Source organism: Rana temporaria, chromosome 11 (genome assembly GCF_905171775.1).
Source record: "Rana temporaria chromosome 11, aRanTem1.1, whole genome shotgun sequence".
NCBI classification, from domain to species: domain Eukaryota; kingdom Metazoa; phylum Chordata; class Amphibia; order Anura; family Ranidae; genus Rana; species Rana temporaria.
Genome location: NC_053499.1, coordinates 6407060 through 6479148, shown reverse-complemented (window position 1 = coordinate 6479148; position 72089 = coordinate 6407060). Strand labels below are relative to the sequence as shown.

Here is a 72089-nt window from a genome sequence, read left to right as displayed (position 1 = left end):
ATGTCTCCCAGGCGCATGCATTAATGTGTTGTAGAACAAACAGGTGTACGGGGCCCAGCTGAACGCGCTGACAAATTACACAGGCCGAGGGGAACCACGAGACAATTTACACAGAAATGGAACAAAAGGAAGGGGACCCGAGCGACAAGCCAAGTCCAGGCCTTGTAGTGTTGAAGGGTCTGAGAACATGGACTATCATTGTGTCACTGGGGACGCTCCGGAGAAGACTGCATTTATTCACGTGAACTTGTATAACCCCAATGGCCCGGATTCACAAAGGAGTTACGAGTGCGGCCCGTCGCAACTCGGCGCCTGATTTATTGAATCAGATACGCCTCACTGTTGCCTAGATACGAGCGGTGTAAGCCTACGCCGTCGTATCTTAGGGTGCATATTTACGTTGGCCGCTAGGTGGCGCTTCAATATATTTCCGCGTCGAATATGCAAATTAGCTAGATACGCCGATTCACGAACGTACGTGCGCCCGGCGTATCAAGATACGTCGTTTACGTAAGACATACGCCGGCGTAAAGTTACCCCTCATAAAGCCAGGGTAAGTCATATTAGGTATGGACGTCGGAAACGTACGAACAGCTTCGTATTTTACGTCGTTTGCGTAAGTCGTCCGTGAATGGGGCTGTGCGTAGGTTACGTTCACGTCGACTAAGCATTGAGCGGGCGTAATTTAATTTGAAAATTCAACGTGATACTGAGCATGTGGCGTTCGTGAAAAAGCATCATTTACGTGGGGTCACAAAACATTTACATACAACACGCCCCCTAACTAGTTTGAATTAGGCGTGCTTACGCCGTGTCAGATACACTACAACGCCGTAACTTAGAGCGCAAGTTGTTTCTGAATACAGGACATGGCGCTCTAAGTTACGGCGGCGTAGTGTATCTGAGATACCCTACGCCCGCCTAAAGATAGGCGTTTGTATGTGAATCTGGGCCAATGTGTATAGAACCGCAGTGCCACAAGATGGAATATAGGGGGGGGGGGGGGGGGCACTTAGAACACTTGGCAGAGAAAAATGCAATTTTTTGCAAGTGAAAAATAAAATCCACCTTGGTAAGTAGTAACAAAAAAAATGAATTATATTTGAAGGCCAAATGGTGACGTCCTGAGTCAGGGAGAGCTGGCATCCTTCCTTGAAGTGTGGGTTATTAGGCATAGTGGGTGTAATGCAAGTTGGAAACATGGGCGCCAGTTACCTTTTGAATGCAAGAAAAAGAGATTTATTGTCTCTTAACCGGTTGCCGACCGCCGCATGTACGTCCACAGAATGGCACGTACAGGCATATGGGCGTACAGGTACGTCCCCGCCTTTCCGTGGGTCGGGGGTCCGATCGGGACCCCCCCCCCCCCGCTACATGCGGCGGTCGGATACCCGTGGGGAGCGATCCGGGACGACGGCGCGGCTATTCGTTTATAACCGCTCTGTCGCGATCGCTCCCCGGAGCTGAAGAACGGGGAGAGCCGTATGTAAACACGGCTTCCCCGTGCTTCACTGTGGCGGCTGCATCGATCGTGTGATCCCTTTTAAAGGGAGACTCGATCGATGACATCAGTCCTACAGCCACACCCCCCTACAGTTGTAAACACACACTAGGTGAACCCTAACTCCTACAGCGCCCCCTGTGGTTAACTCCCAAACTGCAACTGTCATTTTCACAATAAACAATGCAATTTAAATACATTTTTTGCTGTGAAAATGACAATGGCCCCAAAAATGTGTCAAAATTGTCCGAAGTGTCCACCATAATGTCGCAGTCACGAAAAAAATCGCTGATTGCCGCCATTAGTAGTAAAAAAAAAAAAATAATAATAAAAATGCAATAAAACTATCCCCTATTTTGTAAACGCTATAAATTTTGCGCAAACCAATCGATAAACGCTTATTGTGATTTTTTTTTTACCAAAATAAGTAGAAGAATACGTATCGGCCTAAACTGAGGAAAACATTTTTTTTTTTTTGATATTTTTGGGGGATATTATAGCAAAAAGTAAAAAATATTGTTTTTTTTTCAAAATTGTCGCTCTATTTTTGTTTATAGCGCAAAAAAACGCAGAGGTGATCAAATACCACCAAAAGAAAGCTCTATTTGTGGGAAAAAAAGGACGCCAAATTTTGTTTGGGAGCCACGTCGCACGACCGCGCAATTGTCAGTTAAAGCGACGCAGTGCCAAATCGCAAAAACTGGCCAGGTCCTTTAGCTGCCTAAAGGTCCGGGTCTTAAGTGGTTAAATGTTAACCATATTGCTACACTTAGGCCCGGTACACACGAGCAAACATGTACGATGAAAGCGGTCCGTCGGACCGGTTTCACCGTACATGTCTGCCAGAGGGCTTCTGTACGATGGTTGTACTAACCATCGTACAGAAGTCCGCGCGTAAACACTACGCGGGGCGTCGACGCGGCGATGACGCGGGCGGGCCTGCCATTTAAAGGCTTCCACGCATGCGAGGGACGGCGGGCGCTCGGACATGTACGGTAGGTCTGTACTGACGACCGTACATGTCCGAGCGGGCAGGATTCCAGCGGACGGTTTTAAAACACGTCCAGGAATATTTGTCTGCTGGGAAAAGGCCCGGCGGGCAAATGTTTGCTGGAATTCGGCCCGCTCGCGCCTACACATGACCGAACATGTATGCTGAAACTGGCCCACGGACCAGTTTCAGCATACATGTTTGGTCGTGTGTACGGGGCCTTAGAGGCGCCTCGCTTCTCTTTTATACTTAGTTGTGACATGAAGCCACTTGTATATCAAGACATCGCTTGTATATCAAGTCAAAATTGATTTAAAGATTTTGCTTGTCTAACAAAACGCTCTCAAACCAAGGTATGTTAAAGGGTGAACCAGGGATGGCAAAAATAGCAAATTAGCAAATAGCAAATTATATTTCAGCTTTACAGCTACAATGTAACAGGTGTGTCCAGCTTCCTAAACGCACACGTCTAATACTCCAGCCACAACACTCATCAAAGCCTTGGCCTTGGCATAGGAAGTGTAGAATGGGTTTATGCGACTTTGATAGCAGCTTATCTGTGAAGCCAGCACATAACATGGGAAGGAAGGCAGGTTACCAGACTGTGAAAACATTCAGCGACACATCGACCCAACCAATTCTTCCCGGGGTAAGTACATTCCCTATCTGACAATGACAACAAAAACATGGCAGGGTTATGTAAAGGGTATTTGTCACCCATCAAAATAAAACAGAACTCTCCAAAGATGGAGGAAAATGAGCTCTACAGCTACCTCTATACTAGACAACAAATTGCAACGAGTAGCAAGTGTTCAACAAATGTCAGTGCTGAATTGGAATAAGGAATCGCAGTTGGCCACGCTTCCCCCCCCCCCAATCGCTACCCCCTTTAGCTGCAGAGGCCAGAGGTGGACACACAGCCACGGCAAGAATTATACCCCCCTGTAGCTTTAGCGCCCACCTAAAATTACCCAATCAAGTCAAAAGTGGGGCGCTCTGTAACCCCTCGCGAAGCAAACGGTGAGGAAGAAATGTCCCCCACTGCTGCCTTCCTGAGCAGAGAGGAAAAAGCTGCTGCAGATGGGCACAGCGCTGGAGTGGGCTCAGGTAAGTATAAAGGGGGGGTGGTACACGTAAGGGGAAATATTTTACCTTAAAGTGGTTGTAAGGGCTCAAGGCTCATAGAATGCATGAAGGTAAAAAAAACGCCGCTTGATCGTTCTTATAGGCGGCGGGAGGGGACACCCCCCCTCCCGCCGCCATCCGGTGCTTCTCCCGTCCCATCGGGGGCCCGGAGAGATGATCGCCGTCCACCGGATGTGCAGCATAGAGATGACTGGTGACCAGATGGTCACCAGTCATCTCTATGACCGTTGGAAGGCCCGGGCGCGATGTGATGACGTCACGCCGGGTACCCATAAGTAAACAAACCGCAATTGTGGCTAGTAAGAATGAGATCTGTGAATTTTTTTTCACAATCTCATTCTTTCCAGCCTGGAGGAGAGATGTGGAGGTCTTATTGACCCCTCATCTCTCCTTAAAGAGGACCTGTCATACACATTCCTATTACAAGGGATGTTTACATTCCTTGTAATAGTAATAAAAGCGATCAATTTTTTTTTTTTTTTTTTAAGTGTAAAAAAGAAATAAATAAGTAAAATGAAAAAAAAAAAATTAAAACGCCCCTGTCCCCGGTAGCTCGCGCTCAGAAGCGAACGCACGCGTATGTAAGTCGCGCCCACGTATGTAAACGTCGTTCAAACCACATATGTGAGGTGTCGCCGCGTGCTTTAGAGCATGTGCAACAATTCTAGCACTAGACCTCCTCTGTAACTCTAAACTGGTAACCTGTAAAAATTTTAAAGCGTCGCCTATGGAGATGTTTAAGTAACGAAGTTTGGCGCCATTCCATGAGTGTGCGCAATTTTAAAGCGTGACATGTTAGGTATCTATTTACTCGGCGGCGTAACATCATCTTTCATATTTTACAAAAAAATTGGGCTAACTTTACTGTTTTGTTATTTTTTTTAATTCATGAAACCATTTTTTTTTACAAAAAAAAGGCCTTTGAAAAATGATTGCGCAAATACCGTGCAAGATAAAAAAGTTGCAATGACCGCCATTTTATTCCCTAGGGTGTCTGCTAAAAAAACATATATAGGGCAAGATTCATTAAGCCCGCCGTAACTTTGTGCGGGCGTAGCGTATCTCAGATACGCTACGCCGCCGTAACTTAGTGAGGCAGGTTCTGTATTCAGAAATAACCTGCACCCTAAGTTACGGCAGCGTAGCGTAAATGTACCGGCGTAAGCTCGCCTAATTCAAATTGTGAAGAGGTGGGCGTGTTTTATGTAAATAAAACATGACCCCACGTAAATGAAGTTTCTAACGAACGGCGCACGCGCCGTCCGTGAACGTATCCCAGTGCGCATGCTCCTAATCACGTTGAAAATAGTCAATGCTTTCGACGTGAACGTAATTTACGCAAAGCCCTAATCGCGAACGACTTATGTAAACGACGCAAAATTCGACGCTGTCCCGACGTCCATACTTAACATTGGCTACGCCTCATATAGCAGGGGTAACTTTACGCCGGAAAAAGCCTTACGTAAACGACGTAAAAAAAGCCGCCGGGCGCACGTACGTTTCTGAATCGGCGTATCTAGCTAATTTCCATATTCTACGCGGAAATCAACGGAAGCGCCACCTAGCGGCCAGCGTAAATATGCACCCTAAGATACGAGGGCGTAGGAGACTTACGCCGGTCGTATCTTAGCAACATTTAAGCGTATCTCAATTTGAGCATACGCTTAAAGATACGACGGCGCGGATTCGGACTTACGACGGCGTATCTACTGATATGCCCGTCGTAAGTCTTACTGAATCGAGCCCATAATGTTTGGGGGTTCTGAGTAATTTTCTAGCAAAAGAATGATGATTTGTACATGTAGGAGAGAAGTGCCAGAATAGGCCTGGTATTGAGGTGGGTTTTAACCACTTCCCGACCTCCTCATGTACATATATGTCAGCAGAATGGCACGGACAGGCACATGTACGTACCTGTACGTCCTCTGCTAGACGTGGGTGGGGGGTCCGATCGGGACCCCCCCCCCCCCGGTACATGCGGAGGTCGGGTCGGCTCGGGGAGCGATCCGGGACGACGGCGCGACTATTTGTTTTTAGCCGCTCCGTCGCGATCGCTCCCCGGAGCTGAAGAACGGGGAGAGCCGTGTGTAAACACGGCTTCCCCGTGCTTCACTGTGGCGGCGCATCGATCGGGTGATCCCCTTTATAGGAGAGATCCGATCGATGATGTCATTCCTACAGCCACACCCCCCTACACTAGTAAACACACACACAGTGATCCCTAAATGTTACAGCGCCCCCTGTGTTTAACTCCCAAACTGCAACTGTCATTTTAACAATAAACAATGCAATTTAAATGCATTTTTTGCTGTGAAAATGACAATGGTCCCAAAAATGTGTCAAAATTGTCCGAAGTGTCCGCCATAATGTCGCAGTCACGAAAAAAAATCGCTGATCGCCGCCATTAGTAGTAAAAAAAAAAAAAAAATGCAAAAAAACTATCCCCTATTTTGTAAACGCTATACATTTTGCGCAAACCAACCGATAAACGAATATTGCGATTTATTTTACCAAAAATAGGTAGAAGAATACGTATCGGCCTAAACTGAGGAAAAAAATAAAATTTATATATGTTTTTGGGGGATATTTATTACAGCAAAAAGTAAAAAATATTGCATTTTTTTAAAAATTGTCGCTCTATTTTTGTTTATAGCGCAAAAAATAAAAACCGCAGAGGTGATCAAATACCACCAAAAGAAAGCTCTATTTGTGGGGAAAAAAGGACGCCAATTTTGTTTGGGAGCCACGTCGCACGACCGCGCAATTGTCTGTTAAAGCGACGCAGTCCCGAACTGTAAAAACCCCTTGGGTCTTTAGGCAGCAATATGGTCCGGGGCTTAAGTGGTTAAAGCCCGGTATTAAGGTGGTTAATGTAGGGAATGCAATAAGGTGAAAAAAATAAAACCTTTAGCCTTTAGAGCCGCTTTAATAGGAGCAGCTGAAAAACGTGACAAAAAAAAATAAAAAATGACGATCAAGGCTAAAGCACGCAGCAAACAGTTTGTATAAAAGCTTGAGAAATGACCATAAATGCTCGGGTCGAGTGTGAATGGGGCCTTAGTCACCTTGGCTATAGATTTTCTAGGGTCACAAAAAGGACCAACAAGGGAAATACAGTTTCTGAAGCCTTCTATAGATATAAGAGGCTTAAAGGCAGCGTCCAACAAAACCTCCTTGTTTGGGGTGGAGTTGGATTTTCCTTCCTTCTTACAAATCCGACTTTTACTGTCCCCGTGAGCCGTCTCCATTTCAGCCCTCTCCATAAACCCCCGGTGTTATTTGTGTAACGGCGTCATAAATACGCGCACGTAATGCGAGGGGAATTTACTGGCAGGTAAGACGTGAATGTGTCGGGCTGTTCCTCCCATATAAAAAGATTTTTGTGGGTTGCATTAAAAACGTATTTATAACCTTCGGCTAATGCACAGCCTAGGCAAGCTGTAAGATTACAAGTCCCAGTTCATGACCCGAGTCAAGGAACACGCGTCTACGACAACTCAGAGGAGTCAGCCGGGGGGCCCCGTGGATATATTTGATAGGCAAGGCTTATCTATTATTCATCGCTTTAAAATATTTATGGACAAGGCCGGCCGGTGAAACCTCAACTCCACAAATCTTGTGGTTGAAGGAGCTTCAGGATCTGACATCTGTTACCGGATCTTCTCGGCATATAAATATTGGTCACTGATCTCTCTCTCTCTCTCTCTCAGTATAATTATACAACTAGTTAACCTCGTCTGCTGGCAATCAGAATTGTTGGCAGATGTGAGATTCAAGTGCCAAGTTTATTCTAACAGATCGAGGGAGGATTCCAAGTTTCGCAGATACCTCACCGAGAGGGGATAAGAACCAGAACATCATGTCACGGTGCTGCCCACACACGGCGGAGGAAGACGTTCTGCAGGCGGATTGGGCCTTTCCTTCGTTTTAGAACTAGTGATTGGTTTGCGCAAAAGATATAGGCCCAGATTCACAAAGCACTTACGCCGAAGTATAACAAGTTACGCCGACGTAAGTGCAAATGTGCGCCGTTGTATCTGTGCGCCAGACCCACAAACTAATATGCGCCTAAAAACAGGCGACACCCCTCCGACGTAGCTTGCTTACGCCGGCGTAGGGTGGGCGCACATCTAGGCTGGGAGCATGGTGCCGCTCCCATTGATTAGCCATGCAAATGAGGGAAATACGGCGTGTGCCCGGCGCATGCTACGCGAGGTGCGCGTAAGTTGTACGTCCGGCGTAAAGTTATTCCCCATAAAGAAGGTGCAACCCAGCAACAGACATGCTCAGCTCTGCACCAGGGAACACAAGCCGGCGTATTGTGCGTTGGACGTGTGTCTGGCTGGGCGTACGTTATGTTCACGGCGTACGCAGTGATCCGGCGTAGCTTAGGCAGTTGTGCCGGCGTGGTAATGAGCAGGCGCAGGGGGGTGTGCTGTGATACGTAACTGTCTGGCGCTCGGCCTATCATTTGCATGGGGTCACGCCTCATTTGCATGGGGTCACGCCCACTTCCACCTACGCCAGCGTACGCTTTCGAAACCCACGCAACGCTGGAGCAGCGTTGGGAGCACTGGCTTGCTGAATGCATTGCTTGCCTCTCTGCGCTGCGTTGGCTTAGCGTACAGTGTTTGCTCTACGGCGGCGTAATGTGCGCCTTGCTCTCTGTGAATCTGGGCCATAGCGTCTACAAACTATGGGATATATACTGGAATTTTTTATTTATTTAGGCTACTTTCACACTGGGGCCACACCACGTTATCGCTCGTTTTAGCGACACTTTACCGTAGTTTTTCGGCTGCTAGCGGGGCACTTTTAACCCCGGCTAGCAGCCGAAAAAAGGGTAAAAACCAGCCGAGTTGCGGTGCCTAAAAAAAAAAGCATCCCAATGAGCAGGGGCGGTACGGTACTCCCAAACCGCCCCAAAAGATGCTGCAGGACTTTTTTTCCCCCCCGTTTCACAAATGCGCCACCCCAGTGTGAAAGCACTTGGGCTTTCACACCAGGGAGGCGTGTTTCAGGCGCTATTATTAGCGCTAAAAACGCCATCAGTGTGAAAGTAGCCTTATTTGTTTTATACTAGTAATGGCAGTGATCAGCGACTTATAGCAGGGCTGCAATATCGCGGCGGACAGTCAGACTTTAACTGACACTTTTGAAACTTTGTGACACTTAAGCCCAGAATCTCGTCAGGAAAAAAACGTTGGTTTTCCTGACGAGATTCTTGGCAAGATTCTCTTGCCGGCCGTGTGTACTCCATTCAAAAGAACCGCCGTGACGTCATCGAGAACGACAAGCATGCGCTTATCACATTCACTGGCGTCGCCGCCATCTTGCTTCACCCTACCTATTCCTTGGAAGCTACCACGCATGCGTCAAAGTCATTTCGAGCATGCGCGGGTTTCCATGGAGAGGTAAGTATACACACGCTCGGGTTTCTCGACAGGAAAACACTGCCGAGAATCTCACAACGAGAAAATAGAGAGCAGGTTCTCTCTTTTTCTCGTTGATATTCTGGGCAGTTTTTTTGACAAGAAACCTCAAAGCCTCGTACACACGCACGGTTTACTCTGCAAGAAAGCTCTGCCTGCAGTTTTCTTGCCAAGAAAACCGTGCGTGTGTACGATGCCTAATCCAGTGATCAGTGCTAAAAATATGCACTGTCACTGTACTAACGATACTAGCTGGGAAGGGGATAAACATCTAGGGCGATCAAAGGGTTACATGTGTGCCTAGCCTGTGTTTATGTGTACACAGACCGGTGCTTTTTACTTCATGAATTTTATTTCCTGCTTTGTTGGGAAAGAAAATCCATTACTTCCCTGCTGACAGGACAGAGCTCTGCCTTGTTTACATAGGCAGAGCCCTGTCCTGCGTGTGTTCCCGACATTCGGCGGGTGCTGGCAATAATCTATTGGGCGGCAACCATCTGCTGTATAAAATCACAGCAGAGCCTAGGCGCCGGCAGGACGCGCATGTCCCTCCACCTGGAAGTGCTGGTTTATGTACTAGCTACGTGATCCGGCGCAAGAGAACCGCCTTATGTGCAAGTCATACGGTCATCAGTTAGGCTCGGTTTCCACTTGTGCGACTTGTCATGTGACTTGGAACTGAAAAGTCGAATGACAAGACTTTTCCCCCCCCCCAGCCTAGAGTTCACCTGTAATGGGTAGTAAAGCCAGTATCAGAATAGACAAATTAGGGTATGCACCTTTAAAAAAAAAACACACACACACATACACAACTATGGCACTTCTCACATTTCTAGCCTGAGGCCTAATGCATACCGGACATTTATCCCTGGTGCATGAAAATTTGGAGTGGAAGGCATAGGGTGCACTGTCCAGCCTCATACCTGGCAGCCTGTAATATGCTAAGAGAGGCCGAAAGCTGCCGCGGCTGGACAGTGCACTAAGGCAGGGTTCGACAAACCCCGGGCGCCAGGGCGCAATTGCGACTAGAATTAGTGACTGGGGCGGCACAGCTGGGGTATCCTGTGTCTCTGTGCACCCCCGATTGAGCCGGTAATTGAGGCCGCGGCCTTCTGCAGGCCTCTGATCTGGCGCCATCTTGTGGTGGCCGTTGGTATGAAAAGACAACCAGCAATGCTAATGGAGCTTCCCCTGTCTGTTTTCACTGCCATCTCTTTCCCTCAAACAAACACACATATATATATATATATATATATAATGTTTTATTCTAACACCCTAGAGCAGGGATATGCAATTAGCGGACCTCCTGCTGTTGTAGTTCTGCAAGTCCTATTAGGCATAGCAAGACTCTGACTGCCACAAGCATGACACCCAGAGGCATGATGGGACTTGTAGTTTTGCAACAGCTGGAGGTCCGCTAATTGCATATCCCTGCCCTAGAGAATAAAATGGCGGTTGTTGCAATACTTTGTCACACCGTATTTGCGCAGCAGTCTTACAAGCGCACTTTTTTTTGGAAAAAATACACTTTTTTTATTAAAAAATAAGACACCAGTAAAATTAGCCCAATTTTTTTTTATGTATTGTATGAAAGATAATGTTACGCCGAGTAAATTGATACCCAACATGTCACGGTTCAAAATTGCATCCGCTTGTGGAATGGTCGACAAAATTTTACCCTTTAAAATCTCCATAGTCAACGTTTAAAAAAAAAATCTACAGGTTGCATGTTTTGAGTTACAGAGGGGGTCTAGGGCTGGAATTATTGCTCTCGCTCTACCAATCACGGCGATACCTCACATGTGTGGTTTGAACACCGCTTTCATATGCGGGCGCTGCTCACGTAATGCGTTCGCTTCTGCGCGCAAGCTCGGCGGGACGGAGCGCGTTCCTGGCTCCTAACGTTTTTTTAGCTGGCTCCTAGATTCCAAGCCCTGCACTAAGGGCTAGTTCACACTTGCTTTTACACAGGCTTTGTTAAAGCTCTCTAAATGGCAGTCAAAGCTCCTGTGTCACTAAATAAAATCTTCAAAGCCTTCGTAGAACTCTATGACAAAACTAGCTTGAAGCACCTTTTGAGAGGATTTAGATTTAGCTTTCACTTTGTTTTGGAGAAATTGCAGGTATGAGATATATATATATATATATATATATATATATATATTACACACACACACACAGAGGGCCAGATCCACGAAGCGCGGCGATTCTCTCCGTCCGGCGTAGTGTATCTCAGATACACTACGCCGCCGTAACTTACTTTTTTTTTTTGTATCCTCAAAGATTTCCCGCCGTACGTTACAGCGGCGTAGTGTAACTTAGGCGGCGTAAGGGCGCGCAATTCAAATGTATGTGATGGGGGCGTGTTTTATGTTAATACGTCGTGACCCGACGTAAATTACGTTTTTTTGAACAACGCATGCGCCGTCCGTGGGGGTATCCCAGTGCGCATGCTCGAAATTAAACCGGAACACGCCAATGCTTACGACGGTGACGTCATTCTACGCAAAGCTCTATTCGCGAACGACTTACGCAAACGACGTAACATTTTCAAAATTCGACGGCCATACTTAACATAGGATACGCCTCATATAGCAGGGGTAACTTTACGCAGGAAAAAGCCGAACGCAAACGACGTAAAAAAATGCGCCGGCCGGACGTACGTTCGTGGATTGGCGTATCTAGCTCATTTGCATACTCAACGCGGAAATCGACGGAAGCGCCACCTAGCGGCCAGCGTAAATATGCACCTAAGATCCGACTAAGACGTACGCCAGTCGGATCTCGCCTACATTCAGTCGTATCTTGTTTTGTGGATACAAAACAAAGATACGACGGGGCATCTTAGAAATTACGCGGCGTATCAATAGATACGCCGGCGTAATTTCTTTGTGGATCTGAGCCAGAGTATCTGCCAAGCTTCAACAGAGCATTACAGAAGCATCAAAAACACATCATAGAAGCATGTTGAAGAAGCAGGCGTTTTAATGCGTGTTGACGCCAAAGCAAGTGTAAATGAGCCCTAATGGTGGTACTAATGTTTAGGGCAGTAGGCTCCCAGGGGCAAATGCCAAAAGCACAGAATGCGTGCGTTCATCCCTGTGCACATACTACTCTATGTGCAAATACTGTTCCCTCCAACAGCAGCTTTCAGCCTATCGTAGAGTTTTTCAGGCTGCGAGGCTGGACAGTGCGCACCTGTGCCTTCCATCAGCACCCCAAAAAACAGATTCCCATGTACCAGGGCTAAATGGCCAGTGAGCCTGAGATTTCATGAGTACTTTATAAGATAGAAAAATCCCCCCCATACGGGGCAAACTTCTTGCAGTCTTACCTTTCCCTGTTGTGTTTGTTTCATCCTTTTCCTGCTGATCTGTGAATGGGAAGGGCAATGGCAAAGATCTCATTATCAGCACCTGGTGAGGTCTCTAATGAGAAAAGCTCCTTTGTGTCTGAATACAGACCATCTTACCTGAAAATACAACTTCTATTCCTAGAAATGTTCCATTGGGTCCCCCCAAGTCCTACTCCCGAGGGCTTTCACACTGGAGCGGCGCGCTAGCAGGACCGCTCCAAAAGTCCTGCTAGCCGCATCTTTGAAGCGGTGAAGGAGCGATGTGATGCGATGTGAAAGCAATGCGCCTCTGCACTAGCCCTTTTTGCCCGCTAGTGGGAGTTAAAACCGCACGGCTAGCGGCCGAATACCACCGCAATTCCGACGGTAAAGCGCCGCTAAAAATAGCGTTGCTTTACCGCCACCGCACCTCCCGCCCCAGTGTGAAGGGGGCCTTAAAGGGATTGTAAAGGTAAATGTTTTTTCACCTTAATGCATTAACCACTTCCATACAGGGCACGTATACACCTTCCCGCCCAAGCCAATTTTCAGCTTTCAGCACTGTCGCACTTTGAATGGCAATTGCGCGGTCATGCTACACTGTACCCAAACAAAACTGGCGTCCTTTTTTCCCCACAAATAGAGCTTTCTTTTGGTGGTATTTGATCACCTCTGCGATTTTTTTTTTGTGCGCAACAACTAAAAAAAGACTGAAAATTTTGAAAAAAAATATGTTTTTATTTTTTTCTGTTAATTTTTTTGTAAATAAGTACGTTTTCTTTCAATTACGGGCACTGATATGGCGGCACTGATGGGCACCGATGAGATGGCACTGATGGGCATCGATGAGGTAGTACTGACGGGCACAGATGTGGTGGTACTGATTGGCGGCGCTTGTATGCGGCACTGATGGGCACACATAGGGCGGAACTGATGGGCACTCATGGGCGGCACTGATGGGCACTCATGGGCGGCAATGATGGGCACTCATGGGCGGCACTGATGGGCACTGATGGGCGGCACTGGGCACTCATAGGCGGCACAGATGGGCACTCATGGGCGGCACTTATGGGTGGCACTGATGGCTACTTATGGGTGGCACAGATGGGCACTGATAGGTGGGCACTGGGCATGGATGGGCACTGTGGGGTGGCACTGATGGACACTGTAGGGTGGCACTGATGGACAATGTGGGGTGGCACTGATGGACACTGGGGCGGCACTGATTTAGCTATGTTGCCAGTCAGTGCCCATTTGTGGGCACTGATTGGCATCTTTTTTTTTTTAATGCTTTTTTTTTTTTTTTTTGACAGACTTTTTTTTTTTTTTTTTTTTACAGACTTTTTTTTTTTTTTTTTGCCCACCCTGGTGGTCCAGGGTGGGCATCCCTGGTGGTCCATGTGGCGATCCGAGGGGGGGCTGCGCTGATAAACAATCAGCGCGAACCCCCCCTGTCAGGAGAGCCGCAGATCGGCTCTCCTCTACTCGCGTCTGTCAGACGCGAGTGAGGAAGAGCCGACAACGGCTTTTCCTGTTTACACCGTGAACAGCCGTGATTCGACACGGCGATCACGTGGTAAAGAGTCTCCGTGAGAGACTCTTTACCGAGATCGGTGTTGCGGGGTGTCAGACTGACACCCCGCAACAACGATCGCCGCGATGCGCGCCCCCGGGGGCGCGCAGCGGCTCAGAATCCTGAGGACGTCATATGACGTCCGGTCAGGAACAGACAACCACTTTGCCGACGTCAATTTGTCATTGGCGGGCGGCAAGTGGTTAAGGTGAAAAAACATCCGACAGTACCAGCCCCCCCCCCAGCCCCCAGTTTTACTTACCTGACATCTCGAAAGTCCCGCGCTCGCCCCCGTCATCCTCCTCGTTTCTCAGCCTGTCCATCAATTGATTACACTGGATGGATTGAAAGCAGCGCAGCCATTGGCTGATCAATGACCGGGCCACTTTTTGCGATTCGGCACTGCGTCGCTTTAACTTACAATTACGTGGTCGTGTGACGTGGCTCCCAAACAAAATTGGCGTCCTTTTTTTTCCCACACATTGAGCTTTCTTTTGGTGGTATTTGATCACCTCTGCGGTATTTAATTTTTGCGCTATAAACAAAAATAGAGTGACAATTTTGAAAAAAAAAAAAAAATTTTACTTTTTGCTATACTAAATATCCCTAGTGGCCGCTTTGCGAGGTGACGTATAGCTACGCGCTCTCGCGCAGGGAAGCCGACCTGCCGCCGTATAACTATAAAAAAATAAAATACTATAGTGTTCCTTTAAAGTAACACAGTGCTGAATCGCTAAAAATGGTAAAACAATGGTAAATTACGTCCATCTATATTCGCGAACTACTTACGCAAACGACGTAAAAATTCAAAACTCGGCGCGGGAACGACGGCCATACTTAACATAGCATACGCCGCATATAGCAGGGGTAACTATCCGCCGGAAAAAGCCGAACGCAAACGACGTAACAGGAGATACGCCGTCGTATCTCTATCTGAATCTCCCCCACGGAGCGGATCATTACTGATCCGCTCCGTGTGAAAGGGCCCTTAGTGAGTCCTGAGGACAGGAGTTGATGACCACTGTCCTAAACAGTACAAGTTTAGGAGACATTCATTCTACCTACAGGTAAGCCTTATCATAGGCCTTATTATAGGCTTACCTGTAGGTAGGAGTGACCAAGCGGACAATACAACCACTTGAATTACATTGTTCAGATCGGCGCTATCAACCAAAAAGATAAAAATTCTTTATTGAATCTCTCAATTAGTAGAGTAGATCTCGCACAGAGATAACTACGGGCTGTGCAGTCAGATTTTCATGCCTCAGCACGGGGTGTATCTAAGATTATGTATGAGATACACCCAAAAACAGATTGCCACCCTGTAAATCACGGGGCTGGTTGTGTATCCTGGCGGTGATAACAATCTAGAAATATCTTGGCGCTTCATCCTGGCAAAGTAAACATTTTAATGATGATGCATCTGTTTTCTGCTTTACATAATTTATGTATTTTTTTTTGTTTGTTTTTTATCTGTTTTCATCCCATGTTTATAATATCCATGCCATTCTATAAATAGCACTGCACCCCGCCATTAAAGCGGCGTTAAACCCAAAAGCAAACATTGATTTTATTGGAGTTTACCAATTATTACATGTGACGGCTGCATTTGATTTCTTTATTTTTTTTATAATTTTTTTTGTAAATACTGGCCCAGATTCTCAAAGGGCTTACGACGGCACAACGCAATGTACGCCGTCGTAAGTCCTAATCTGGGCCGTTGTTTCTATGCGACTGATTCTTAGAATCAGTTACGCATAGATATCCATTAGATCCGACAGGCGTAAGGCTCTTACGCTGTCGGATCTTAAATGCAATTTTTTTTTTGCCGCTAGGTGTCGCCTCCGTCGTTTTCCCCGTCGTGTATGCAAATTAGTAAAATATGCGAATTCCCGAACGTACGCGCGGTCGACGCAGTGAAGTTACGACGTTTACGTTAGATTTGCAACGCGTAAAGTTGCCTCTGCTATATGAGGGGCAACCAATGTTAAAGCGGTGGTTCACCCTAAAAACTACTTTTTTTTATTACACTGCCCCCCCACATTACAATACGATTAAGGCTATTAATTTTTTTTTTCATGCTGTACATACCTTTGTACAGCATATTCACCCGTGGCATCCGGCTTGCGAGTCCCACGGGAGTGGGCGTTCCTAACATGTCTGTGATTGACGTTTGACCAAAAACAAGCTCCCCCCGTCGCGTAAGCCGCGTCACAGTTGGCGAAAGGAGCCGAACGGCGAGTCGGCGCTATACTGCGCATGCGCATAGCCGTTCGGCTCCTTTCGCCATTCGTGACGCGGCTTACGCGACGGGGGGAGCTCGTTTTTGGTCAAACGTCAATCACAGACATGTTAGGAACGCCCACTCCCGCGGGACTCGCAAGCCGGATGCCACGGGTGAATATGCTGTACAAAGGTATGTACAGCATAAAAAAAAAATTAATAGCCTTAATCGTATTGTAATGTGGGGGGGCAGTGTAATAAAAAAAAGTTGTTTTTAGGGTGAACCACCCCTTTAAGTATGGCCGTCGTTCCCGCGTCGAAATTTAAAAATTTACGTTGTTTGCGTAAGTCGTCCGTGAATGGGGCTGGACGCCATTTACGTTCACGTCGAAACCAATGACGTCCTTGCGACGTCATTTAGCGCAATGCACGTCGGGGAATTTTAGGGACGGCGCATGCGCATTACGTTCGGCGCGGGAACGCGCCTAATATAAATGCTCCACGCCCCCTACCCGGCTCATTTGAATTAGGCGGGCTTGCGCCGGGGGATTTACGCTACGCCGCCGCAACTTTACAGGCAAGTTCTTTGTGAATAAAGCACTTGCCTGTAAAACTTGTGGCGGCGTAACGTAAATGACATACGTTACGCCGCCGCAGTTTTACGCCCAGATACGAGAATCTGGGCCACTGTGTGTATGGTTGCAGGGTAGTTGCAGCGTGACCCCATATGCTAAATGTGTCATGTTCAGCACTAGTATTGTCTCGAAATGCAACAGGGGCGGCATATGTCCACCTCCGTCCAACTGCAGCTTAAGAGGGAGTAGTCGGGGCAGCAAAAATGTGGCGTAACCATGTGTTTTTACCACCCCCCTCCCCAACCACAAGTGAAAACAAAACCTAACCCCTTGTTTTTTAGTGCATTTCGCAGAAACGCACTACAGTCCATTTAACATGGCTTCCTATGCATCTAGTTCACATCTGTGCATTTCAAGCCTGTGCGTTTTTTGAAAAAAGGTTTGGGGACTTTTTTTTTTTTCGCCGCAGATTGCGTTTTGCGTGTAATAGATTTCAATGGGCCCACACTAAAAATGCAAGTGTTGCGTTTTTTATACGTTTTGCAGGTTTTTTCCCGCTAATAGGAAAGTATGGCAGTTTGTGAAGTGCGACTTTGATGCGACTCTACACTCTCTGGCACGCAAGTAGCATTAAGGTAGCATTAGAAAAAGTCCAAATAGAGTAGTGCAGGAACCTTTATGGGTTCAAAGTCGCTGGTTAGGGTTAGCGGTAAATGTTAGGGTTAGCGGTAATTGTTAAGGTTAGAATGCTAATCCTAACCATTACCTCTAACCCAAACTCTAACATTTAATCCTAACCCTAACCTTTAACCCTAACCTTTAACCCTAACATTTAACCCTAACTTTTAACCCAAACCTTTAACCCTAACATTTAACCCTAACCCTAACATTTGACCCTAACATTTAACTCTAACCCTAACATCTAAACCTAACCCTAACATTTGACCCTAACTCTAACATCTAACCCTGACATTTAACTCTTACCCAAACATTTAACCCTAACTCTAACCCTAACATCTAACTCCAACCCTAGCATCTAACCCTAACCCTAACATTTAACCCTAACTCTAACTCTAACATCTAACCCTAACCCTAACATCTAACCCTAACATTTAACCCTAACATTTAACACAAACCCTAACATTTAACACAAACCCTATCGCTAACCCTAACATTTAACCGTAACCCTAAAATTTAACCCTAGCTCTAACCCTAAAATTTAACCCTAATAATGAACCCTAACTCTAACCCTAACAATTAACTCTAACCCCAACATTTAACCCTAACTCTGACCCTAATCTTTAACCCTAACTCTAACCTTTAACGATAACATTTAACCCTAACTCTAATGCTATCATTTACCTTAACCCTAACACTTAACTCTAACCCTAACATTTAACCCTAACACTAACTCTAACCCTAACATTTAACTCTAACCCTAACATTTAACCCTAACTCTAACCCTAACATTTAACCCTAACGATAACATTTAACCCTAACTCTAATGCTATCATTTACCCTAACATTTAACTCTAACCCTAAAATTTTACTCTAAACCTACCATTTAACCCTAACCTTATCATTTAACCCTAACATTTAACTGTAACCCTAACATTTAACCCTAATTCTAACCCTAACACTAACTCTAACCCTAACATTTAACTCTAAACCTAACCCTAACATTTAACCCTAGCCCTTAACCCTAAATTTTGGACACATAAAGGTTCCTGCACTACTTCACTGCGACTTTGATGTTACTTGAGTGCCAGAGAGTATAAAGTCACATCAAAGTCGCACTCCATGAACAGAACGCCACTCCATCAAAAACGCATAAACCGCAAAAAGCGCTGGAAGAATGCGTCAATCGCAAACCTGCATAGATGTGAACCCAGCCTGATAGCAAATCACCCAGGTCTTTGTACATCATTCTACTCCAGCAATGTTCTTCAAGGCGAGATACGATCATCAAAGTACAAGTCCGTATCAGTCTGCTTAATGCGGTAAAAGATAAAAATAGATAATTGACTCTTTAAATGAAAATTCCCCGACTAAACACACACAGAGTGCATTTCCCTCGGTCAGCGTATAGCGAGCGCTCGGTGTATGCAGTGCGGTGTATGCAGTGCGGTGGCCGGCCATGCAATCTTTTCTATTTATATCCATTACTTTTTCTGAGCAGCAATCCTCTGTTTAGGTGGCTTGTAGGGAAAAACTTTGAGAACAATTCCTAGTAGTGTGTGTGTGTGTGTGCCTCTCTCAGCCCCCTGGGTGGGGGGAGTTGGCAGGGGTGGGGCCTGGAGGAGGAAAAAAAAAAAAAAAGCTTCAGACAGAGCTGGAAAGGCAGCAGAGAGGCAAGTGCTGGCTTTGGTGTCATTGTGCTGCACGGGGAGGCGAGCGCTCCGTCACAACATGCTCTGCACAACCAGAAGCTGAGCCAAGTGAGAAGAGACTCCGGTGTGTCTCCAAAAAGAGAGCATCATGAGGACCACCGTCAGAGGTTGCTGAACGTGCAACTTTAAGACTTCACCTGAGTGGACAGATCTCCACCGTGCCCAAAGGGATTGCCACTGTCCTTCTCCGGTGCTCACTTTGCATGGATTATAGTTCTGAGTGAGTGAGTGAGAAACTTATATAGCGCAACACATGCGAACTGAATCGTTCTGGTCTTCTGCACAAGTTGTGATCTTCTCGGAGCAGCCATGGAGAGCGAGGAAGAGTGGAAGATCTCGGTATGGCTGTGCCAGGAAGAGAAGATGGTTTCGGGGCTCACCAGACGCACCACCTGCGCCGACGTGGTTAAAGTCCTGCTTGAGGACCACAACCAGAAGCAACCCGAAGAAGGGTCCATGCTGTTGGGGCCTCCTCACTCTTACTGCATCGTGGAAAAGTGGAGGGGTTTCGAGAGGATACTTCCCAACAAAACGAAAATATTAAGACTTTGGACGGCTTGGGGAGAGGAGCAGGAAAACGTCAGGTTTGTGCTGGTTCGGAACGAAGCTTCGCTGCCTAATATAGGTCCCAGGAGCGCCGAAGCTAAGGTGGTCCTCAGCAGGGAAAGCCCGTGTCCTTTCAGAGGAACTACAAATCCCACAACGGTGTTGACCCAAGAAAGGCAGCGCCGGGTGGTGAGAAAGGCTTTCCGAAAGCTGGCCAAGATGAACAGGAAGCGTCAGGAGAGTTTATCCAAGGAGTCCAACGCCGTGGAGAAGATGGAAACGCTGGTCCATATGGTCCTCTCCCAGGATCACACCATCCGACAGCAGGTGCAGCGGATCAAGGATCTGGACAGAGACATAGACAGGCACGAGGCTAAAATCCATTTTGACAGGATGAAAAGACACGGGGTCAACTACGTCCAGGACACCTACCTGGTCGGGGTGGTCCCTGAAAAGGCTTGCGACAGCGGTAAAGAAGACAAAGGTTCTTCAGACCAGCTTTTTGTTGACTTTGAGGACTACGCTCAGCAATGCGAGGGGGTCCTATTACTGCAAGATCAAATAACGCAGCAGGAGGCATTGATCGAGCAGATCACTGCCCAAATCCAAGAGGAGCTAAACAAAAGGTGGATGGACCGGCGTCAAGAGGAACTGTCCTCCTCGAAAGACCACCAGGACACGGACTCTACCAGCGGCGACCCGGCAGATTGTGAAAACGAACTCTTCCTGGAGCAAGAACGGGTTAAAACGGAGCTCAGTACCAGTCTCTATATAGGACTGAGGTTGAACACCGACCTGGAGGCTGTCAAGGCCGATTTGGAGTACACTCAAGAAGTGTGGGACGACAAGGAGAAAGAACTGCAAAGCCTTTTGCATTGTATGAGTGCCATGGAACTCTCTGAACCTCGGGAGGGCTCCGAGGAGCTCAGTCCGGGGTGCTCTCAAGTGGTAGAGAGGAGCTCTGTGGACAGTCCAAAAGTTTGGGCCGAGAAAGGGGTGGAAAGGAGTACGAACTGCGAAGGGAACGACGAAGACTCAGACACGGGATTAAGTTCCATGCATAGCCAGGACTCGGATTCTGCACAAGTCTGTGAATCTTTGGTATAGCTGACGTTCCCTGTTGATGCCTCTGGGGGGGCACGGGAGGGGGGGGGGGACACAAGTGCTATTTAATTCCTGTGGTTGGAAGGTCCACCTTTGGCGTCTATATCAAGCAGATTACAGTCCTACGTGAACTTTCCGATGTTTAACCGTTTTTTTTTTCTATTTCCACATCACTGGCAAAAGCACATTCGAAACTCTGGGAACTCTTCCCTCTGGAATGTAAGATTTATTTTATAGTCGGACTGTAACCTTTCAATATTATTATTATTATTTGAGCAGTATAATGCACATTAAAAAAAAAAAAAAAACACGCAGGAAAAAAAAATTCTCCTGACTTGACAACCCTAGAAAGTCCTCCTAGGTACAAGTTTGTAAGCTTATTTTTTTAAATAAATATTTGCTAAATGATGATTTAGCGCACTTAATGTTTATTTTAATGTAATTGTTTTATTTTTATTTAATTAAGATCTTAAGATAGAAACATAGGAGAGAAAAAAAATGAGTAGTCCATAGAGTCTGCCCATTTATTTTATTTTATTTATTTATTTATTTTTAGAACAAAAAAAATCCCCAAAAATTATACAAAACATGTAAAAAATAAATAAAAAAATTAAACAGAGCATGTAAAAAAAATCCCCCAAAATTATACAAAACATGCAAAAAAAAATAAAGAAATTATACAAAACATGTAAAAAAAATCCCCAAAAATTATACAAAACATATAATTTTGGGGGATTTTCTTTACATGTTTTGTATAATTTCTTTTTTTTTTTTTTTACATGTTTTGTATAATTTCTTTTTTTTTTTCATGTTTTGTACAATTTTGGGGGATTTTTTTTTTGTTTTTACATGTTTTGTATAATTTTTGGGGATTTTTTTAACTGTTTTGTATAATTTCTTTATTTTTTTGCATGTTTTGTATCATTTTGGGGGATTTTTTTTTGTTTTTACATGTTTTGTATAATTTTTGGTGATTTTGTTTTTGTTTTTCTTTATTCTTTTTAACTTTTTTTGCCTGAATATAGATCTATGTTTATAAGATTCATGTTAATAAGAAGCTGCCAACCACTTGCCAGCCCAGTCAAAAAAGAAAAAAGAACTTTAGTTACAAGTGGTGTTAGTTCCTAAGTTACGAGTTGTCTTTGTTCCAGCGAGTTGAGCGGACAATACCGTTCTCGATGCGATGTTTATTACTCCCGTACTTAGCAAATCCATTGTAGAAGTGCCAGTGCGGCGGCTGTACGGCTTCATCTAATGACCCCCCCAATAATAAGGATTTAGGCTCCATTCACACTTGTGTGACTCCAAAGTCGTGTGGTTTTTTTTTCCATTGTGACTTTACATTGCGACTTTGATGCAACTTTGGATGGGTTGCGACTTTGGCTGCTCACTTTTGCTTTGACTGTTGTACAACTGTCGCATTGATAATACTAAGATGCCACTTTCCTGCGAGTTATGAGAGTTTACATTGCAATCTACGGCACTCAAGTCGCTTGAAAGTAGTGCAGGAACCTTTTGAGGGCCAGTTCACACCATAGAAATGCAGTCCGGATGCGTTCCTGATGCTTTTCTGTATGCATGTTTTTGATGCGTTTTTAATGCGTTCCAGTGCATTTTCCCCCCGCTTTTTTCTTAATGTTAAGGGCTAGGTTACACCACATGCAGTCCAGTGTGTTTTTTTTTTTCTGCATCAAAAACGCATGGAAAAAAGGTTATATAGGCCCAGATTCTCAAAGGATTTACGATGGCGCAGCGCCATGTACGCCATCGCAAGTCCTAATCTGGCCCGTCGTATCTATGCGACTGATTCTTAGAATCAGTTACGCATAGATATCCATTAGATCCGACAGGCGTAAGGCTCTTACGCCGTCGGATCTTAAATGCATTATTTTTTTTTGGCCGCTAGGTGTCGCCGACGTTGTTTTCCCCGTTGAGTATGCAAATTAGCTAGATACGCGAATTCCCGAACGTACGCGCGGTCGACGCAGTAAAGTTACGACGTTTACATTAGGCTTTTCCCGGCGTAAAGTTGCCCCTGCTATATGAGGCGCAGCCAATGTTAAGTATGGCCGCCGTTCCCGTGTCGAAATTTTAAAAAGTTACGTTGTTTGCGTAAGTCGTCCGTGAATGGGGTACGTTCGAAACCGATGACGTCCTTGCGACGTCATTTGGAGCAATGCACACTGGGATATTTTACGGACGGCGCATGCGCAGTTCGTTCATCGCGGGGATGCGCTTCATTTAAATGATACACGCCCCCTACCCGCCGAATTTGAATTCCGCCGGGTGATTTACGCTACGCCGCCGCAACTTTACAGGCAAGTAAACTTAATTAAGGACATGTGTGTTCCAGTGAGTTTTTGTTGCATTTAGGTGCGTTCCAGTACAGGAAAAACGCAGCATGTTCTACTTTTTTTTCTGTAACTAGAACGCACTGAAATTGCAAGCACTGGTGTGAACTATGCCATTGGAAACCATATAACCTACTTTCAATGCGTTTTTGATGCAGAAAAAAAAAAAAACACACTGGACTGCATGTGGTGTGAACTGGGCTTTAACGTTAAATAAGGACATGTGTGTCCCAGTGCGTTTTTGGTGCTTTCCAGTGCATTTTTTTTATGCGTTTGACAGCGTTCCAGTACAGTGCAGTGCAGGAAAAATGCAGAAGGTTCTACTTATTTTCTTGAACTGCAAGCACCGGTGTGATCTATGCCATTGTAAACCATATAACCTACTTTGCTACTTTTTTGTATTTGATGAAGAAATAAACACACTGGACCCCATGTGGTGTGAACTGGCCCTTAAAGTTGCTGCGACTTTAAGGCTCCATTCACACCTAGGCGTATTTACGCCCGACGCCCAACGCTCGATACGCTGGAGGGGAGAAATACTATTGCCCTCTATGGAGATGGTTCACATCTCCACGCCGAACGCCGAAATGCCGAACGCCTGAAGCTCAAAACAAGTCCCGGACCCTTTTTTTCAGGTGGCTTCGGCGTTCGGCATAGGAGATGTGGACCTGGGGGTTAATGGGGGTTAAAATCGTGGCGTTTTGTCGCCGCAAATCGCGGTACAAAACGCTGCAATTTGTCGCCGCAATTCGCGGGACAAAACGCCGCGATTAGGTGTGAATGCAGCCTAAGTCATATAGATTTGAATTGGCTTCTATTGAAATACATGGGCTGCGACTTTTTTTTACGTGACTTTCTGTGTCCAAAGTGGCATGACAAGTCGCACAAGTGTGAATGGAGTCTAAGGCTGGGTTCACATATATGCGAATTAGATGTGTTTTGCAAAACATGTGAGTGTGACCGGCTTTCGATGGAGCCGGTTCACACATGTCCGGGGCGGCTGCAGTGGGAGCTTGAAAAGGGTCCTGTGCGTTTTGGGTCCGGTTCAGGTGCCAATTCAGAGAAAAATTTGCATTGAACCAGTGAACACAAACGCACCGGACTCTGGACTGCAACCCGCAGACGGATCTGTGTGAACCCAGCCTAAGACCTGGTTCACATTGATGCGATTTGGCATGCGAGTTGACATGTCAACTCGCATGCCAAATCAGCGGCAATCGCCAGCAATGGCAGCGACAAAATCGGTGCGACGCCACATTTTTCGGCGCCGCACCGATTCCCGAAAGTTGTTTCTGTATTACTTTTGGCGATTTGGGGGTGCGATGTCTATTGATATCGGCGCAGAAACCAGCACAGGTGTCCCTGAAATCGTCCCCCCCTCCCAAGTCAGGACTGACATGCGGGAATGAAAGCTGAACTCGCACGATTTCATTCCCACACTCAGTGTGAACCCTGCCTTAGGCTCTGTTTCCACTATTGCAACCCCAAAATCGTGCGATTTTGCTGCGATTCTTTGCCGCAATTCTACCACAATTTTTTTGTCATGATTTCGATGCGACTTGAAGCAATGCCTGTGTATTCTTGAGGTCCTGGACCTCAAGTCGTATCAAAGTGGGAACTACTTTCAAGTCGCTGCAAATTGAAGTCGCACAGATTTGAACAGAACTCATGGGGTATGACTTGTCATGCGACTTTGCAGTCCCAAGTCGCATTGATAGGTCGCACAAGTGGAAATCGAGCCTTGGTGTTATTAATGTTTGTACTTGTAGCAAAGCGACAGTTGGTTGAGATTTACTAAAACTGGCGCTCACAGAATCTGGTGCAGCTGTGCATAGTAACCAATCAGCTTCTAGGTTTTAGCCCCCGTTGACTGCAACTTCATCTGAAATCGCATGATTTTCAAAGCCGCGTCTCAGTGCGACTTCAGGTATGACTTTGAGGACACCTGTGTGGCTTCATGCACAGATGTCTATTCAAGTCGCACCTGAAATCGCCATAAGTAGTGCATGTACTTCTTTTTCAAATCAGTGCGGCAACGCAAAGTTTGAACAGTGCCATTGCCGGCAATGGGATGTCACTTGTCCTGCGATTTGACCTGTCGCTCCAATGTGAAAGGGGGGGCTCAGCCCTGGTTCACACTGGTGCGGTGCGACTTTAAAGCGCTACGTGGTGCAAATTCTGCTTAGCATATTTAGTTTTCCCAATGCGAATTTAGTGCAAATTTGTGAGGGGGGAGTGGCCACATCTGCGATTTTATTTTCTTCTTTCTTTTTTTTTTCTAGAAAATGACTTAAAACCCCCAAACATTATATATTTTTTTTCTAACACCCTAGAGCAGGGGTGTCAAACTGGCGGCCCTCCAGCTGTTCCGAAACTACAAGTCCCATCATGCCTCTGCCTGTGAGAGTCATGCTTGTACACCCCTGCCCTAGAGAATAAAATGGTGGTCGTTGCAATACTTTTTGTCACACCGTATTTGCGCAGCGGTCTTACAATCGCACTTTTTTTGGAAAAAATAAATTCACTTTTTTAATTATTTAAGACAACAGTAAAGTTAGCCCAATTTTTTTTTTTATATTGTGAAAGATAATGTTACACCAAGTAAAATGATACCCAACATGTCACGCTTCAAAATTGTGTCCACTCGTGGAATGGCGTCAAACTTTTACCCTTAAAAATCTCCATAGACGACGTTTAAAAAATTCTACAGGTTGCATCTTTTGAGTTAAAGAGGAGGCGATACCTCACATGTGCGGTTTGAACACCGCTTTCATATGCGGGAGCTACTCACGTATGCGTTCGCTTCTGCGCACAAGCTCGTCGGGACGGGGCGCTTTGAAAAAAAATGTACTTGATTTTATTTATTTATACACTGTTTAAAAAAATAAATAAAATGGGTCACTTTTATTCCTATTACAAGGAATGTAAACATCCCTTGTAATAGAAAAAAGCATGACAGGTCCTCTTAAATATGAGATCTGGGGGGTCAAAAAGACGTCACATCTCATATTTAGACTAAAATGCAATAATAATAAAAAAAAAAAAATAGTCATTTGAAAAAATGACAACAAAAAAATTTGCCTTTAAGATGTATGGACGGAAGTGACGTTTTGACGTCGCTTCCGCCCCTGCTATGCTATGGAGATGGGTGGGGGCCATCTTGCCCCTCACTCGTATCCACACCAAGCAGCGTGAAGGATCCGATCGCCTCCGTCTCGGCCGATGGCTCCGGTAAGCGGAGAAGGGCGCGGGAGAGCGGCGGGAGGGGTGGCCCCTCTCCTGCCACCAATATAGGTGATCTTGCGGCGAATCCGCCGCGGAGACCACCGTTATCGTTGAAAGGACCGGCCACGGAAAAGATGCATAACTCGGTTGTGGCAGCAGCTGCTGCCGTTACTGAGATATTCATCTTTAAAATGAATATATACGTGAGCCCTAATCTCAGAATTCTGTAAAAAAAAAAAAAAAAAAAAAATTAATTCACAATTCTGACTTTCAATCTCAGAATTTAGTAAAACAAAACAAAACAAAAACATTTTTAAACTTAGAATTCTCCACAAAAAAAAAAAAAAAAAAATTCTCAAGCTTAGAACTCTATAAAAAGAGTTTTTACGATTTTTTTTTTTTTTTTTTACGATGGCCGCAGGGCTCTTCCATAAATACCGGAGAACGCACAATCGCCATAAGTAGTGCATGTACTACTTTTTCAAATTAGTGCGGCAACGCAAAGTTTGAACAGTGCCATTGCCGGCAATAGGATGTCACTTGTCCTGCGATTTGACCTGTCGCTCCAATGTGAATGGGGGGGGGCTCAGCCCTGGTTCACACTGGTGCGGTGCGACTTTAAAGCGCTACGCGGTGCAAATTCTGCTTAGCATGTTAGTTTTCCCAATGCGAATTCAGTGCAAATTTGTGAGGGGGGGAGTAGCCACATCTGCGATTTTATTTTCTATAAAATCGAGGCAAAAAATAATAATTTTACAGTGATATAAACACTGGACTTGCGAGTACAATCCGGTCCCATAGAAGTCTATGGAGCTGAAATTCGCTCCGCACTGAACTCGCATCGGACCGATGTTTGAACCGGATCAAACTCGCACCGCATATATGTGAACAGTCTTCATTGGAAATAATGCTTTTTTGCGTTTCGGATTGCATCTGATCCGCATAGAATTTGAGTATATATACGTCCATTTGCCCACTGGTGCCATTCTGTCGACGTAAAAGTGCGTGCGGCGGTCCTTAATTGGTTAAAAAAATCCCCTTTAAGACCATTCGGCGGAAGTGACGTTTGACATTGCTTCCGCCATTCAATGGTGTGGAGTCGAGCGGGGGCCATCTTTCCCTCACTCGGCTCCATGTCTGTCAGGGAAGAGGACACGATCGTCTCCGTCGCTACCAACGGCACCCGTAAGTGGCGGAGACAACTGGAGCGCGGGAGTCTCCGATGAAAGTGATCTCGCTGTGAATCCGTCGCTGAGACCACTTTTATCTGGAAGCCGCCCGCTAAAGAAGAGGATATCGGGATTAGGGCAGCTATCTGCTGCCATAACAACGATATTCCTCTTCAAACAGACGCTACGGCGGGCGGTCGGCAAAAGTGGTTTATAAGGTTCCATTACAATTACCAAAACCGCATTCAAAGGATTCCGTTTTGAAAACATTTTTTTTACTCTACTCCTTCGAATTTTAGGAAAAAGGGTGTTATTTATGCTTTGTCCTGAGTGTCCCTATTTTAGGTATTCTTGTATTTTAAAACTTTCTTCAACTTATTGATGATGCTAATGCACCCTGATATGTAGGTATGACTGTTTCTACCAGGGGGTTCCCCAAACCCGACAATGATTCCAAGGGTTCCCCCTTAGTGACAAGGTTGGGAGAGGCTGGTGTAGATAAGTGACAGGTCCTCTTTGTGATATTTGAGGTCATTGCTGTATAGTGGGAACTTTTTTCCAACTCGCCGCTGACTCACCCCAGAGAAGAAATGTCCAATCTGTGCATTCTTTTACCAAAAATGGCAGCTTTTTGGACAGAAGACACCACAGGAGCGTTAAAGAGGAAACACCTGTGTGAGAAGGTTCTGCTAGAAGCAGCTATTCTCAGACTGCATACCCAGGGCAGTGACTAGGTGCAGCCTCACTGCCCCAGGAAATAGTGTAATGCCCCGTACACACGAGCGGGTTTTCTGCCAGGAGAGAAATCCCGGCCATGCAGGCCCGGATTTCCCACAAGGCCACTGAGGCCAAGCCTTGGGGCGGCAGGGCTCCAAGGGGCAGCAGTGGCATGGAGTCCCCCGACGCCCGGAACATACAGTTAAAGCGGAGGTTCACCCGTACAATATACTTTTTCCCCTTAGCTTCATGCTCGTTTTGTCTAGGGGAATCGGCTAGTTGTTTTAAAATATGAGCTGTACTTACCCGTTTACGAGATGCATCTTCTCCGTCGCTTCCAGGTATGGGCTGCGGGACTGGGCGTTCCTTCTTGATTGACAGTCTTCCGAGAGGCTTCCGACGGTCGCATCCATCGCGTCACGATTTTCCGAAAGAAGCCGAACGTCGGTGCGCAGGCGCAGTATAGAGCCGCACCGACGTTCGGCTTCTTTCGGCTACTAGTGACGCGATGGATGCGACCGTCGGAAGCCTCTCGGAAGACTGTCAATCAAGAAGGAACGCCCAGTCCCGAAGACCCATACCCGGAAGCGGCGGAGAAGATGCATCTCGAAAACGGTAAGTACTGCTCATATTTTAAAACAACTAGCCAATTCCCCTAGACAAAACGAACATTAATCTAAGGGGATTGTTTAAAAAAGTAGATTAATGGGTGAACTCCCGCTTTAAGGGCGGTAAGTTATTGGTGAATCTGCTCGCTCGTTAACAAGTGATTGCGGCGATGTCGCCGAAATACTTGTAAAATATGTGCTCCCGTCCGTCCTCCCCTCTCCCCCCACCCCACATACCTCTCTCTGCTGGCTCTATCTTCGGGACTCCGTCCTCCCCCGGCCACCGAGTCTGTCTCCTGTCCCTGCTGCCGATGTACACAGTGAGAGGGGAGAGTTGTGCTCTTTCCTTCTCAGCTGTGACAGGAGTTCTAGCACAGTGCTAGGACTCCTGTTTTGGAGGTGACAGGGTCAATAAAGAGAACATGTCACCTCCAATTGCTATCACACAGGAAATCGTTTTCTCCTGTGTGATAGCAAAAAATTAAGGTGAAAAAAAATTGATAAAAAATTAATAAATAATAAGAAATAATAATTAAATTAATAAAAAAAAAAGTAAAGAATAACAAAAATAATAAGGACACGTCCCCTGCCACACCCCCTTAAAGCAGAATTAACAAAAAAAAGGGTAATTAAATCTACAAGTCCTTTCTTTTACCATTTTCTATTCCTTTATATTGGCTATTAAAATTTACAAATGCAGCAATTTAGAATTTGGTTGAAAGGTTTGGCACTGGGAAACACTTTTTGAAATATAAAAAGTGCATTTTATATACAACTCTATAGATCAGACCAAAATGAGGGACAGAGGGACATTGCTTCCAAATTAGTGACAGTCCTTCGATATCAGGGACAGTTGGGAGCTATGAAATCATATAAGCAAACATAGTTTATAAATAAGCCTAATCAAATCCTGAGTGGTACATTGTTACTATATTAGCACTGTATGTACTATTTTTAGCATGGCGCTCCGCTGTTCACCATTTTGGGCTCCTATTAGAGCCTGTGGCTCTAATCAGGTGCTTCCAGAAAACACCCCCGCCGGTGTAATTCAGGTGCCCTGCGCCCCAAAAAGGAGCCGGCCACCTAAAAAGGGGGTGTCAGCAGCGACCACAGACAAGATTCATGCAATGCATGAATCTATCTATGGTGAGAGAGGGACGGCAGGAGAGAGGGGGCGGCGCCCATGCACCCCTTGTGGACGCATCGCCACTGCACTGTACCCAAATGAAATTTATATAATTTTTTTGCACACAAATAGAGCTCTCTTTTGGTGGTATTTGATAACCACTGTTTTTGTGTTTTGTTTTTTTATTATATGAATAAAAATATAGATAATTAAAAAATATATATTATTTTTTATTTTGTTATAAAACCTATCCAATAAAATCTAAAAATGTATTCTGCTGCATGTCTTTGGTAAAAAAAAAAAAAAAAATCCCAATAAGTGTATATTTATTGGTTCATGTTAAAGTTATATAGCCAGATTCAGAGAGAGTTACGCCGGTGTATCAGTAGATACGCCGACGTAACTCGGAATCTGCGCCGTCGTAAGTTTAAGTGTATACTCAAACTGAGATACACTTAAACCTAGCTAAGATACGACAGCCTGTGCCGTCGTATCTTAGGGTGCAATTTTTCAGCTGGCCGCTAGGTGGCGCTTCCGTTGAGTTCGGCGTAGAATATGTAAATGCCTAGATACGCCAATTCACAAACGTACGTGCGCCCGTCGCAGGAAAGATACTCTGTTTCCATAAGAGATACGCCACGTAAAAATAAAGCTGCCCCCTAGGTAGCGTAGCCAATGTTAAGTATGGCCGTCGTTCCCGCGTCGAAATTTGCAAATTTTACGTTGTTTGCGTAAGTTGTCCGTGAATGGGGCTGGACATAATTTACGTTCACGTCGAAACCAATACGTCCTTGCGGCGTACTTTGGAGCAATGCACACTGGGATACGTACACGGACGGCGCATGCACCGCTCGTTAAAAAAACGTCAATCACGTTGGGTCACCAAACATTAACATAAAACACGCCCCCCATCCTCATTTGAATTAGGCGCGCTTACGCCGGCCCCATTTACGCTACGCCGCCGTAAGTTAGGAGGCAAGTGTTTTGTGAATACAGTACTTGCCTCTCTGACTTAAGGCGGCGTAGTGTAAATACGATACGCTACGCCGCCTTAAAGATACGCGCCCCTAACTGAATCTAGCTAGCAAACTATGATATATATACTGGAATTTTCACAGCTATGACACTATGCTGGTAATGGCGGCGATCAGTGACTTATAATGGGACTGTGATAGTGTGGCGGGCAATCTGGCGGTTACAGACCCTCGCTGGGAGATACACTAACTGACACCGACATCAATAGTGACACTAATACAGAGATCAGATACAGGGGTGCCCGGGCGCCGGCGCCGCCCCCTCTCTCCACGCCACCCCCTATACGACTAATAGATAGATTCATGTATAGCCTGAATCTATTCACAGCAGCTGCTGCCACCCCCTGTTCAGGTGATTGCCCTCTTTTAGGGTGCCAGCCGTATGACCTGCTATGGCTACTGTTACCAATGACAACTATCTAAGAGGGGATTTTCCTGGTTTTAGAAAATGTTTCTTCTCACTTCCTCTACAGGAGAGGAAACAAAGGGAAATTCCCAACAGGACACAGATGACAAAAAAAAAACAACAGGAATTTAAACCATTTCTTACTCTATCCAAAATAAATAAAGGTTTGGCTTTATATACTTAGGTTTTTATCTGGATCTCAGGGACCGTAAGATCCATACTACTCCCCCAAAACATTGAGGCCCAGATTCACAGAGGAGATACGACGGCGTATCTCCAGGTACGCCGTCGTATCTCTGAGTCTGAGAGGTCGTATCTTGGCGCCTGATTCAAAGAATCAGATACGCCAGAATTTGTATAAGATACGACCAGCGTAAGTCTCCTACGCCGTCGTATCTTAACTGCATATTTACGCTGGCCGCTAGGGGCGTGTACGCTGATTTATGCCTAGAAATATGTAAATCAGCTAGATACGCCAATTCACGAATGTACGCTCGGCCGTCGCATTACAGATATGCCGTTTACGTTAGGCTTTTCCCGGCGTAAAGTTACCCCTGCTATATGAGGCGTAGATGAGGCGTACCAATGTTAAGTATGGACGTCGGAACAGCGTCGAATTTTTCACGTTTTACATCGTTTGCGTAAGTCGTTCGCGAATAGGGCTGTGCGTCATTTACGTTCACGTCGAAAGCATTGGCTTCTTGCGGGTTAATTTGGAGCATGCGCACTGGGATACTTTCACGGACGGCGCATGCCCCGTTCGTAAAAAGCGTCATTTACGTGGGGTCACATTAAATTTACATAACACACGCCCACATCTTCCACATTTGAATTAGGCGGGCTTACGCCGGCCTATTTACGCTACGCCGCCGCAACTTTGGTTTGAGAATACTGCACTTGCCTGTCAACGTTGCGGAGGCGTAACGTAAATAGGATACGTTAAGCCCGCCCACAAATATGCGCGCTTCTACGTGAATCCGGGCCTGAGTGTTGTCGCTAAAAGGGCAGTGGGATAGTTTCGATGTCTGACTTACTGTTGTTTAAAGCAGAACTCCAGAATGAGATAGTATTGTCTGAATCCATTCCTCATGTGTATTCTTCTGGAATCTCGGTGAGATTTGTGTATTTCTTCCAGATCTGTGCAGTAATCCAGTGTGAGACTTTTCCTTCCTGTTATAAAGACCGATCACTGCTGATCGCTCTCCTTGTGCAGGGTGACTGGTCTCGTCTCCGCCCCCTCCTGTAATTTTCTGTGGTGGGTGGAGCCTGCTGGACCCCTCCCACAGCTCTGCTCCCCCCTCTCCTTGTGCAGGGTGACTGGTCTCGTCTCCGCCCCCTCCTGTAGTTTTCTGTGGTGGGTGGAGCCTGCTGGACCCCTCCCACAGCTCTGCTCCCCCCTCTCCTTGTGCAGGGTGACTGGTCTTGTCTCCGCCCCTTCTGTCGTTTTCTGCAGGAAGCCTGTAGTGGGTGGAGCCTGCTCTGCTCTGCTCTCTACACATGCTATGTGCATAACACAGTGAAGAAGTCTCTGCTATTTTTACAAGGCATCTGGTGCAATGGCTTTTGCTGCTGTCAATCAAATCCAGTGGCACAGGAGCGGGGGGGGGGGGCAGAGTCCCTGGGCCAGATCCACAGACGAAGTACGCCAGCGTATCTACTGATACGCCGGCGTACTTTCAAATTTCCCGCGTCGTATCGTTGTTTTGAATCCTCAAAATAAGATACGACGCCTTCTGGGTTAGATCCGACAGGTGTACGTCTTCGTACGCCTTTGGATCTAAGATGCAATACTTCGGCGTCAGCTGGGTGGTGTTTTCCGCGTCGGGTACGCAAATTAGCGATTTACGACGATCCACGAACGTACGCGCGGCCGTCGCATTTTCTAACGTCGTCTGTAGTCGGCTTTTTCCGGCGTATATTTAAAGCTGGTATTTTTCGGCTTATACATAGAATTGCCATGTTAAGTATGGCCGTCGTTCCCGCGTCGAAATTTGATTTTTTTTTTGCGTAAGTTGTTCGTGAATAGGGATGGACGTAACTCACGTCTAAGTTCAAAAAATTACGTTGTTGCGACTTACGGCGCGAACTCGCTGAGGATTCGAAAATGCGCCAGGTAAGGTACGGCGGCGTAGTGTATCTCTGATACGCTGCGCCAATGTATTTCTTTCTGGATCTGGCCCCCTCTGTCTGTGTAAATGTATGCAGCAGAAGGACTCGGAAGCGAGCACGCACAGGTGCCCCCTGGGAAAGCGGCTTTCCCTGGGAGCAACCGATGAAGAGGAGGAGCCTGGAGCGTCAGCAGGGGACCAAAGAAGAAGAGGATCAGGGCTGCTCTGTGTAAAACAATTGCACAGAGCAGGTAAGTATAACATGTTTGTTATTATTATATATAAAAAAAAAAAAGAGGGTTTACAACAACTTAAAAATATCCTGATTTCTATACAAAGTTTAAAGTGGTTGTAAACCTAGTTACACCACTTTTACCTACAGGAAATCCTATAATAAGGCTCACCTGTAGGTACTGTAAATATCTCCTAAACCTGCACAGTTTAGGAGATGTTTACCATATACGCTTGCGCCTATGTCATCAGTGCATGTGCCGTTTCTTCATGAGCAAGTGCCGTGACCGACGGCTCCCGCGTGCAGGGCCATCTTTTCCATTGGGCACGCTGGGCAGTTGCCCGGGGGCCCCGCTTGCCTGGGGGGCCCCACCGGCTGCCCAGCAACTCCAGTAAAAAATTGTGGAGAGTGACGGGTTAGAACTGCCCATGCCCAGTTTGCGGAAATCACAGAGAAGATCCGGTCCTCCACGAGTGCGGGGGGTTGCTGATGTAAGGGGGGAGTGAATGCAAAAATGTAAGGGGGCACTGATATAAAGGTTCCCCCTCCTATATTAGTGACCCCCCTTACCTTAGTGTATTTATTCTATGGAAGGTGGTCTCTGCTCACCAGAATGCCCCCCACATCAGAGTACCCCTTTACATCAGAGTCTGCAGGATTCCCCCTTACAACGCATGGGGGAACTCAGTCTGCGGACCCTGATGTAAGTGGGAAAGAGAAAGCAGTGGACTCTGATATAAGGTGGTCTCTGGTCACCAGAGCCCCCCTCCATATCAGAGTTCCCTCCTTAGATCATGATCTGCAGCGTTCCCCTTTACATAAGAGTTCCCTTTCACTGTAAGGGGGGAATCCTGCAGACTCTGATGTAAGAGGAAACTCTGAGCAGGCTGGGTTATAGTAACCTGACCTTCATGTCAATGAAGACATTTTTTTTAACTTAAACACATTGCTAATAGCACTAGCTATTGTATATGTTTATAGTTTAAATACTGACATTTGCATTGTTCGGCACTGAAAACTGTAATTTTAGGTACTTTTTTTGCACTGGCAGTAAAAGATGTGGTTCTGCCAGTAAATGTTATGATTTTTGTCAGTAAATTCTCGTGCGTGATTGTGTAGACAGGGCCCCAGTGCACTGTATTGCCCGGGGGCCTATAATGCTCTTAAGATGACACTGCCCGCGTGCATGGGCGGGAGTGACGTCACGCAACTCCGGCCAGTCACAGAGCCTGAGTCCGTGGCCCCAGTAGGAAGAGGGGCAAAGATGGATGCGGGCTTCAGCGGGGACAGCCCAGGCTTCGTTTGTAATGCCTTTTACTTTGCAGGGAACAAACAGGGTTTACTTCCTCTTTAAAGTGGAGTTCCGCCCAAAAATGGAACTTCTGCTTTTTGGAATCCCCCCCCCCCCCTCCGGTGTCACATTTGGCACCTTTCAGGTGGGGAGGAGGGAGCAGATACCTGTGTAATACATGTATTTGCTCCCACTTCCGGGCATAGATCACCTCAGTGATCAAGGTGACCTACGTCACGTCTGGTGCCTATTCCGTCCCCCCACTGTCTTCTGGGAGACACACAGGTCCCAGAAGACAGCAGAGATGAGTGCGATAGCGCAGCACGACTTGCGGATGCGCAGTAGGGAACCAGTAAGTGAAGCTGCAGTGCTTCACTTCCTGATTCCCTTACCGAAGATGGCGGCGGCAGCACCCGAGAGCCAAGGGACAGATCGCCTTCGGGTGCCGACATTGCTGGCGCCCTGGACAGGTAAGTGTCCTAATATTAAATGTCAGCAGATGCAGTATTTGTAGCTTCCCGGCGCAATACCACTTTAAGCCGAGCTTCAGTCCACCTAGCAGGTGACTCTACATCCCCTCGGACGCCACGATTATGGTGCATGCGCAGGTGATTTTTCCTTGCACAAAAAGGGAAACGTTCAGTCTTCCCTGGTATCAGTCTTTGCACATGCGTTGGGAAACCAGGACATCTGCGCACGCACAGGGGGCAGGGAAAAATTTCTGCGCACGCACAGGGGGCAGGGAAAAATTCTCACGTGGGGAGGAGACAGGGCAGCTCATCGTGCCCTTTACGGTAAAGGTCCACTTTAGAATTTTTAGATAGTTGTTCATTTTATTAGTGAGAGAAGAAGCCGCACAATATTTTTTCTGAATTGAACAAATAAATACTGCAAAGGTCAAATACAAAAAAAAAAAAAGGAAAAATAACGCACAAGTTAAATCAACCGTATCCATTGAAACTTTTTGTAAACTGAAAATAGAACTTCAAAAATAAGGTACAGTGTTGACATTGCCGCACGTGTTATCAGTTAGCGGACTGGCACTCACGTGTGGGTGGTCATTTTAAATGAATGTAAACTTCCTAGACCTGGGCTAAGCTTGGTGTCACAGGGCTTAGCAATGAAAGGGGTCATTCACATATTGCCGATGTGGCCCTTCCCGATAAATGGGAATTCCTGAGCTGTGAGTGTACAAGGATCACACCATAGATTATCTGTCTGAATACCGTGTGTCAGGCAGAGTGTACTGCTGACCCTTCTGTTCTGAATTAGGTTGGTGTACAATCACTGGTACTACTAACCCTTCCATTACCAGCCGCAGGCAAGAGGACAAGGTGTCTGGCTGGGCAAAGATGAAAAAGTCACCCCCCTCAGCTAAGAGCTGGAAACACCGGCCCCGACTTTTATAGAGCCAAAGAAGAAAAAATGGCAATGCAGAGCAACAGCCCACATAGGCCAGGTTCTTATGTCACAGCGTGAAGATGAGCTTAACCACTTTTTGAGATTCTTCACTGCGTCGCTTTAACTGACAATTACGCGGTCGTGCGACGTGTTTTCCAAACAAAATTGGCGTCCTTTTTTCCCCACAAATAGAGCTTTCTTTTGGTGGTATTTGATCACCTCTGCGGTTTTTATTTTTTGCGCTACAAACAAAAATAGAGCGACAATTTTGAAAAAAAAAGCAATATTTTTTACTTTTTGCTATAATAAATATCCACCCCAAAAATATACAAAAACTATTTTTTTCCTCAGTTTAGGCCGATACGTATTCTTCTACGGACACTTTTGACACCATTTTGGGTCCATTGTCATTTTTACAACGATTAGTGCTTTAAAAATGCACTGATTACTGTAAAAATGACACTGGCAGTGAAGGGGTTAACCTGTAGGGGGCGTTGAAGGGGTTAAGTGTGCCCTAGGGAGTGATTCTAACTGTTAGGGGCGTGGCTACGAGTGACATGTCACTGATCACTGCTCCCAATGAGAGGGAGCAGATAATCAGTAGCAGTGTCGTTAGGCAGAACAGAGAGATGCATGTTTACACTTGCCCCTCCCAGTTTTGCAGCTCTGTGACCCGATCGCAGGACACTGGCGGACATCGTGTCCGCAGGTCCCACGGGCACGGTCACGGAGTTTGCGGCGGGGATTTCATAGTGACCTAAATATACATTACTCTGCCCAGCCGTGCCATTCTGCCGACGTCAATCTACAGGAGCCGGTCCTTAACCGGTTAAAAACTGTATCACTGACAATTTACGCAGCATTTTATATACACAGTGCCTTGAAAAAGTATTCACACCCCTTGAAATTTTCCATATTTTGTAATGTTACAACCAAAAACTGTAAATGTATTTTATGTGATAGAGCAACACAAAGTGGCACATAATTGTGAAAGGGAAATGATAAATGTTTTTCAAAATATATACAGATTAAACTTCAGCTTTAAAGGGTCACTAAAGGCAGAATAAAAAAATAAAAAAAATAACAAACATGTTATACTTACCTCCACTGTGCAGCTCGTTTTGCACAGAGTGTCCCCTTACCCTGTCTTCTGGGGTCCCTCGGCAGCTGTCTCGGCTCCTCCTCGCAAAAGCTTTCTACCTTCATGTGAGCGAGCTCGCATGGTGGAAAGCTTTTGCGAGTGCAGTCCCGTGATACAGCGGCGGGCATAGCCGCCGACTGTATCACTCGGCCCCCCTCCGGCACGCCGCGTCATCCGCTGTGATTGACAGCAGCGCCAGCCAATGGCTGCGCTGCTATCAATCCGTCTAGCCTAGCCAATCAACGGCCATACTGGGAACCGAAGACGATCACATGGACGCGCGCGGGACTTTCGAGGGGTCAGGTAAGTAAAACGGGGGTTCAGAGGGGGGGCGGTACCGTCAGATGTTTTTTCACCTTAATGCATAGGATGCAAAAAAACATTTAACTTTACAACCCCTTTAAATCCAAAGTGCTCAGAAAGTTCTGTTGCGCATTCTCTGGCCTGTACAGCTGTGGTGTGTTTCGCCGACAACATGTTTAATTCTTTTCCTTACTAGGGATATAACAAAATCTATCTTCAAGCTAGATACAGGGATAATGGGATTTGTGGTGATGGGGAAGGAATGCGCTGGTGGAAGCCAACAGATCACTCCTTCCAAAGAAAAGGTTAGGCACGAGGTACAAACATGTTAGACATTATGGCTACCTGGCTCCTGCTATTTGTTTTACTTGCAGCCCAGGAGTGGACGGGACAAATCTCCCAGATTCTTTAAAATCTTAGCAAACATTTTGTGTTTGTTAACGCACGAGATATAAAGCCAGAGAATTTGGCCGAGCTGGAAGGTACTATTTGCATTGTGTTCATACAATGTGCATGTGATGGAGCATGACTTGTTGGCTTGGCAGGAACTCTGATGATAATTGTGAAGTGTATCGGGAATAGAGAGGTGAAACGTTCTGCTTTCACAAATACAATCATACAATTACTTTGCATATTCCAGACTTGTGCATTGAATAGGAACTGTTGTTTTTAGAGGGCTGCCTGTGTTGACCAAGTCATGTTCTCCCTTCAGCTGGTAACCTTCGGGATTCACGTCCTGTCTTCACAAAACTACACATTCCGTTCTGAAAACTCAGGCTTTCTCAATCTTTTTACACCAGGCAGGGGAACCCTTAAAATAATGTTCAGGTCTCAGGGAACCCTTACTGAAACCTATTTATCGGGGGGTCAGTGGGGAATATGCCCCTTACATTGGTGGGCATTAGAAAGAATGTGACCTTGGAGGTGGTTAGAAGGTCTCCTTACAGATAGCCAAATAGATAATTGGGCCATTATGCTGGTTTTGTCAAATAATGTAGATCCTGGAACAACCACAGCTCTAGGAACCCCTATAAAGCTATAAAATAACCATAGGGTTCACCAAACCCTGGTGGAAAATAGCTGTGCTAACTATTCCCCAAACAAATGGTTCACTAGTCCTGGAACAATGAAGGTTCCATCAGATGCAAGGTCAACCAGTCACAGCTCAAGGAACCCCTAGAAACCTCTGAAGAAACCCTAGGGTTCATCACATCTCTGGCTGAGAATACATGTGCTAACTATTGCCCAAACAAATGTTTCACTAGCCCAGGAAATATAATGGCTCCATCAGATGCAAGGCCAAGAAACCCCTAGGAACCTCTGAAGGGATCCTATGGTTCACCACAAACCTGGTTGAGAATAGCTGCGCTAATTATTCCCCAAACAAATGGTAAAGGCTCCATCAGATGCAAGGTCAACCAGCTACAGCTTAAGGAACCCCTACAAACCTCTGAAGAAACCCTACGGTTCACAACAACCCGGGTTGAGAATATCTTTGATAACTATTCCCAAAACAAATGATTCACTAATACTGGAACTATGCAGGCTCCATCAGATGCAAGGTCAAGAAACCCCTCAAAACCTCTGAAGGAACCCTATGGTTCACCACAACCCTGGTTCAGAATAGCTGTGCTAACTATTGCCCAAACAAATAGTTCACTAGCCCTGGAACTATGAAGGCTGCATCAGATGCAAGGGCAACTAGCCACGGCTTAAGGAATTCCTGGACTCCTCGGAAGGAACCCTAGGGTTCACCACAACCCTGGTTGAGAATAGCTGTGCTATTTCAGAAACAAATGGTTCACTAGTCCTGGAACTATGCAGGCTCTGTGATGGAGTCACTTTGGGCAAGGGGCGGTGGAACCCAGAATCCCTTGGGGTGGTTGGAAAAACCTTCAGCTCCCCATGCACCTCCTATGTCTAAGTCACCCTGTGTCTCTAATAACAGAGTGACCGAGAAATCCATTCTGATCTGTACTAATCAGACTTACTGTACAGCCACACTGGAATGTTGTGCGTGTGTGTATATATATATATATATATATATATATATATATATATATATTGTAGATTGTCTGATTTGTTGTGTACTCTTTGCTGTTTTATTGTGTCTGTCTGCCTTGGATATTATGGGATGTGTACGTATTAGCTGTGAGATTGGCGGGGGCAAATTCCTCCAACAGCTCTCACTGCTGATTGGATAGTCGACCCTGCCTGGAATGCAAAGGTGGGGGGGATTGTTCAGAGTATTGCCCGTGTACCTGTGTTTTTAGTAAACAGTCCATGTTCAGCAACCAAACGAGTATTGTCTTGTTTTGGGGTTGTCAGTGGTTGGAATATCTGATATCTATATTCAGACTGGGAGGAAGCGGTATGACGAAAGCACTCAAGCGGAGTGTGGGACGCTACGTTACAGGCTCTATCAAATGCAAGGTCAGGAAACCCCTAGAAAATTATGAAGGATCCCTATGGTTCATCACAAACCTGGTTGTGAATAGCTGTGCTAATTGTTCCCCAAACAAATGGTTCACTAGTCCTGGAACTATTAAAGCTCCATCAGATGTAGCAACAGCCCAAGGAACCCCTAGAAACCTCTGAAGAAGCCTTAGAATTCCACGGAACCCTGGTTGAGAACAACTGTGCTAACTATGCCCCAAACCAATGATTCGCTTTATAGATTTGCTTTTCATTAAAAAGTAAACCCTAATAATGAACTTGTCTTATTTGCTCCCAGGGCTGCCATAGAAATCATGAGCCCCCCGTAAAACCTATCTAAAAAAGCCCCCCACCAACATTTCCATTGGATGGGTTTTGACAACAACATGGGTCTCCGTTCTGCTTTAGTATCACTTTAACATATGTAATCCTAGAGTTCTGCTTTAACTACCTGGTAAGTAATTTACTCGGAAGAAGCGTGTGTATATCTAGTGTCAGGACACCCGATACACACATGCTTTTTCACACGTTAGACATTCACTACATAGTGATACAATAATAACAATGACCGCTCTGGACCAGGCACCTTTAACAACTAGTCAGTAATAGCAGCACCCATATTCTTATCCAGGTAGGTTGCTTTTAATGACATTTCAAGGCAAAAAAAAAAGCTTTCCTTAAAGCATAGATCCACACTCCATACAATGGAACTTCCGCTCATCTGATTCCTCCCCCCTCCGGTGCCACAATTTGCACCTTTCAGGGGGGAGGGGGGAGGGGAGACAGGACAACTGTCTTTGACAGGTATCCTTTCCGACTTCCGGGAGTCTGGGTCGCGGCCTGTGATGTCACTGCGGGGCTCCCTCCTCCTCCCCCGGCCGCTGGGCCAATAGGAGAGAGGAGCGGGGCCTCGCGAATGCGCAGTAGGATTCCCGGCGTGAAGCCGAAAGGCTACGCTGCCTGGTTCCTATACCCGCAATGGCGGGTGTTGGAAACATCAGCTGCGGTGCCGACATCGTTGGACTCCAAGACAGGTAAGTGCCCTAATATTAAAAGCCATAAGCTGTAGTATGTTTTTAACGGCTACAGCTATAGGAACACTCAATGTATAGTAGTGCCAGTTTACACAAGACATTGTACATTCCTACAGCCTTTGCAGTCGTCATGTGTTGATACTAAGTGCTCTGTTGTTACTGTAGTATTTTAATGTATGTGACAACATGGAAAACAAAAGCCTACTTCACCTGTGTCAGCAGAGCATTGTGTCTAGATACCGTTCTGCCAGCAGTCTGGGTGAAGGTGTGTAAAGCACCCTAACAACAAGACAACGTTGTGCACACGGAAAGTCTAAACTTCTGGTCACACCACACTGGGGAGCCGGCATGACCAATGTCATTATCAGTTTAAAGCTCAACTCCAGGTACATTTTCATTTAACCACTTCAATACCAGGCTCATTTGCCCCTTCCTGCCCAGGACAATTTTCAGCATTTTCTTCCCAAAAATAGAGATTTCTTTTGGTGGTATTTGATCACCTCTGGGGTTTTTAATTTTTGCTAAACAAACTAAAAAAAAGAAAGAAATTTCTTCACTTCGGTTATAAAATTGTGTTTTCTCCTTGACTGACAGGCACTGATAAGATGGCACTGATTAGCACTAAGGTGGCACTGATTAGCACTGATAAGGTGGCACTGATGGGCACTAATGAGGAGGCACTGATATGTAGAATTGATGGGCACCGATATCTATGCAGCACTGATGGGCACCAATAGGCGGCAACGACAGGTGGCACTGATGGGCAGCACTAATGATGAGGTTCTGACAGGTGTTATTGTAAGGCACTAATTGGCACTGTGGTAGCCACTAATTGGCACTGATATAGGCACTAATTAGCACTGTGATGGGCACCTACAGCTGTTTCTGATGGGGCACTGACTGGCACCTTTTTGGCAGCTGTAGTGGCATATCTGATGGGGCTGTGCTGATAATCAAGCACAGACCCCCCCCCCCCCCCCCCCGACGGGGAGAGCTGCCGCTTGGCTCTCCCTGTCAGCGCAAACTTTGCCTCACTGTTGCTGATGGTGGTGGGAATAGTGCCCCATCGTTGGTGTCAGTGGGAGGAATAGTGCTCCATTGTCAGTGCCAGTGGTAGAAACTATGCCACCCCACTGCTGCTGATGGTGGTGGGGGGGGGGATAATGCCACAAGGGTCAGATACCAGGAAGCAAAGGGCCACAGTTTGGAGACCGACGGATTTAAGTTACGCCGGCGCAACGTTATGAGCAAGTATTTTGAGAATACTGTGCTCGCCGCTCTACACTACGTCGGCGTAGCGTATATTCTATACGCTACGCTGGCATAACTATGCGCCCAGGTATGTGAATCTGGGCCTATGTATCTGAGCCAGTAAAAGAGAAGGAAATGCTGTGTTCCTGGCTGTGTGTGTGCACTTAGTGGGGAAACAAGACAGTTTAAAGCCAAGCAGCTCCTGTGGGGATTGCACTACAAGTATTTTATCTACTGTAGCTTTAAATATTTGCCAACATCCTACTTTCCACTCTTTAGCAGAATGCTCACTACGTTTTTATACGTTTATTGATAAGACTGGCAGACTTCTTCAGACACTCCGACCATGCTGCACAGACTGAATCTTGCAGAAGATTTAAGGATAATATCTCAAAAGAAATGACAATTACGACGCCACTGGTACAAAAAGGCTGCTGGTAAGTATAAGTAAGGTAAGTATAACGGGGGCTCTGCGTTATGCAATGCTTTTTCACCTTAATGCATACATTGCATTAAGGTGAAAAAAAAATGTAATTTACAACTCATTTAACAGACAATTGTGCGGTCGTGCAACGTGGCTCCCAAACAAAACGTACGCCCTTTTTTCCCCACAAATAGAGCTTTCTCTTGGTGGTATTTGATCACCTCTGTGGTTTTTATTTTTTGCGCTATAAACAAAAATAAAGCAACAATTTTGGAAAAAAATATATATATATATTTTTAACTTTTTGCTGTAATAAATATCCCCAAAAAATATATTAAAAAAATGTTTTTTTTCCCTCAGTTTAGGCCGATAAGTATTCTTCTACATATTTTTGGTAAATAAAATTGCAATAAGCGTTTATTGATTGGTTTGCGCAAAAGTTATAGCTTCTACAAAATAGGGGATAGTTTTATGGCATTTTTATTAATATTATTTGTTACTAGTAATGGCAACGATCGTCGCTTTTTATCGTGACTGCGACATTATGGCGGACACATCGGACACTTTTGACGCCATTTTGGGACCATTGACATTTATACAGCGATCAGTGCTATAAAAAGGCACTGATTACTGTAAAAATTACACTGGCAGTGAAGGGGTTTAACCAGGAGGGGGCGCTGAAGGGGTTAAGTGCGTCCTAGGGACGCCGCGAACACCGCCGTTATCGTGTACAGGACCGCGCACACTAAAGATGGATACCTCGGTTGTGGCAGCAGCTGCTGCCGTTACCGAGATATCCATCTTTAAAAAGAGGACGTACATCGTCGTGCGCAGGTCTGGAAGTGGTTAATTCGGATTTTCGGACTAATGCATTTTTTAACGAAACAAAATAAATAAAAAACAAATTTCGGGAGTAACTAAATAAATGTTTTCTTTGGACGAAAACGAAATTCCGGAACAAAATATTTCAGCGTGCACGTATCTACTACACAGTGATATGGTTGGAGGGTTTATCTTTAATCCCTTCTCACGATAACCCGTATGGTTATATTATCAACTTCATGTCCTTGAAAGAATTTCCTACAATATCGCAGTCTACAAATGTGTAATAATTTACCAAAGCTTTCAAAATAACTCAGCCGGAAATATAAGTTCTTGAAAAATTGTTCACTGAACATTTAAAAATCAAAAGTGATCCAAGGCCATCTTCACCGAAGTGTCGTAGAAGAACCACCTCCAGACCAATTTAAGGAAGAGGTGGGTGTTTTATCTCTGGATAAAAAAAAACAAATCTTGAATTTGCAAACTTGGAATGTGGCTTTGGGAAGTGGGAGGATAATTGTCCTGTTAAAAAAATGAAGGAACTTCTGAGTTTATTCTAGATGCAAACTTCAAAGCCGCAGAGCGAAGCTGAAATTGTTTGCATGTTTAGATCTTATGGCTGTCATCTTAAATAAGTCAGCTGCATAAAATAAGGATCACATATAGAGAACAAAGTAACCATTCTGACACATGGCTGACAGTGCTGCAAACAAGCTTCGCCCCTTCCGACAAGCGTAATACAAATCCATCTCACCGGGGTGCCAGGAATTTTAACACAAGCCAGGTTTGGCTTGAAGACTACGATGTATTCCTCGCGAGCACACATTCTGCGTTATTGCAATGTTTATCTAAAAAGATTTTTTTACGTGACTTTTTTACGAAACTCACTGAAACAGCAATATTTCATTCCAGCAATTTCATTCCGGGACACTGTATTGTCCTGGAATGAATGTGCCCGGGACAGACCTGCAAAATGCGGGACACGTGATCACCCTACGAGCCACCCGTGGCTATCTACGCCACTTCTGGCGCCTCCTCCCCCGCCCTGCTGTCTTCTGGGAGACACACAGGTCCCAGAAGACAGCAGGGACCAGTGGGATCAGGGTTGCCACCTTTTCTTCAAGCCAAACCCAAACACTTCAGAGGCTCAGGGCAATTTTTTTCCCATAATATGCACTATAGAATTATAAAAGCCCTGGGACACCTTTGGGTGCCCCAAGGAAAGTAGTAATGCGGCGTGCATAGCACGAGGTGGCAAACAGTAGATGTGGCCAAAATGCTCTTGCTGGCATCAATGCCCAGCCTCCCAGTGCCTGCAGCTTCTGGACTGCAACAGATTTGTGTGTGGCTATCTCAGTTACTTGGGGAGCCGCAGCCTGGTCTGAATAATGTGTCCGGGTTTCAGGCGGACTGAAACCCGGACACATAATTCAAAACCTGGACTGTCCGGGTGAATCCTGAAAAGGTGGCAACCCTAAGTGGGCTTGTGCGTGCGCAGTAGGGAACCAGGAAGTGAAGCTGTAAGGCTTCACTTCCTGATTTCCTTACCGAAGATGTCGGTGGCAGCACCCGAAAGCCGAGAGACAGATTGGCTTTGGGTGCCGACATCGCGGGCGCCCTGGATAGGTAAGTGTCCGTATTTTAAAAGTCAGCAGCTGCAGTATTTGTAGCTGCTGACTTTAAAAAAAATAAAAAATTGGATCGGAACTCCGCTTTAAACTGGGGGTACTTTGTTGCCCTATTGAAGTTCTTTTGTCACAGGGTATCTCTCATCCAAAGTATCCACTGTAAAGACAGAACTTAGAAATAGACCCGTGACCTGGGCCTAAAGTTAGATACACAAGGCTGATCTGAAATATGAGAACCAGCTCTCAAACATTTGTTGTCGGAAATTCCGACAGCAAATGTCCGATGGAGCCTACACGCGGTCAGATTTTCCGACAATAAGCTCACATCGAAACATTTGTTGCTGGAAATTCCAACCGTGTGTACCCAGCATTGGAGTGGACATAAAGCCAGACCTTTTTTTAGTTTTGGATGAAGTAGGGAAGGTTAGCATCCCTATCAAGTTTCAATTGTTGTGTGTACCTGTTGGAGAAATTCACCTGTGCTTCCGAGCATGCGTCGAATTGTTTCCGAGCATGCGTTGGAATTTTGCGCGTCGGAATAGACGCTCACTTCACAGTGGGCATTTGGCGCCTAATTAAGCTCAAATATCAATCAATCAATCAATTGCTACAGACGATCGGATTTTCCAATCGGAAATTTTTTTCGTCTGTAAATTGAAGAGCCAGCTTTCAATCTTTTGTTGGCGGAAATTCCGACAGCAAAAGTCAGATGGAGCCTACACACGGTCGGAATTTCTGTTCAAAAGCTCAAATTGGACTTTTGCTGTCGGAATTTCTGATCCTGTGTACGGGGCATAACATGTGCAGTGGCGTGCAGAAAAATGCAACTGAATGGTGTGTTGTCCCCAGAAAAAGAGGCAAGGGGAACCCTTCCATTGGGCACAGCAGTTCCGATGACAACTGTCTTAAAGTGGAGGTTCACCCAAAAAAAAAAATTTTTAACATTAGATTGAGGCTAATTACGGGAAGCAGAATCGGGTGTTTTTTTTTTAATTAATGCAGTACTTACCGTTTTAGAGATCGATGTTCTCCGTGGCTTCCGGGTATGGGCTGCGGGACTGGGCGTTCCTATTTGATTGACAGCCTTCCGACCGTCCAATACAGCGCGTCACTAGTTTCCGAAAGTAGCCGAACGTCGGTGCGCAGGCGCTGTATAGAGCCGCACCGACGTTCGGCAACTCGTGACGCGCTGTATGCGACCGTCGGAAGGCTTTCAATCAAATAGGAACGCCCAGTCCCGAAGACCCATACCCGGAAGCGGCGGAGAACATCGATCTCTAAAACGGTAAGTACTGCATTGATTTTTAAAAAAACACCCGATTCTGCTTCCCGTAATTAGCCTCAATCTAATGTTAAAAAAAAAATTCCGGGTGAACCCCCGCTTTAAGCCCTGTACACACGATCGGTTTGTCCGATGAAAACAGACCGATGGACTGTTTTCATCTGACAAACCGATCATGTGTGGGCCCCATCGGTTTGTTTTCCATCGGTAAAAAAAAATAGAACATGTTTTACATTTTTCCTATGGATAAAAACCGATAGAAAAAAACGATTGTCTGTGTGGAAGTCCATCGGTCAAAAATCCACGCATGCTCAGAATCAAGTCGACGCATGCTCGGAAGCATTGAACTTCATTTTTCTCAGCACGTCGTGGTGTTTTACGTCACCGCGTTTTGGACACGGTCGGATTTTTGACTGATGGTGTGTAGGGAAGACTGATGAAAGTCAGCTTCATCGGATATCCGACGAAAAAATCCATCGGATTAGATTCCATCAGATATCCGATCGTGTGTACAGGGCTTAAGAGGAGGATCAAACAAGTAAAGAAGCTCAGGCCATGGGTGACCTGGAAGATTTCAAGTGTCACAGAGCCATCAAAGTTACATAGCCCTACACTGGAATACTGCTCACATTTCAAAGTACAAGATGAATTTATCCACCCACAATGCACCTCATCCGTGATATCTCTCGTATTTAGGTGTGACATATAGAACATTGACATTTTATATGGATGCATAAAGAGTCAGCACATACCCGCTGGTGTAAAAGCAATTGAAAACCAATGTACTTTAAGTTCATGCAAAACCCCAAACTCTGTTTTAGTGGGAACACCCTGCTGACTGCGTTTACTACTAGCAATGAATTGCTGCGTCACATCAAATAAAAAGGCCTTTATGTTGTGTTTTATTGCTTTTTTATTTGAACTTAAGGATATGTCAGTATTACTGAGGTACAACATATCAAACTGTCATTTTCAATATGAGTTTAATTCCCCCCTAGGTCTACCAGTGGAATTTACGTGACTTAAAGAAGAACTCTATTTAAAAAAAAAGCCTCACCAGCACCCATCAAATGCAGCCTACCAGTGCCCATCAATGAATGTTTGCTTGCTTCCATTCATTCGGGAGTCGGAACACAGACGCAGTCCTCCGCCGCCGCCGCTGTGCCTCTGAAACTGTGTGCGAACGGAGCGACGGCTGCCTGCTGATGCTGAGACTTAGTTGCTTGCTGCAGAGAAAAGAGAGTAGGAACACCAGTGACCGGGTGCCCTAGGCGGCTGCCTAGTTTGCCTAGTGGTAGCACCAGCCCTGATACTAAAATCCATAAGGACAAAATCCTTAATAGAATCAATGGTTACATGCCAGGCCCAGAGTCTTCTATCATCTGTCCTTCTTCAGGTGCCCATGTCCCTGCATGGTGACATGGACACTTCCCATTGATTGTCCATCTACTGGATCCTAAAGACATTAGTGATGGTGTAATAACATCACTATGAGGGGCATCAACAGGGCCTGTCTGGGGGCTAGCCTGGACAAGAGTGGTGGATCCCCAGTCTTCACTACTGAAAGAGGCACCATGAAGGGTCATGTGATAGCAGACTCAAATAAGTTAAAAAGGGCTTTGGAAGAGATTTTAAATAAAATTGTGAATGGGTGGGTTAGATCAAGGGTTTCCACACTTTCTAAACAAAGTGCCAGTTTACTGTCCTTCAGGGGGGCTGGACTGTGACCATTGGGAGTAGAAATTGTCTTGGCGACAGTGGGAGTAAACAGTGCATGTTTGGCATTAGGGAAAGGAATAGTGTCCCATCGTTGGTGTCAGTGGGAGGAATAGTGTCCCATAGTTGGTATCAGTGGGAGGAATAGTGTTCCATCGTTGGTGTCAGTGGGAGGAGTAGTACCCCATCATTGGTGTCAGTGGGAGGAATAGTGTCCCATCGTTGGTATCAGTGGGAGGAGTAGTGCCCCATCATTGGTGTCAGTGGGAGGAGTAGTACCTCAACACTGGCATCAGTGGGATGAACAGTGCCCCGTCGTTGGTGTCACTGAAAGAATAGTGCCCCCTTGTTGATGTCAGTGAGAAGAACAGTGTCTTGCATTAGTGCTGGATAAAGGCAAGTAAAGCCCCAGTTTGGAGACCACTGGGTTAGGTGAATTAGAGGGTTCAGAACTTGCCCTATGCAACAAAAAAAAGCCGAAGAAGCAGAAGCCTGAACCACACAGGTGAAGAGCTGTGTGAAATCGTGCTGCAGTGGATTACATAGAAAATAGATTAAAGTGGTTGTAAATGTTCATGTTTTTTCACCTTAATGCATCCTATGCAAACTGCTAGCCTTTATCTGGCCCTCAGGGCTTTATTCCTCCCACTGATATGAGGCACTATTCTTCCCACTGACTCCAACAAGGGGGAACTTTTTCTTCCACTGATACCAATGATGAGATACAATTACTCCTACTAATAGGGGCACTACTCTTTATCCTACTGATCGCAAACTATGAGGCCATATTTATTCTCACCAATGCTGAGCCCGGGGCTTTTTCTGCCCCTGCTGACCACAATCCAGGCCCTCCTAAAGGCTAAAGAACAATGAACTGGCCATTTGTTTGAAAAGTTTGGAGACCCCTGATCTAACCTCTCAATAGGAACGCCCACTCCCGCGGGAGCCAGAACCCGGAAGCCGGGGGGAAAATAACGATAAAGCGGTATGTACGGCAAATAAAATAAAAAAACAGCATACTGTAGATGGCGGAAGTATGCTGGATGTAATGGTATATAGATGTTTTTTAGGGTGAACCTCCGCTTTAAAAAAATAAATAAAATCTGAACCTTTAGTATCACTTTAAGGTAAATTGTTTCCTGGATAACATAAGTGGCTTACTAGGAGATTTAACCTATAGCCTAGGGAGGAATTTTGTCACAGGACAGGATATGTAATCCCCAGTGGAGGTGTGTCAAACTCTGCATTATAAATGCAAAAATACTGAAATTAAATTTGGGTATTGAGACTGTATTGGATTCTTGTAGGTTTCCATCCTTCAGCCTAGGTTCACACTGCTGCGAATTCAAAATCGCGGTAAAATGCGATTTTACCGCGATTTTGCCGCGATTTCGGTCGCAATTTAATGTAAATCGCGGCCCGAAATCGCAAAAAGTAGTACAGGAACTACTTTTTGAAATCGCAGATGCGGCGTCGCACTGATTAGGACAGTGCCATTGCCGACAATTGCCGCCGATTTGAGATGCGATTTGACATGTCAAATCGCATCTCAAATCGTTCCAAATCGTACCCAGTGTGAACCAGGGCTCAAGGCTATAATGAAGCTGGCCAGGCCAAGCGCAGACTATCTGCTGGATTCTTCACAAGGTAAAATAAAAGGATAAATGGGAAAAACAGCAACAAAAGTGCGACATATCCTCCAGAAGTCAGACTGGGGACAAGAACTAAAGACCTGAGATTTTACTAGCAGAGAAACCAGAAGCTAAATGATGAATTATTGCACAACTGTGCACCAAAAAATTGAAATATCATTCCCGACAGGATTTGGACTTTAAATTGCCAGTGACCTATTTTTTTTAAGCCTTCCATCGAATCCGTCACAGCTTGAATTTATAACAGGTTTGACTTGCTGAACCTGCGTCTCTGTCGGACCCGCCAACGACCATGTGTAACCAATTTAAATGATGGCTCTTTTTTTTTGTATAGTCTGTTTCAGTTGGATGCGAAAGATGTGATTTTTATTCTGGTGTCTGGAGACTGACATCGCTGAAGTGTGAGAAACCGCAGAGCCTGAATCGCTTCTCTGCCTGGAAACTGCTGGTTTGTTCAGTTTTGGCGGTTAGATACTTATACGGGATTGTGCTGGAGTCAGAGAGGTAATTAGGAGATCACAGGTCTGATCACGGCAAGAAAAACCCTTCATGGCGTTCATCCTGAGAACATCGCTGTTACATGTCATAAAAACATAACTGTACAAATAGTGTACAATGTATACATCATAAGGAGGAGAACATTCTCTCGCCCTTTCTTGCCAGGCATGTGAGGGGCATACATTATGCAGTTTTCACAAACCAAGTAGAATACCAGTTGAATCAGTGTTTCTCAACCTTGTTTCCATTGCAATACCCTAAAAAGTAAAATCCTGGGATACCCAAGTCTACAATGTAAAAACTGTGAATGCTACTTTTAAATGGGGAACCTGAGACTGAGACAATTGGTACAACCGCCTTAATGAAATTAACTTTACATCAGAGCCCCTCTTCACATCAGAGGTCCCCCGACACATCAGAGGTCTCCCATCATGTCAAAAATCTCCCCATGACATCAGAAGCCCCCTTCACATCAGGAGTTCCCTCATCACATTAGAGGTCTTCCATCATGTCAGAGATCTCTCCATCCCATCAAAGGTCCCCCAACACATCAAAGGTCTCCCCATGACATCAGAAGCCCCCTTCACATCGGGAGTTCCCTCATCAAATTAGAGGTCTTCCATCATGTCAGAGATCTCTCCATCCCATCAAAGGTCCCCCATCACATCAAAGGTCTCCCCATGACATCAGAGCCCCTCGTCACATGAGAGGTTCCTCCTTTACATCAGATGTCTTCCATCATGTCAACAATCTCCCCATTATGTCAGAGATCTCCCCATCCCATCAAAGGTCCCCCATCACATCAAAGGTCTCCCCATGACATCAGAGCCCCTCGTCACATGAGAGGTCCCCCCTTTACATCAGAGGTCTTCCATCATGTCAAAGATCTCCCCATCACGTCAGAGATCGCCCCATCCAATCAAAGGTCCCCATCCCATGAAAGGTCTCCCCATGATATCAGAAGCCCCCTTCACATCAAGAGTTCCCTCATCACATCAGAGCACCCCTTCACATCAGAGGTTCCCCTTAACAACACCAATGTTCACTCATCATATCAGAGCTCTCCTTCACATCAGAGGCCCCCCATCATGCCAGAGGTCTCCCATCACGCCAGAGGTTCACTTTTACAACAGATATTCCCCATCACTTCAGAGCCCCCCATAGCATCAGAGATTCCCCTTAACAACAGATGCTCCCCCATAACATGAGAGCCTTCCTTCACATCAGAGACTCCCCATCGTGTCAGAGGTCCCTCCTCACATCAGAGGTCTCCCCATCACATCAGAGGTCTCCCCATCACATCAGAGGTTTCCCTATCACGTAAGAGATCTCCCCATCCATTAAAGGTCCCCCATCACATCAGAGGTCCCTCATCACATCAGAGGTCCCCATAACATCAGAGGTCTCCCCATCACATCAGAGGTCTCCCCATCACATCAGAGGTCCCCCATCACATCAGAGGTTTCCTTATCACATCAGAGATCTCCCCATCCCATCTAAGGTCCCCCATCTTATCAAAGGTCTCCCCTTCACATAAGAGGTCCCCAATCACATCGGAGATTTCCCCATCCATCAAAGGTCCCCTATCACATAAAAGGACTCCCCATCACATCAGAAGCCATCTTCACATTGGGAGTTCCCACATCACATCCGAGGTGCCATATCACATCAAATCACCCCTTCATTTCAGAGGCTACCCATCACATCAGAGGTTTCCTTTAACAACAGATGTTCACGCTTCACATCAGAGCCCCCTTCACATCAGAGGCCCTCTATCACATCAGAGATCTCCCCATCCCATCTAAGGCCCCCCATCACATCAAAGGTCTCCCCATCACGTCAGAGGTCCCCCCTTCACATCAGAGGTCCCCTATCACATCAGAGATTTCCCCATCCATCAAAGTTCCCTTATCACATCAAAGGTCTCCCTCATCACATCAGAAGCCCCCTTCACATCGGGAGTTCCCTCATCACATCAGAGGTCCCATATTACATCAGAGCACTCCTTCACATCAGAGGCCACCCATCACGTCAGAGGTTCCCCTTAACAACAGATGTTTACTCATCATATCAGAGCTCTTCTTCACATCAGAGGCCCCCCATCAGATCAGAGGTCTCCCATCACGCCAGAGGTTCACTTTTACAACAGATATTCCCCATCACTTCAGAGCCCCCCTTAACATCAGAGGCCCCCATCACATCAGAGATTCCCCTTAACAACAGATGTTCCCCCATCACATGAGAGCCTTCCTTCACATCAGAGGCTTCCCATCATGTCAGAGGTCCCTCATCTCATCAGAGGTCTCCCCATCACATCAAAGGTCTCCCTATCATGTCAGAGGTCCCCCCTTCGCATCAGATGTCCCCCATCACATCAGAGATTTCCCCAACCATCAAAGGTGCCCTATAACATCAAAGGTCTCCCCTTCACATTGGGAGTTCCCTCATCGCATCCGAGGTGCCATATAACATCAAATCACCCCTTCACTTCAGGGGCTAGCCATCACGTCAGAGGTTCCCCTTAACAAAAGATGTTCACTCATCACATCAGAGCCCTCCTTCACATAAGAGGCCCCCGATCATGTCAGGGGTCTCCCATTACTTCAGAGGTTCCCTTTTACAACAGATAATCCTCATCACTTCTGAGCCCCTCTTTACATCAGAGGCCTCCCCATCATGTCACAGATTCCCCTTAACAACAGAAGTCCCCCTATCACATCAGAGCCTTCCTTCTCATCAGGGGCTCCCCATAATGTCAGAGGTCTCCCCATCACATCAGAGGTTTCCCCATCACGTCAGAGGTTCCCTTTCACAACAGATATTATCCATAATTTCTGAGCCCTTCTTGACATCAGAGTACCCACCATCATGTCAGAGGTCTCCCCATCATCTATGTTGACTAACCTGTGTAAAAAGAAAATGTACTGTCTATACTTACCTATTCTAAGCCCACTCCAGCCCCGTCATGCAATCCCCCCTGTGTCAGCCAGTGGCAGAGGAGAGAAAAAGTGCTGGGGATGCTTGGGAGTGGTGATGCCCCCCATAGGCTTCTATGGCTCATCCGTTGTCAGCGCTCCCTCTTCTCCCCTGCATCTGCCGCTGACTGACACAAGAGAGCCAGATCACATGTCCAAATTAAAAAAAGCTCCCCCATCCACCTCAAATGTGTAGATGGGGAAACGTGTCATTTGTTTTGGTTCAACCCGCTGGTTAAACCAAAACAAATGACTCATTTATGAGTTGCCTTAGGCTCGGATACTACTTTAACGTAACCTGTGCAATGCTGCCAACAGAAGTCTCTTTTGTATCAGGCGGCTACAATAGGTCATTACATCAAGAGAGTGTGTCTATAGCACCATATTGCAGCGTCTGTGAAGGGGACCTGCTCTGCTGATCCGCAGGAATGTGACTTTCCACATCCCTTTGTAGATGGAGTTTTGAAACAAGTGGAAAACTGAAAGAAGTAGGGAAGATAAAAGCCTTTTCTGTCATCAGGAGCTGCTTAACTGCTATACCAGGCTTGTGGGAAAAGCCATATTAAGCTGAAAAAAGGGTCTTTGGCTATTCCATATGCTAACAAACCGTGTTTTAGTTTTACTCATTTTATAACCAAGAAGTCAATTGAATGTGTGTCTGAGCTAACAAACACAGCTGCTACATTGTGGCCAGATTATACACACTGAGATTTATCTTCAGTGAATTCTACTAAAATAACACCACGAGGGACACGGAAGCTTTCTCAAATGTACAACAAAGCAAACCCAGTGTATGGAAACCGTAGCTAGTGACATTATTTCCATTGGAAACAATATTTACTTTGAGCGATCTCAAGAAGGCTTTCTTAAACTTATTGTGGAAATTTGGGTCTCTACTTCGAGTTTCCAAAATTACAATCTCCTAAAGTTTTGTGGAATTCTAGGGTTCCTCAAGCGATTACTAGGAGTTCCTTGAACGATGAGCAATGACAAACTGATCTCCTACCTACCATACCTACCAATGTAAGGGGACGATTTCCCACTGATATTTAATGTTAGGTGTCACTTTTCTCCACTGATCTCAAATGTAAGGAGGCATTTCTCCACTGAACACCAATGTAAGGCCTCGTACACACGACCGAACATGTCTGCTGAAACTGGTCCACGGACCAGTTTCCGCGGACATGTTCGGTCGTGTGTACGGCAGACCGGACAATTTTCCGGCGGATTGGACAGGTTTCCAGCGGACAAATGTTTTTTAGCATGCTAAGAAACATGTCCGCTGGAAGCCTGTACGTCGGACATGTTCGGTCGTCTGTACGACTCACCGGACATGTCCGCTCGGCTGAAAGCCCTCGCATGCGTCGAAGTGATTCAACGCATGCATGGAAGCATTGACCTTCCAGGGTCGCGCACGTCGCCGCGTCATCGTCGCGGCGACTGCGCGGCCACGTCACCGCGTTCGCTGTCCGCAGGAAATTTGGTCTGATGGTGTTTACAGCCATCAGACCAAAATCCGGCAGCGGACATGTCCGATGAAACCGTTTTCATCGGACATGTCCCGTCGTGTGTACGAGGCCTAAGGGGTCATGTCTATAAAAGAACACCAATCTAAAGGGTCATATCTATAAAAGAACACCAATGTAAGGGGTAATTTCTCCACAGAACACCAATGTTAGCACCATTCTTCTCACTGAACACCAAATTTAAGAGGGCATTTCCCCACAGAAAACCAATGTAAGGAGGCATTTATCCACAGAGGGCAATTCTTTACTGACCACTAATTAAAGGTGGCATTTCTGTACTGACCACTATTGTAATGCCGCGTACACACGACCGTTTTTCATGACGAGAAAAATGCCATTTTTCAAATTGGTCATTAAAAACGGTCTTGTGTAGGCTCCAGAGCATTTTAGAACCTGCTCTATTTTTTCTCGTCGTTTTTCGCGTCGTCGTTTTTCTCGTCGTGAAAAACAGCCGTGTGTAGGCTTTAACGACGGGGAAAAAAATGTGCATGCTCAGAAGCAAGTTATGAGAAGGGAAATTTGTATAATCAGCCCAAAGGGTGGCGCCATTCGAATGGAACTTCCCCTTTATAGTGCCGTCGTACGTGTTGTACGCCATCGCGCTTTGCTCGAGCATTTTTTTATCACGAACATGTGTATGCAAGGCAGGCTTGAGAGGAATCACATTGAGAAAAACAATGTTTTTTTCCATGACATGTAATGTAAGGGGTCATTTCTCCACAGTACACCAATGTAAGCACCATTCTTCTCACTGAACACCAAATTTAAGAGGGCATTTCCCCACTGAACACCAATGTAAGGAGGCATTTATCCACTGAACACCAAGATGAGAGGGCAATTCTTTACTGACCACTAATGAAAGGAGACCTTTCTCCACTGATCACCAATGTAAGGAGGCATTTCTCCACTAATCACCAATGTAAGGAGGCATTTCTTCACTGATCACCAATGTAAGGAGGCATTTAACCACTGATCACCAATGTAAGGAGGCATTTGTCCACTGATCACCAATGTAAGGAGGCATTTCTTCACTGATCACCAATGTAAGGAGGCATTTCTTCACTGATCACCAATAGAAGGAGGCATTTCTCCACTGATCACCAATGTAAGGAGGCATTTCTCCACTGATCACCAAAGTAAGGAGGCATTTCACCACTGATCACCAATGTAAGGAGGCATTTGTCCACTGAACACCAATGCAAGGAGGCATGTCTTCAATGACCAACAATGTAAGGGAGCATTTCTCCATTGACCACTAATGTAAGGAGATATTTATCTGATCACTTATATAAGAGGACAAAATTTCACTGACAACTAGTGTGACTAACTTGTGCTGCAGCACCATGCATTATGTTTTTTAAAAAAGGGTCAGAGGCTTCTTTTGCTGCGTTTAATGCAGTTACAGCAGCCCATTCAAATGAATAGGCTGCTGTACCAGCGACGTGCGCATGCACAAATGTGAACCTAGGTACAGCTGTGTGCCCAGCAACAGGGCCGCCATCAGGGGGGGGTACAGGCATTACACCTGGAAGGGGCCTGATGGTCCCCAGGGGCCCGGTCACCCCCTGTTTTTTTTTTTCGTTTGACCCCCCACCTTTAGAAATTGGCGGCAGGGGTGCCCCCCCCCGTGTTTTTAAAAAATATATATATTTTTTCCGTATGACCCCCCACTTTTAGCAACTCACGGCAGGGATCCGCCGGCCCTCGTTTTTTTTCCCGTCTGACTTTAGCAACTCGCGGCAGGAGAAAGAAGAGAAGACTTGATTTGACTTTGTTTTGTTCACAAGCACCAATCCCCCCCCCCCCCCCCCCCCACCCCCCGTCCCGCTTATCATCTTGAGGCAGGAGAGAGAAGAGAAGAGATGACAGTTTCGTTACCACAACCCACCCCCGCTTATTATCATCTTGCGGCAGGAGAGAGGAGGGCCCCCCCCCCAGTTCTCTGCTCCAGGGGGACCCTGCCTAAAGCTGTGTAAGGGGACCCTAAATTTGTGATGGCTGCCCTGCCCAGCTACAGCACAGATAGTTATGCGTATGGAGCTTCTAGGGGCATGGGGAACACACAAAATGTTATGGGGGCGTATAACTAACAGAGCAGCATATTTTATCTCAGCATATACAGGGGAAAAAAAAGGGCCTCTGAGTCAGCAATAAAATAAACAGTCATGTGTACTTTTGTTTCAGCACAATCACACACATTCCTTCTCCATGGTTCACTTGGCATACAAAATGTCATACTTTGCGATAAAAAAAAAAAAAGAATGCGTCTCATATGTGGTTTCTTTGAAAATTTGATGTGCCTGACCCATGAGAAAACCCCGCCCACTCTTCCCGACAACGCTTGTGTGTGCATGCAACTAATACACAGCAGAGTTACAGACATGCATTGATTTTGTACACAACTTTTACTGTTTTCTAATGCCATCAGTAGGCTCTATATAGTGTGTCCATGTATCAATATTAATTACTAATCAATATACTGTATGTATTACCCAGTACAGTATTTCTTCACAATCCAGGTAGAGGGAAACTGCATTAGTATTTATGGACTTGAATATCGGTTTTAAATAGGTTCCTTCTGAGAGCAATGATAGTGATAGAGAATAATTTTTTACATCTTATACAGATAAAAAATAACGAAAGGAAAAACGTTTATTTTTCTGGTTTAGCCCCCATCCACACCTAGGCGTTTTTACGCCTGTAGTGCTACGCCGCTGCCGCCAGAGGGATGAAAACACATGTCCCTCTATGGAGATGGTTCACATCTCCACGCTGCATGCCGGACGCCTGCCGCCTGAAAAAAGGTCCCGAGCCTTAGGATAGAGGGGTTAGAACCCCCGTTGGGTTTTATTGCTGTTTGGCTCACCGTTAGCGAGACTCATCCTGTTTATTATACATTAACATCAGTTCCTGCTCTCCAGGAGCTTACAATCTAAGGGCCAGATTCACAAAAGAGATACGACGGCGTATCTCCTGATACGCCGTCGTATCTCTGTGATCCGCCCGTCCTAACAATGCGGCTGATTCATAGAATCAGGTTACGCATAGATAGCCCTAAGATCCGACAGGTGTAATTGACTTACACCGTCGGATCTTAGGATGCAATTCTAGGCCGGCCGCTAGGTGGCGAGGCCATTGCGGTCGGCGTAGAATATGCAAATGACTAGTTACAGCGATTCACGAACATCCGCGATGCCCGTTGATCTAAATTTACGTCGTTTCCGTAGCGATACGCGTCGTAAAGTTAGGGCTGCCTCCTAGGTGGTCTAAGTAATGTTAAGTATGGCCGTCGTTCCCGCGTTGAAATAAAAAAAATCATGTCGTTTGCGTAAGTTGTTCCGTGAATGGCGCTGGACGCCATTTACGTTAATGTCAAACCAATGACGTCCGTGCGACGTCATTTAGCGCAATGCACGTCGGGTAATTTTCCCGACGGAGCATGCGCAGTACGTTCGGCGCGGGAACGCGCCTAATTTAAATGGTGCCCGCCCCATTTGAATTAGGCGGGCTTGCGCCGAGCGGATTTACGTTACACAGCCGCAAGTTTACAGGTAAGAGCTTTGTGAATCAGGCACTTACGCTGTAAACCTGCGGCGGTGTAACATAAATCAGATACGTTACGCTGCCGCGGAGCAACGTAAATGTACCTGAATCTGGCCCTAAGGTCCCTAACTCACATTCACACAAATACCAGGGCCAATGTAGACAGGAGCAGTGGCGGACCATCTATTAGGCGCCGCCCCCTCTATCCGCGCCCGTCACATCCTAATATGATCCACATGCCGCTACCCCCTATTCATGCGTCCGGCCCCTTTCAGGACACCGGGCTCATTAATTACAGCGGCGGGGGTGTTTTTTTTAAGCACCTGATTAGAGCCAAACACTGATCCTCCTCCCGGCCAATCGGGAAGCGGGTCTGATACCCGTCACCTGATTAGTTGAAAGGACAGGCGATCCTATTGGACACCTGTGAAGAGGGAAGGAGATGCACGGTGGAAGCAGGGAGGAGACGACACAGGAGTCGCTGCACGATGCCCGCCGCAGCCTAATGTCCGCCGATGCCCTAATGTCCGCTGCTGCCCGATGTGCCCTCCGATGCCCCAATCCCTGCTGCTGCCTGATGTGCCTGATTTACTCTATCCCCCTGACCCCCCCCCCCAAAAAAATGTATATATATTTATATATATTGTTGCTGTATGTTGCAACATGTAGATTTGTAGGAGTTAATTTTATATTGTGTACGCACCAATAGCTTGGAAAAGAATATCTGAGCCGGTTGATCTGTTTCCGGAAACTGTGTTATTTGTTTATAAAGAACAGACTTCAGGTCAGTCCTCTCCGCTCCCGTGATGAGAGGCTCGGGTCTGGAGCATTTACAAAACAAAGAAGAAGGTACGGGTTTGTGCCGCTTCCTCCAGTTACTGCCGAGATAATGAATAAAAGAAAAGAGAAAAAGTAATTGCAATGATAAGCAAAGGGTGTAGAGTGTTTGGGATCCTTGATAACAGGATATACAATATCCATTCAGGAGACAATCATTTGTGAAGTTTAAGAAAAAAAGAACTATTGATTCCTTTAACCACTTCCATACCGGGGGGCACATACGCACCTTCCTGCCCAAGACAATTTTCAGCTTAAAGCGCTGTCGCAATTTGAATGGCAATTGCGCGGTCATGCTACTCTGTACCCAAATGAATTTTTTTATAATTTTGTTCCCACAAATAGGGCTTTCTTTTGGTGGTATTTAATCACCTCTGCGATTTTTATTTCTTGCGCAACAACTAAAAAAAGACCGAAATTTTTGAAAACAATTAAGTTTTTATTTTTTTCTGTTAATTTGTTTTGTAAATAAGTAAGTTTTCTTCTTCAATTATGGGCACTGATATGGCGACACTGATGGGCACCGATAAGGTGGCACTGATGGGCACCGATAGGCGGCACTGATGGGCACTGACAGGCGGAGCTGGTATGCTGCACTGATGGGCATTCATAGGCGGCACTGATGGGCACTCATAGGCGGCACTGATGGACACTCATAGCCGGCACTGATGGGCACTCATAGGCGGCACTGGGCACTCTTTGGTGGCACTGATGGGCACTCATGGGTGGGACTTATGGGTGGCACTGATGGGTACTTATGGGTGGCACAGATGGGCACTGATAGGTGGGCACTGGGCATAGATGGGCACTAAGAGGTGGCACTGATGGACACTGGGTGGCACTGATGGACACTGAGGGGTGGCACTGATGGCATTGCTGGGCATCATTTCAGCCAGTGCCCATGTTGCCAGTCAGTGCCCATTTGTGGGCACTGATTGGCATCAATTGTGTTATTATTATTTTTTTATTGGTGTTTTTTTTTTTTTTTTTGCACTGGGTTTTTTTTTAGCACTGGGGGGCACTCCCTGGTGGTCCAGTGTTGGCATCAAAGTTGTCGCACAGTTAGTTGAGGAACTGTGTTGCTGCAAGTGCAACCACTTACAGACCGCCCTATAGCAGATATACTGCTGTGCAGAATCATGTATATATACGTGATTCTGCACTTCCGCCTACAGGGGGTGCATGCGCACCCCCGGCAGCCTGCTTCTGTTGTGATTACTCACAGCAGAAGCTGATCTGCAGCTAACAGGCACTGGATGTCCACCGGCAACCACCGATTGCCGGGCAGAGACACAGAATGGAGCTTTGCCTATGTAAACAAGGCAGAGCTTCGTTCTGAGAAGGGGGGAGGGATGGATTCTGTGTCCCTGAAAATCAAGGCAATACAATCCATCACTTCCCTTAGTTAAAGCAGCACACAGTTTTCACAAAAACACTGGCTAGGCACACAATTGACCCTTTGATTGCCCCAGATGTTTAACCCCTTCCCAGCCAGTGTCATTAGTACAGTGACAGTGCATGTTTATAGCACTGATCAATGCATTAGTGTCACTGGTTCCCACAAAGTGTCAGTTAGTGTCAGATTGTTCGCCGCAATATCACAGTCCTGCTATATGTCGCTGATCAACACCAATCAACATTACTAGTATAAAAAAAAGACGATATACTTTTTGTGCAAGCCAATCAATATACGCTTATTGGGATATTTTTTTACAAAAAATATGTAGCAGAATACACAGTGGCTTAAATTTATGAAAAAATTAGATTTTTTTTTTAGACTGCCTAGAATGCACCCTCAAGGTTTGATACAAATAAAGCATAATTAATTTTTCTCACAACCAGTAGAAATAACGGGCCAGATTCACAAAGAATTGCCCTGGCGCAGCGTATCAGAGATACGCTACGCCGCCGTATCTTACCTGGCGGAATTTCGAATCCAGGAAGATTTTGCGCCGTAAGTTACGGCGGCGTAGTGTATTTCTCGGCGCGTATTTCAAAATGGGCGGGTAGGGGGCGTGATTCATTTAAATGAAGCGCGTCCCCGCGCCGATTAAAATGCGCATGCTCCGTTTCGAAATTTCCCGCCGTACTTTGTGCGAAATGACGTCGCACCGATGTCATTTTTTGAACGTAGACGTGAGTTACGTCCTTTCCTATTCACGGACGACTTACGCAAAAAAAAAAAATTCAAATTTTGACGCGGGAACGACGCCCATACTTTAACATGGCAAGTCTATCTATACGCCACAAAATAGCAGCTTTAACTATACGCCGTGGAAAACGACGCGAACTCCACCCAGCGGATGCCGAAGTATTGCATCTGCGATCCGAAGGCGTACGAAGCCGCACGCATGTCGGATCGAACCCAGATGCCGTCGTATCTTGGTTTGAGGATTCAAACTAAAGATACGACGCGGGAAATTTGAAAGTACGCCGGAGTATCAGTAGATACGCCGGCGTACTTGTACTGTGAATCTGGCTCTATGTGTTATCTTGGTTGTTTGCTCTGTCTATGTGCATGATATGTGTGCCCTCTACTCCATTCAGCTCAGTGTGGAAAATACCTTCATTGTCTCCGTTTGCTCTCCATCGGCCTGTTTTGTCTGGTTCCTTCCATGTCTAACAAGGTTCCTAATGAGAACCATCCCTCCTATTTCTTCCTCATGCCCTCTGAAAATTCTGTCTGGGATTCCTGGAACACCAGCTCAACAGCATTTCATTAGGCAGGGTCACCGGAGTCAACAATGCATTCACCCAGAAATGTTAATAAAGCTGATCATACACTGGAGGATTTTTCTTCTGTTATAACAATGGATGCAGAATCCGGTCGTTCCCACAGTGGCAACCTAACATGTACAATCTTTCCCACTGGCCACCAATATAAGGGGCATTTTTCCCACTGCCCACCAATATAAGGAGGATTTTTCCCACTGCCCACCAATATAAGGAGCATTTTTCCCACTGCCCACCAATATAAGGAGCATTTTTCCCACTGCCCACCAATATAAGGAGCATTTTTCCCACTGGCCACCAATATAAGGAGCATTTTTCCCACTGGCCACCAATATAAGGAGCATTTTTCCCACTGGCCACCAATATAAGGAGCATTTTTCCCACTGGCCACCAATATAAGGAGCATTTTTCCCACTGGCCACCAATATAAGGAGGATTTTTCCCACTGGCCACCAATATAAGGGGCATTTTTCCCACTGCCCACCAAAATAAGGGGCATTCTTCCCACTGGCCACCAATATAAGGAGCATTTTTCCCACTGGCCACCAATATAAGGAGCATTTTTCCCACTGGCCACCAATATAAGGGGCATTTTCCCACTGGCCACCAAAGAGTTGGTTTCAGCAAGGGTTCCCCAAGGACCAGGTTTCCTCTGAAGTAGGGTGGAGAAGGGCTGGCTGTATTAAATTGATAATAAGGTTTTTTTCTTTTTTTTATGCATTTTAAGCATTAAAGTAAAAAACCTTCTGCAAGAAGCTACCTCCCCTTCCAGCATCCCTAATACTTTCCTGAGCCCGATCTCCATTGAGTGCTGTGCACAAGAGCAGTGGCTGTCCTGGCATTGGACAGAGAAGCAGCAGTGGGAACTTGAAAAGACGAGGATCCACTTAAAAAACAACTGAGCAGTGGAATTGGGGGGGGGGGGGGGGGGTTGGAGTTGTAATAGGGGGAATTTATTTGGAATTTGGGGCATGATGGGACTTGTGATTCTGCAACAGCTGGAGGCCCACCAGTTTGACACCTCTAAGGCCCCGTACTCACGACCAAACATGTCTGCTGAAACTGGTCCGCAGGCCAGTTTCAGCAGACATGTTTGGTCGTGTGTGGGCGCGAGCGGGCCGAATTCCAGCAAACATTTGCCCGCCGGGCCTTTTCCCAGCAGACAAATATTCCTGGACTTGTTTTAAAACAGTCCGCTGGAATTCTGCCCGCTCGGACATGTACGGTCGTCAGTACAGACCTACCGTACATGTCCAGGCGCCCGCCGTCCCTCGCATGCGTCGAATGACTTAGACGCATGCGTGGAAGCATTTTAAAGGCGGGCCGCCCACGTCGCCGCGTCATTGTCGCGGCGACACCGCGTCATCGACGCGGCGACACCGCGGACACGCCCCGCGTATTGTTTACGCGCGGACTTCTGTACGATGGTGTGTACAACCATCGTACAGAAGCCCTCTGGCAGACATGTATGGTGAAAACGGTCCGACGGACCGCTTTCACCATACATGTTTGGTCGTGAGTACCCGGCCTAAGGAGGATTTTTCCCACTGGCCACCAATATAAGGAGCATTTTTCCCACTGGCCACCAATATAAGGAGGATTTTTCCCACTGCCCACCAATATAAGGAGCATTTTTCCCACTGCCCACCAATATAAGGAGGATTTTTCCCACTGGCCACCAATATAAGGAGCATTTTTCCAACTGGCCACCAATATAAGGGGCATTTTTCCCACTGACCACCAATATATAGGGGGATTTTCCCACTGGCCACCAATATAAGGAGCATTTTTCCCACTGGCCACCAATATAAGGAGCATTTTTCCCACTGGCCACCAATATAAGGAGCATTCTTCCCACTGGCCACCAATATAAGGAGCATTTTTCCCACTGGCCACCAATATAAGGGGCATTTTTCCCACTGGCCACCAAAGAGTTGGTTTCAGCAAGGGTTCCCCAAGGACCAGGTTTCCTCTGAAGTAGGGTGGAGAAGGGCTGGCTGTATTAAATTGATAATAAGTTTTTTTTCTTTTTTTTATGCATTTTAAGCATTAAAGTAAAAAACCTTCTGCAAGAAGCTACCTCCCCTTCCAGCATCCCTAATACTTTCCTGAGCCCGATCTCCATTGAGTGCTGTGCACAAGAGCAGTGGCTGTCTTGGCATTGGACAGAGAAGCAGCAGTGGGAACTTGAAAAGACGAGGATCCACTTAAAAAACAACTGAGGAGTGGAATTGGGGGGGGGGGGGGGTTGGAGTTGTAAAATATATTATTTATTACAAAAGTAGAAAAATAGAAAAATTACAACATTGATGAAAAATAAGTAAAACCATCTAAATTAATAATTCATTAATTATAGACAAATCCTTTGAAGTCGCCTACGCGTTTCCCATTTCGCCGTTGGGCTTCCTCAGGACGAGAGGAATTAATGAATTATTCATTTAGATGGTTTTACTTATTTTTCATCAATGTTGTAATTTTTCCATTTTTCTACTTTTGTAATAAATAATACATTTTATACATACTTCCATCTTGCCTCAAAGTCCGACCATCATTCACTCTAGTGATTGTGTTTTTTCCTTGTTTTTACCTTTTCCTGCCTCTCCCCTTTCTAATACATCTGCTTGTCATTCTATCTCTGCCCTAACTTCTTGGGCATCCCTGGTGACCCCATAATTGGAGTAACATATCATTCAATATGCATAATTGGATTCTACTGCCAGAATTCTCCTACTTTCATTCCTATTCTATTCCTCTGTGGACATTCCATGACAAGATGCCCTTTCCAATTTGCGTTTGGACTGCGGACCTCTGACATTCGCCAGAGTTTGAAATTTGAGCGTTTCCTTGTGAGGCTTCTCTGTATAACTCTCGCTCTACTTACTTTCTCCTTCACCTTAGAAATAGAAATGTATTATATAAAAGATATATGATACATGCTGAATCAATCTGTATTATCACTTGCTACAGCTCGTGCTATCTATTTAAATATCTGCAACTGTATCTCGACTTACAGATTTGATTTTATTAGCCAGAGGCATTCCCCGTCACCGCCTTTTCTGATTGCAATGAAATCTGATACTGACAAATGTAGATTTATGATCTGAATCCTTGCCTGTAGCCCTGATGAAGGTTTTTTTTTTAAGTTCCCCCGAAACATATCGACTTATCTCATGTTAATTTAATAAATTTAAATAATAATAATTTGAGTTGCGCCACCTCTGATTTCTCAACCTTTGTTGTTTTCGCACATCAATATACACTATGGCCCAGATTCACAGACAGCGGTGCACATTTATGCCGCCGTAGCGTATCTCTTTCCCTTCCAATCACAGCCCTCCCCCAAATGTTCCAATCCTACAACATACAGCAGGCATCAGGCGCGGCACATCTGGATGTAGTGCGGGAACTGTCCAACGTCTCATGTTAACAGGCATGTGATTGGTTGCTTGGACTGCCCCATGTTCTAGCAACAAATTGCCAGCTTGTTAACTTGAAAGGTTAGTGAGCTCCTGCCCTCCATCCAGACAGGCTGTGCCTTCTGCCTGCTGTCTGTTGTAAGGATGAAAGAGTGTGCCGGCAGTGGGAAAATGAGGACCCGGGAAAAGGCAGTCAGGCTGCTAAGTGGTGAAGCTGCGGTCTGGATAGGACTGGCATTCGGTCCAGGTCTGGACCACAGCCCGCTATTTAGTGATGCCTGATGTAAATGACCTGGTTCCCGGACAGGCAGCTTCTAAACTTCAGAGGATCTCCATGGTCTCCTTGACAATGTGACAAAATTGACGGTGACGCACCACACAACTGTTAAGAGGTCTATATACAACATTATTTCAATATAACCGAGTGGGAAAATCCAACAAGTAGCTATTTAATTTCAGGGGTCTAAGAGTGCACCCTTCATCAAGGCAGGAAAGAACTAGACAAAAGGGAAAAGAGCACCGCCCCTTTCTTCAAGCTCCTTCTCCTTCATGCTTGAAGAAGGAGCGCGGCTGTCACGTCATCCACAGCCTGCACGCTCGTGAAACGCGTTGCTTTCCATTGACGTCACCCCCCTTCGCCTGGTCAACATCTTGTGTCTCAAGCCTTGTGTTGAGGAAACACTCCATTGCAGCCAGCAGAGAACAATCTAGCGGTGTACCAGGAACATTACAGAGCGCAAACAGACAGGAGAATAAGTATCGACTCCACTGAGGACACCCCCATGTTGGGACATTACAATGCTTCCTTTTGACTGCTAAAATGTGAGTTGCTTGTGAAACCTTTTATTGCATATAAAAAACGTGTCCAAAATCTGTACCCAGAGGCGCCTCTTTTCCCTTTTTGTCTTTTCAGTTTATTGGGAACATGGTTTCTGTTCCTCCCTGATGGCAGCCTTGAGCGTTGATAAATCCCTCCTCCTCCCCTTCTTCCCCTTCTTCCCCTTTCTACTATTATGCCATATGATTTGTGGACTTCCTCTTAGCCAATTATAAGATTGTGGACTTGTTGTCTCATTGCGCATAAAATACTAAATGCTTACTCAGCACACCAACTAATGCTTGTGGGATATAAATTGTTTTAGTTTCTTGTGCCTTTACGTGTATATTAAACTGGAAAGAACTAGACATGTGCGATTCGTTTCATTCCGATTTGAAATTTGGGGGAAAAAAATGAATTACGGTATATACTCGAGTATAAGCCGACCCGAATATAAGCCGAGGCACCTAATTTTACCACAAAAAAATGGGAAAACGTATTGACTTGTGTATAAGCCTAGGGTGTCCATCTGCATGCCTCACTGTGCCTCACTTTGCCTCACTTTGCCTCACTGTGCCCATGCCTCACTGTGTCCATGACTAGACTTACGTTTAACATGGGAGTATATAGAAGGGGCGCAGACATCATCACCTTTTGCAAATTATCTTTTATTGTCTAATTAGGATAGACTTTCTTTGTTTGCTGCAGTGTTCCCATTCACGTCCCACATTCCCCTCTCCCCCATTCACCTATCCAAGACAGCGCAGGAGTTTCATCCAGTCTCTATATAGAAGGGGTGCCCGGCTTTGAAAAATCCGCCCCCCGCCGTAGGTCCCCCAGACAGTAAACTTTGCACACTTATAGAGGAGAAATGGGGCTACATGTGTGCCAAGTTCCAGGTCCAGGGGACCAGTACCCAAAGTTATCGAAGAAAGTTACCGTTTAACATGGGAGTCTATGGATGGGGTGCCCGACTACCTGGCCGTAGGTCCCCCGAACAACAAACCCCTCCTTGCACACTTGTAGAGGAAGAGTGGGGCTATAAGTGTACCGGGCCCCCAAAGTCTGGGAGATCAGGCGCAAAAAGGTGACTCGAGTATAAGCCGAGGTGGGCATTTTCAGCAACAAAAAATTTGCTTATACTCGAGTATATATACGGCAATCGGAAATTGGGACGTATCCGAATTCCGAATCACAATAGTAACGAATTATTGAAAGAAAAAAATACTGTGCTTGTGTCAACGTCTAATAAAGTGCATAAGCTGCAAACACATCAGTGAGATATTTGTCACAAAAAATAAATCAGTAAACAAAGTGTTGCGCTATAAAGGGCCAGATCCACGAAGCCCGGGCGCAACGTAACTTTTTGGATTTAAGTTACACTGCCGCAATTTTTCCAAGTTAGTGCCCGGTCCACAAAGCACTTACCTGGAAATTTGCGGCGGTGTATCCTAAATCCGGCTGGCGCAAGGCGGGCCAATTCAAATGGGGCGAGTCCCATTTAAATTAGGCGCGCTCCCGCGCCGGACGTACTGCGCATGCTCCGTTTTCGAACTCCCGCCGTGCTTTGCGCGCCGTGACGTCATTTTTTCGAACGGCGACACGCGTAGCGTAATTCCGTATTCCCGGACGGCTTACGCAAACAACGTTGATTTTTAAATTTCGACGCGGGAACGACGGCCATACTTTAGACAGCAATACACTTGCTGACTAAAGTTAGGGCACCAAAAAAAAGTGTAAATTTGCGACGGGAAACTAGACTAGCGGCGACGTAGCGAACGCGAAAAACCGTTGTGGATCGTCCGTAACTCCTAATTTGCATACCTGACGCTGGTTTACGACGCGAACTCCCCCCAGCGGCGGCCGCGGTACTGCATCCTAAGATCCGACAGTGTAAAACAATTACACCTGTCGGATCTTAGGGATATCTATGCGTAACTGATTCTATGAATCAGGCGCATAGATAGAAACAGAGATACGACGGAGTATCAGGAGAAACGCCGTCATATCTCTTTGGTGAATCTGGCCCAAAATTCATAAGTAAATAGTCCCAACTGAATAATTTAATTAAAAACAGTCCCAAAGAAATGACAAGAAATTATTGTAGCCACAGATCACAGGTGAGTCTCATCACACTCCTTTCACCACAAAGGCCGACCACCAACATAAGGACAAGATGTACTCTTATCAAATAGCCAGGACCCCCTGGTTACAGGCTGGTCAGGCAAGCTTTTGGGGGATTCCCTTTTAAAATCACATTCTGGTATGAGCCTTGGAGCAGGTGTAGATACCGCCTTAGGCCCCATTCACGCCTAAGCGTTTTGTAGCTTGAAGCCTCAAGCTACAAAATGCTGGAGGGAAAAAAATTAACTATTCTCTATGGAGATGGTTCACATCTCCATTCCAAACGCCAGAAGCCAAACGCCTAAAGCTCAAAAAAGTTCTGGAGCTTTGGCCATTTTTCTTCTTTTTACATCGGGGGCCGATTGATCTGTACAAAAACGCTGTAAAACGTGGCAAAAAAACGCAGCGTAAAATCACGCGACCTTCTGCCTGAAAACGCTACGCTCAGGTGTGTATGTAGCCTTTGGGCCAGTTCCACGAAGCAGTTACGCTGGCGTATCTATTGATACGCCGCGTAACTGCTAGGTTGCTCCGGCGTATCTTTGTTTTGTATCCACAAAACAAGATACGCCTGAAGCTGGGCTAGATCCGACTGGCGTACGTCTTAGTACGCCGTCGGATCTAAGGTGCATATTTACGCTGGCCGCTAGGTGGCGCTTCAGTCGATTTCCGCGTTTTTTAGCTAGATACACGAATCCACAAACGTACGTCCGGCCGGCGCATTTTTTTACGTAGTTTCCGTAAGGCTTTTTTTGGCGTAAAGTTACCCCTGCTATATGAGGCGTACTCAATGTTAAGTATGGATGTCGTTCCCGCGTCGAATTTTGAAAATTTTACGTCGTTTGCGTAAGTCGTTCGCGAATAGGGCTTTGCGTAGAATTACGTTCACGTCGAAAGCATTGGCGTGTTGCGGGTTAATTTGGAGCATGCGCACTGGGATACCCCCACGGACGGTGCATGCGCCGTTAAAAAAAAACGTCATTTACATCGGGTCAAGACGTATTAACATAAAACACGCCCCCATCTCATCCATTTGAATTGCGCGCCCTTACGCCGACAAAGTTACACTACGCCGCAAATTCTTTCAGGATAAGGAAAATACGCTGTAAGTTACGGCGGCGTAGTGTATCAGAGATACGATACGCCGGACGGAAAGATGCGCTGAGGTACGTGGATCTGGCCCTTTGTATTTCCAATGGACATACAGAGCCCCCAAACACGTTTATGTAAATAAGAAAACTTCTGCTTCTGCCGGCCACAGCCTGGCTCCCCAAAATTTTGAAGGACAATAAACTGGCCCCTTTTTTTTAAAGTTTGGAGACCCCTGCTTTAGGTAGTGTAAAAACCTTAAAAACGCTGATTTATTGAATAAAAATTCCACTCACATAAGTATATTGTAAATGCGCATATCTCCAAAAGACATCCGGAAGGTGAAAATGGCATTCGCCGTCACTTCCAGTAACCCTGATGACTCCCCGCTCCGCCCTACGCATTTCATCACCAAATGACTTCTTCCAAGGACGAAAGTAAACGAATCCTCTGAAATACCGAAACTAAATTTCATCCGAAATAACAAAATTTGAATTTGATTCCGAAACGAATAAGAAATGTAAACAAATTGCAATTCTTAGATGTGAAAAATTTGGCAGCCGCATTCGAAATGAAAAAAAATCTAATTTGAATGCCAATTTGACATTTTTCAAAATTCAATTCGGTAGAACTTGGAAAATTTTAATTAAAGGGGTTGTAAAGGTTAGTTTTTTTATTTTCTAAAGCTAGTGCATTGTTGGTTCACTTACCTTTCCCTTCCATTTCCCTTCTAAATGTTTTTTTTCTTTGTCTGAATTTCTCACTTCCTGTTCCTCCTCAGTAAGCTTGCCCCCATCATCTGAGCTGTTCTGGCTGGGGGTTAGTCAGCGTGCTCGACCCCCTCCCTTGGGACTACATCCCTGTTCACAGCGTCTCTCCGCAGGGATGTAGTCCCAAGGGAAGGGGCGAGCTGCCGGGCACGCGCGCGGGAGTCAGGAGCGAGCGGGGCCCCCGCCCCTCCGGCGGCGCGCACGCGCCCCTAGTGGCCACGTCGAGAGCCAACGTAGAGCTACGGGCTCTCGCGCAGGAGAACCGACCTGCCGCCGTAGAACTGCGGCGGCTGGTCGGCATCTAGTTAATTAACAAATCAAAACAAAACAATTTTTTTCATTCTGCACATGTCTAGAAAGGACATCTCTATATCAATCTGATATCAATACAATTTTCCCTACCTGGGGTCATACTGTATTTGAAAATCAAATGACCAAAAGTACCGAAAGTATCAAAATTAATATACAAAAACTCCAGGCAAATAGGAGAACATTGGGCCAGATTCACAGTGGAGATACGACGGCGTATCTCCTGATACGCCATCGTATCCCTGTTTCTATCTATGCGACTGGTTCATAGAATCAGTTACGCATAGATAGCCAGAAGATCCGACAGGTGTAATAGTTTTACACTGTCGGATCTTAGGATGCAATACCGTGGCCGCCGCTGGGGGGAGTTTGCGTCGTAAACCAGCGTCGGGTATGCAAATTAGGAGTTACGGCGATTCACGACGGATTTTCGCGTTCGCTACATCGCCGCTAGTCTAGTCTAGTTTCCCGTCGCAAAGTTAGTCGTCGTTTTAGGTGCCCTAACTAGTCAGCAAGCGTATTGCTGTCTAAAGTATGGCCGTCGTTCCTGCGTCGAAATTTAAAAATCAACGTCGTTTGCGTAAGCCGTCCGGGAATACGGAATTACGCTACGCGCGTCGCCGTTCGAAAAAATGACGTCACGGCGCGCAATGCACGACGGGAGTTCGGAAACGGAGCATGCGCGGTAGGTCCGGCGCGGGAGCGCGCCTAATTTAAATGGCACACTCCCATTTAAATTGGCCCGCCTTGCGCCGGTGTAGGTTTTCATCACAAGTGCTTGGTGAATCAGGCACTTGCGATGAAAAATTGCGGCGGTGTAACGTATCTACGATACGTTACGCCGCCGCTCTTCTATGTGAATCTGGCCCATAGAGAACATCCTAAGCCATACCATTGCTTTACAATGGAACCAGCCAGTGAGCATTGACAAGATACTAATTATTATTACAATTGGTACTAATTGTTATCACACTATCATGGTGATTTTAAAGATTGTTCATAGTCCTTGTAGCTGTCTACACCTCGGAGATCCTGCTTCACGTCTGAAGGTGAATAAACGGCGGAAACCTTTATTTGAACGGTCATACTGAATACCCTTAACCCGAATTCCCACAGTCATGATTATAGTTTTCAATGCTAATTGATTGGGTGTAATTACAGTTTTTTGGGTGTTTTCCCTTGATGACTGAGCTGATTTTTACAGGGCGGACAATATTCAGAACAGTGGCTACATTTAGCCTGAGTAATAATATGGTGAATGAAAGCCTATGCGCTAAGTG

General features: G+C 45.9%; 1 protein-coding gene across 1 annotated transcript; it reads left to right on the top strand.

Moving 5' to 3' along the window:
• The first annotated feature begins 19105 nt into the window (after window positions 1-19105).
• Window positions 19106-21240, top strand: RASSF10 (Ras association domain family member 10). The gene has a single exon (XM_040327934.1). The coding sequence runs from the start codon at window positions 19475-19477 to the stop codon at window positions 20816-20818; it is 1344 nt and encodes a 447-aa protein (XP_040183868.1). The 5' UTR covers window positions 19106-19474; the 3' UTR covers window positions 20819-21240.
• The last annotated feature ends 50849 nt before the right edge of the window (window positions 21241-72089 follow it).

Coding starts and splice junctions, on each gene's coding strand:
- RASSF10 (XM_040327934.1), top strand. CDS start 19,475: ATGGAGAGCGAGGAAGAGTGGAAGATCTCGGTATGGCTGTGCCAGGAA.